Source organism: Diadema setosum, chromosome 17, assembly GCF_964275005.1.
Source record: "Diadema setosum chromosome 17, eeDiaSeto1, whole genome shotgun sequence".
Taxonomy (NCBI): Eukaryota; Metazoa; Echinodermata; class Echinoidea; order Diadematoida; family Diadematidae; genus Diadema; species Diadema setosum.
This window is the reverse complement of record NC_092701.1, coordinates 21,093,179-21,165,267: the sequence shown is the minus strand read 5'-3', so window position 1 is coordinate 21,165,267 and position 72,089 is coordinate 21,093,179. Positions and strand designations below refer to the sequence as shown.

General features: G+C 38.9%; 4 protein-coding genes across 4 annotated transcripts in view; 1 reads left to right on the top strand and 3 right to left on the bottom strand.

Moving 5' to 3' along the window:
* LOC140241003 (ATP-citrate synthase-like) overlaps positions 1-1,130 on the top strand; it is a 32,918-nt gene extending 31,788 nt beyond the window's left edge. Inside the window, exons 19-20 of the mRNA XM_072320779.1 lie at positions 513-643; positions 924-1,130. Coding sequence (XP_072176880.1) covers positions 513-643; positions 924-1,041 — 249 coding nt within the window. The 3' untranslated portion in view covers positions 1,042-1,130. The remainder of the gene's footprint in view (positions 1-512; positions 644-923) is intronic.
* Positions 1,131-13,859: 12,729 nt separating this feature from the next.
* On the bottom strand, positions 13,860-44,144 carry LOC140241058 (NF-kappa-B inhibitor-like protein 1). The gene is made up of 4 exons (XM_072320829.1): positions 43,865-44,144; positions 40,193-40,326; positions 30,933-31,053; positions 13,860-14,443 (listed from the first exon to the last, which is right to left on the bottom strand). Exons 1-4 carry the CDS (start codon positions 44,142-44,144, stop codon positions 13,860-13,862), a joined length of 1,119 nt encoding a protein of 372 aa, XP_072176930.1.
* A 1,388-nt stretch (positions 44,145-45,532) lies between these two features.
* Positions 45,533-51,119, bottom strand: LOC140240920 (uncharacterized). The gene is made up of 3 exons (XM_072320693.1): positions 50,878-51,119; positions 48,247-48,489; positions 45,533-47,610 (listed from the first exon to the last, which is right to left on the bottom strand). The coding sequence occupies exons 1-3, from the start codon at positions 50,956-50,958 to the stop codon at positions 47,293-47,295; spliced, it is 642 nt and encodes a 213-aa protein (XP_072176794.1). The 5' UTR covers positions 50,959-51,119; the 3' UTR covers positions 45,533-47,292.
* A 1,688-nt stretch (positions 51,120-52,807) lies between these two features.
* On the bottom strand, positions 52,808-62,138 carry LOC140240751 (endothelial differentiation-related factor 1 homolog). The gene is made up of 6 exons (XM_072320518.1): positions 61,910-62,138; positions 59,886-59,937; positions 59,088-59,165; positions 58,408-58,490; positions 56,172-56,265; positions 52,808-54,975 (listed from the first exon to the last, which is right to left on the bottom strand). The coding sequence occupies exons 1-6, from the start codon at positions 61,985-61,987 to the stop codon at positions 54,923-54,925; spliced, it is 438 nt and encodes a 145-aa protein (XP_072176619.1). The 5' UTR covers positions 61,988-62,138; the 3' UTR covers positions 52,808-54,922.
* Positions 62,139-72,089: the final 9,951 nt, after the last annotated feature.

Below are 72,089 nucleotides of genomic sequence, written 5' to 3'. Positions count from 1 at the left end.
GGGGATTCGTGTGCTGATTTATGCCAAGGTGAATTATATTTTCACTGGTAAATACAAGGATACGAAAATAACCACAATCCCATCTCGGAATATCGCTCTTGAACAAGATTTGATTTGTGTATGGTAACTTAATGTTCTGCCTTTTTTTTTGTTCTTTTTTTTTTTTTTACAATTCCTCTACATTGTTCAGTGATTGTGTTATTCTAATCAAGTTAATTGTTGTAAATAGTGTGATTCTGTATAATTTTTCAATAAAACATACATTTAAAATTTTTTTTAAAATAACCACAATCCTAAACAATAAGATAGATGACTGAATAAATGAATGAAATATACTTATATAGACGAGTCATAGATAACGTAATGAGTGTATAGATGAATGGGTAGATGAATATAGATGAATGGGTAAATATAGGTAAATAAATTTATAGATGTATAAACTGTACCTATAATTATTTTTAAAGGAACAAACGAAGTATTCGGACTCACATGATATTGAATCTCTTTTACAGCCGGCTTACTTCGGACACACCGGCGGCGGAACGGACAGTCTAAGAGAGAGTGCCACTGTCAAGAACGAGACCCTCGCCGCAGCTGGCGCTATTGTCCCCGACGCATTCGAAGGCATTGCGATGAAATTGGCGTAAGTGAAACGTTTAGTATCAAGCGAATAGATTTGTCAAAAAAAAGCGCACAACTATAAAACCCTTGATTTGTCTTTACCATGTACCTGACAGTGATATCTTCTTTCGACGCTGTAACAGATTTAGTATTGAATGAGTGTTATATTGAAGCCAATAAATTTGTTCGTTTAGGCAGGACAATATGTTGAGCGTACGCATTCACAACATAAACATGTTAATTTTGGCTTCTTCAATTCCTTTCATACTTGTCATAAATTGCACTTTTCTGTTTGCTTACAGGGAGCTGTATGATCGACTGGCTCAAGAGGGCGCCCTGTCATCCATCTCTGAACCACCCGTTCCAGAAATTCCTTCCAACTTGAAGCCAGCGAGGCGACCGCCTGTTCTTTCAAATTGACCAAACCAATATTTTACTAGAGTCACCAAAATCTTAGAAATAATTTGTACTGACCCGTTTTGCCTCTAACAGTGTTAATCATCCTCCACTTCAAATCGAACATTGATAAACTATTAAACGTCGGTTGGTGAGGTGTATTAAAAGTTATGGCATGAATATATAGATATCAGGAGTATTGCACCTTTTCGAAGCTTGCTGTCTTTTGTCTGTTATAGACACGAATATTGACACAACCACGTTTGTATTCGGCGTAGCTAAATTGTACTAGTTTGCCTCCATTACCCTACCCGATCAACACTGTGATTCAGTGAAACACCGTATAGGCCTATAGAACTCAAGGATGAGGTGATAGTCTTTACTTGAGAATTTTATATTCGATTCACACTAACAGTATGATTTTGTCTATAATTATCATGAACGAACAAGTCTATGGAGCTTATCGAAACTAAGCTGCCTATTTTTATTTCAAAAGAGTGTGGAAAGAAAGGTACAGCTGAAGTTCCCTTTACAAAAGATTCCCGACTTCGAAAGGAACGTGATGCCCACACCTTTCTAATGAACAAGATGTTTTCTCCTCTACGTCACTCATGGCATGCTTGTATATTATGAAAGGGTACCTACAGGACATGGAGCGGGGCAATGGCTGTGCGCCACCTTGAAAAGTATAGTGCTGCGCCCCTTGAAAAGTATAGTGCTTATTACTTATGAATCTATTCTTCGTAAATAAAACAAATATGATGGTCGGTGGTCGCTATTATTATTTTATTTTTTCGTGTACTAGCAGTCTGCGTAACATTTAATTCACGAAACACCTATATTCTACTTTTTTTTTGTTCTGCTTTAGGAGTCACGTATGTCAAAGTAATCTACTGGTTTCGCACGAAGCCATTACGACCATCTCAGAAGCATGTCAAGGCTGTAAACGCTGCCTAACTCGTCTTGATCGTTGCCGCTCCAAAATTTTGCAACAGATTGTGGCGTGTTTTTTTTTTTGAAATGCGTTCATTTCATTTCATTTCATTTTCATTTTATTTCAACACGGTAATAAAAAGGAAACTTGCTCAGCCATCGGCTGTTATTCTGCAAGTCCGTGCATGTATACATTATAATAGAACGAAACATAGATTCAGTAACAGCGTAATATATAGCGATGATTGAAATAAGAAAAAAGAGAAAAAAAATCACGAAGAAAAGGAAAAGTATATCTACATATAACAGCATATGAATAAAAAAATACAGACATTGACAAGAGATTGATATAAAACAAATGTCAATAGTACTCATCGCGTAACATAATAGGAAACGTTATGATAATTGATATGATGTAATATGATATATAACGCAGTGGATATCAAACTAGAACTGCTGCTGTTTCAAATAAGACCTGAAATTATTAAAACTCATAATCTTGATATTATCTGGGAGATCATTCCACACTTTACATCCCCTGTACTGTAAACTCCTACGTTTGAAATTAGTTGAAAATCTACATAACTCAAATTTTAACATATTACATCTGAAAAAATAATTTGTATATTTAAATGAAAACAACTCACACAGACTTTGGGGGTAAACCCCATGAGCAATTTTATACATTGCATGTAACATTCTGTATTTCTGTCTTATTTTAATAGTAGAAATACTCAACTGATCATATATCAATTGTGTTGAAAACCTCCAATTAACCTTCAGAACGGTACGCAGTGCCCGATTTTGTAATCTTTGCAATTTATGAATCATCATTTTACTGCAATTTGACCACACTACATCACAGTAGTCAAATCTTCCTTGTACAATACTCTTATAATATATCAATGCTGTCTGTTGTGTTATATCATGCGTTGAGAATAATGTTGCCGTCAGAAATTGGACGAGAACGTTTCAATAATATCAACTAACTTCTAGTGGATGATAAGAATCTCAATCAAATTTTCATTTAGTCTGTCTTTACTTCCGAACGTTCAATCTGATAGCAGCTGTACAAATTAGGGACTGTATAGGTCAAAAGTATCCTCACGATTTTTTTTTTTAAATAATCATATTTGCGCTGCAGGCAGAGACTAAAGTTGCTACCTATATGCACGAAAAGTGTTGACGATAAGCGTGTACCATGATATTTTGATTTATGCAAGTAACCCAGTGTGTTATTTGGTTACAGCTGAGCCAGCTGCTGACAATGTGAAAAAAAGTAATACTTTACGGTAATAGCAAAGTATACATCCATAAGCTCAACTACGTGATTTATTACCCGCACGGATTCTTATATCTCATATAGAATGTCTATGTATCTATATCTTTAATGTATGAAAGAGTCGAAGAATATCAACTGTGCTCATTTTTTGTTTTGTAAATAAGAGAACAACATGCACGATGTTGTATATATAGCAATGAACTATTTTGAATAGTTTTGATTTCTGTAGCTTCTTCACTGGAGCTTCATATTCATGGAAAGATATGGGATGTTTGAAAAAATTCTGTAAAAATTTAGATGAAATCATATTCTTCCATTTCAAAATTTTCAAGAGCTGTAGCGGTTTAGAATTGATTATTGTCCAATGGCAAAAGTACATGGCCATATTGTTGAAAAATATCATACTTTGTTTTAAAACCTGTTTTTAAGAGTACCCACCAATGGGAGAGCTGTGAAGGAGATGACATAATTCTTTTGTCTAACTTGTATATGGCATTGTCATCGTTGTCAATATTTCGCAGAAACATTCGAGATATCCAAGTTTTATAGCTTTTTTTTTATTATTTTAGTAAAATGTGGACTTACCTCTTTCTATGTGTGTGATTTTCGTCTACTCTTTAACTCAATTTAAGCGTAGGCTACAGTGCGCGTAACATTTCACTTCATTTCATTTAATTTCTTGTCATTTATTTCATTTACATCAACGTGTGTATTTAGCGTAGTGCAGTCCCACAGGGTATCCGGATTTTAATTTGTATATGGCTAATTGTTACCTCCAACAGATTATAGTGTGCAATGTGATTCAACAGAACTCCGTGTGTCAGTGGACTATGAATATTTCATAACAATGAAAAATGAGCAAAGAGAGTGGGATCCCATGGGAATGGAGTCTTATTTTCTTTGTTCATATACACATATAAGTATATATATATATATATATATATATATATATATATATATATATATATATATATATGTGTGTGTGTGTGTGTGTGTGTGTGTGTGTGTGTGTGTGTGTGTGTGTAAGCAGAGTCCCTTTGCTTGCATTATTATAATATTGAGAAGCATATAATGGGACAAGACAAAGAGACAATCATTCTTTGGAAGATGCCAACACATTTTGTTTGGTTTTCTAGATCATTTATTATTTACGATATAATTTACAGCAAGACAATACAACCAGTTATTTAAGATCAATATTATTGCAAACAACACTGCTACATTAAAGCTATTGTTATGTACGTCATTTCATAGTAAGAACATGATACACTCATACGAAAAATTATGTAATTACATGTTACTGGCAAAGAAGGCACAGTTGATTCTGTAACCAATATATTTACATATAAAATTATGATAAGGAACAAACAAAAATTGATCCCAGAAACCTGGGCGAAATATTGCTTAATATACACAGTTCAAGTGGAAAAAAACCCATATCCAATTTAAAAAATTCAAGCAAACACATGCCAAAAATATCTTCATCATAACGCACGTTTTTTTTTTTTGTTTTTTTTTTTTTCCAGTGCTTTCGTAGTGAAAAGGGAAGATACATTCGGGATGTCTGTACAGTCTTGTGCGTTTCGAGTAAAAGCATGGGATAGCGCAGCGAAAATTTCATAACAGACTCAATATTAGTATCATATACCGTATGGTTACATAATGAAGGGAATACACTCCTGTGCAACAATAGTCTCCATTGAATACATGATTAAAGTAATGGTAATATTAATCTGATGTAAACATAAGCAATGCCCTATACATTAAAACGAAAACAATATTCATCGTACATATTAAGTACGCGTACCTCAATGACATAATAATTCCTGTAATATACAGACTACTCCATCCATTAAAATATTTTACAAACATTTTGACTGACAACAAACAAACAAAAACAAACAAACAAACAATTAACAAACTATTTATTTTCCCCTAGCTGACAAAAAACACAAAAAATCATTAGCATCATTCTTTGCTTGGCCACAAACGTCATACTGTCCTATCGGAACGAAAGCAGGCCCTATAGGTACCTAGATGTCAAAGTTATACGTATCATCTTAAGACCGTAACATACGTATCATCGCTATATTCCAAGCAGCGCTTATGACCTACTATAAAAGCTACATAGGGTAATAAAGGGATTGTATAGTTTTGGTTGAGACTTAACTTCAGGTTTTTATCATTTTTTTTTCTTCTGAGATAGTGAGAAACCTCTTGTGAAATATGAAAGAGCATGTAATTCCAAGAGGGATTCAGTGTTTATTTGATGAAAATTGGTTTTGAAATGGCCGAGATATCCAAAATAGAGCGATTCTACTAAAGTGTGGGACCCACATCAATTTATTACGATCATTTTGTTTTACTTTGTTTTTGGATGTTTCAGTTATTTTAAACCTGATTTTTAACAAATATACTTTGAATTCCTCTTAAAATGGCATGCTCTGTACTATTCTATAAATGTTTTCTTGGTATCTCGTTAAAAAGTTAAAGCCCAATCTTCATCTCCATCAATACTGTACCATCCCTTTAATGAATCGGATTCCATAACAAGTCAAGTCACGCGTCAAAGTCATGATCCAGACATCGAAACAATTCTTTCACGACCGGTTACCCTATTCAAGACTTCCATTTCTTGACCATGGATTTTGACCACCACAGTGAAGTCGATCAAGTTCGATAGCTGTAGTATACACATTACAGCGGTCGTAAATATCTACTAGAGCAGAAAAAAACAACAACAAACTAGAAATGTCGCTATGGCGACTGATGCCTCCGCCATAATGCATGATTCTCCCAATAGTTGTATAGTACAATGTCTTCACAATGTGTGATGACAGTTTCACATAACTGGCAAAATATTGATATGACAGGCTTGTCAGAAATGTCTTAAATGTTCACTTTCCTCAAACTGGGTTTGCTATAATTGTCTAAGAGTGCAGGTACACATATTTGGGGAATTGAGGATTTTTACTTGACTTCTGACCAACCCTGTTATATAAAATGTATATTTATGCATTGAGTAATTTTCAAGGTATGAAGAAAGAGTGTAATTACAGTTCAAAATAGATTTTTTTTGGTCCTTTAAACCTGACCTTTGACCCTTAACCTTTGACCTTTGGGCTGGAAATTTCGCAGAGAATCTCCATTAGGTAAATAATACATGTATATATTAAGTTTTAAAACTAATAATGCAAGCACTGCATATACTACGGTAGTATATGAGGAAAACAGTAAAATTTTGAGATGACTTTGACGTTTGACCCCTGACTATTGACCCATGACCCCTAAATTCCCTAGATGATCCCTGCCAGTCAGTACATGCATATGTACCAAGTTCCATGACGATACATTGAACCATTTGCGTGAAAAGTGAAATTGTTTACATTTTCACCTAACCTTTGACCTTTTGACCTTTGACCTTATGACATGAAACTCTCTCTGGAGAATCTTTACGCAGAAGTACATGTCTACACTAAGTTTCAATAAAATACCTTCGGGCATTGCATAGATATGGGGGAAATAGCAACATTTTTAGCATTTGACCTTGACCTTTTGACCTTTGACCTCTTGCCAATGTCACTAAATCTCCTCAACTAATTGCCCCATCATACATCATACTTGGACCAAGTTTGGTGAAAGCTGCTTCATCCAGTTTTGAGTTATCACATAAACAGATAAATTTTAGGATTTGACCTTGATCTTTGACCTTTGACCTCTGTCCGATTTCACTAAAAAACTAATCATGTAATTGTCCCATCATACATCATCTTCGAATAAAGTTTGGTGAAATTTACTCGATCCAGTCTTGAGTTATCGCGTAAACGGATACAATTTCATGATTTGACCTTGACCTTTGACCTTTGACCTTTGGCCGATTTCACCCAAAATCTAATCTAATAATTGCCCCATCATACTTTATACTTGGACCAGGTTTGGTAAAATTCCAGTCAATATTTCTCAAGTTATCGCGTAAACGAATGCGGACGTACGTACGGACGTACGTACAGACGTACGTACGGACGTAAGTACGGGCGGACGGACAACCCGAAAACATAATGCCTCCGGCACCACTTCGTGGCGGAGGCATAAAAAACAAAAATGCGCTGATCGTAATTCTGCTTACACCATCAGCAAGATGATTCGGAAAAATCGTTACGCAGCGATGAACTGTTCCACAATCACGAGAGGCATGCAAAACATTACTTGCTCTTCCCTTTTCTACAACAAAATTGCAAAAACAAATGTAACCCGCATTCAGTGGCGGATCCGGGGGGGGGGGGGGTGCACCGGGCGCGCACCCCCTCTTTATTTGTTGTAAAACAAAAGAAATTTCAAAAAATGAGATGAAACCCGGAAGTAGCACCAGAAATATTGTTTGAGCCCCCCTCCTTTAAGGAATTCCTGGATCTGCCCCTGACATTAGTGGTGATAATGACAGCAATAAAAATATTGAAGATAACATCTACTCATAGTACTACAATCACAGCTATTAATGATAACGATAATAAGTAACAATGATAATGATTACATCATAGAATTCAGCGACGAATATTGTGTCGGATTTCTATATTAATAGAGCGCGAGGAATATTCCTTTGCGGTTGGGTATCATGACCACAGGCCCTGATCTGTGTTCAGAGCAGTGCCACAGGCTTTCATGCCGGATAATATCAAAGCCGCACATGCGCAGTGCAACGTTCACTAGCCCCAGATTGACGCCTGCTACCTCTTGCCTGTGATGGCGCTATGGCAAACGCATCAATAAGCCCGAAAAGGCTATTTTATGGTGGTTGCTCGTACGCGAGCTTCACACTTATAAAAAGAAGAAGAAAAAATAAAAGCCTTTGAAATGCACATCAAATGCATTTGCTTGGGAGTGTTTGAAGGGGCAAGATAGGCTAGGTTATTCTCAGCATCATCCCAGAAAAGTCGTTTCCCGAAATTGGGACGGGCTTAATCGCTGGTTTCCGCCATCTGCCTTGGATGGCGGCCAAGGTTAGACACTCTTGTGGTGGCTCGTGGGCAGTCGCAACATTTTCATATTTCGCGCAGAGTCACATTGCATGAATAAGTATAATTTAAACATATACAAAGGAATGATAAATTGTATCCCCATGTTCTCATTCAATTTCTTAATTTAGGAGTTCGCGCAGAAATAGAAAGGGTATTCTAGGGTAAAGCACTGAGAAAAAAAAAATCACTTGCTCCCCCCCCCCCTCTCTCTCTTGAAGGCAAAATGTTAAGTATTATGTCAATACTATTTGGCCACCACCAGCAAGATTTTCCTATGTAGCCATGGAAGCGGAAACATGTTATTCAACTTCTCCTCCCACGAAAGGATTTTCTACCACAACTGTCTGCAAAGCTCCATCATCAAAGCCAGCTCAATTCGAACCAAACCGTCTCTGAATTATACACGGCTCTCTTCCATGAGCGCTTGCACCCCCGAGGATTTTCCCGCGCTTATCTCCGCGATCACGCGGGAAGTGTTCTATTTGAGTGTCGCATCGGGTCGACTATTCTATTCTGGTATATTATCATACAGGAGAGAATGTCTTCTCCTAATGCGATTGGAAAATAAAATTAACGACGGAGAACAGCAGGCTCAGCTAAAGCAGAGGTTACGATAGCCTTCTAGCATTTAGGCATTTTAAAGTTCCGCGTATTTACAATTTCGATATTACGATTATATCCGCGCATTAAAATCTAATTTCAACTGTAACATCCACTTTTTGTCTGTCCCATTTGCCACGAGAATATAATGCATGAATTATTATGCGCACACTGTTGCTGTCGTGTGCTGTGTCCATATATTATACTTTCTGAACTACACCAGGAATATAATGGCCCCTGGCCCGCCTTTCGTTGCCCTCGTCTTTCATGTCTTTGTTCGAACTGATTCGACTAACCTGGGCAATATTTCATTCTACACACTCCCATTAAATTCAGTCAAATATGGTAACTGATGACATTCGCTAGCTCGAGTTGTACGACACGAGGAAAGGCAGTATCCCTAGAAGAAAAAAAAAATCTGTAGAACCATAATCATTTACCTGCTGTGATAAGTACATGATGATCGAATGTTCTTTATCATACCTGGCGAACTATAAATACGTCCGAAAATGACATGCAAGTTAAATCGCTCTTTTCCTGGCACCATAATTTCCAGATCTTCCATGATTCCGTTTGAATTTAAAAAAAAAATAGAAAAAAAAAAGAAGTTTTCGCTGATTAGTGTCAAACACCCGTTCTTCCTTTTTGTCACTCTTCTATCTAAACTACGCCGCAGTTACAAACTTTACTTTGGTCATTATCAGTCAAGTTGCGTTCACTCATAACAATAATTATTTCGCCCTAACAGATTACCAAGATTCTGACGAATGACTAACACTGTTTTTTTTTATTCCTTTCCTCAAGCACGCTTAATTACTAATCACAGTTTACTTTGATTAAGAGGAAAGTCAAAGAAAGACAATATTCGCACTTCAAAACACATGAAAAGAAACAAAATATTTCCAACATTTCAGAAAACGTCACTTCCAATTTAAAAATTGCTACGGTAAATCATTGCAAATATAGTTTGATTTATCTCAAATGGGTAATCCAGTGAAATTTGCAATTCAAATTTGAACGGTTAAATTCTTCTTTACGAAATGCGAATGACTATGGGGACATTTTGAATTATAACTAGACGGGCATAAAATCACTAGTCAAAATCGTTCGGAAGTTTAGCTCAACAACTTAATGTATCATCATAAAATAATTTAGTCGAAACCGGTGTGATATTGCTCTGTGACTCGGGTGCATTTTCTGTTTTCTTGAAACCTCAATAAACAGCTAGGTGGTATTAAACTTGACGTAGTGCCGGATGCAACGCCTCTCCGAAAAAATTGATATGAGAATCACCTGGGAAAAGACGGACTTATCAGCCACGTCCCAAAGCAGTATGATTATAAATAGAGACCTTCTCTTCTTTCCCTCCTCCCCTTTCGCTCTCCCTCTCCCTCCATAGCACTGATAAGGGGAAAAAAAGGTGAAGCGAATTGATTTTGTCTAACTGGACTTCCGTCACGTGACAATATTCTCGACTCGAGTATCCAACAGGTAACTCAGCTGCGTCCCTTCTTGGCAAAGGTCATTAATGATGTCATCTTACCTGCCGAATGGAGAGGCGTGCACGGACAGCACGTGTCACGTTTTGCCATTGACAGGTTAACCCATCAACGTTCCTTACGGCTTAGCAGTTCAGCTTTATCTTTAAGCGCCACAGCCTAGGAATAATGAGAAAATATTTAACAGAAGTTCCTTGCAATTGACCTCAAGAATATTCTTTAAATCCTAATATTGATGCAACTTTAAGTAGAAACAAAATAAAACGCCTCGCGCTTCTAAAACCATGATGTAAAAGATTAAAATGCAGAATGCAAACAGTGTAGTACCTGCTATAATGATGAATCTAAGTCAAACTTTAATCCAATGATTTTGCTTCGTTCTCCTGTCGTTCGATCATCTTGAACATTTTGATTATAAGCGTGTGGAAGCTAAGCCATGATTGATACAAAAGGGGACAATGCAACAGTGTGTTCCTTTGTCTGTTATAGAACCACAGGAGTGCCGTTCAGGAAAATACTGAACTCTGAGTGCTGTAGTAAATATTCAATCCAGCTAGGAAGGTCGCACTCATACTGTCGCGATGGCCCATCGCCTATCTTACTTATAAGTAAGCCAACAGAAATGCAAAATACTTATGAACCTGTTCGACGCTGCTTGCTGGAAATTGCTGAGTTGACCTGACAACCAATACGTTATAGCATCTCTAGTCTTCTATGGCAGTCAACATTTTTCCAATCATCGGTACAAAAATGCTGTGTCAAAGGAAGAAAAGTATGATATTTCGGTCTTGCAAAGACGTCACTACAATACCAGTTCCTGCTCTACTGTATTTCCTTCATCTCCTGGTTTTGCGCTCTTGGATGTTTACTTCTTGGTTGCTTGGGAGATGGGGTGCCTACTTGCGATTCTACCCATGTTTCTTACAACAGCTTGTCCATGTATATAAATGTCACCTGGTCAGCTTCAGTTACGATGTTGGGTTTGATATGGGACGCTGGTTTCGTCTCGGGGAGAAAAGGTCATCTGTACGAGGAATCACCAATGCCGTAGTCAAAGGATTCCTTGGCGGGATTCGAGTGGGCGTCGAGCCGAATCACGGGGACACGTCGTGGGCTCCCTGAGCTAGGGGCACTTCAGACGCGAGTGGGCCGCGGTCAGATAAAGTGCAGTGACAAACGTATTTTAAGGTGAGCTGGTCTTAAAAGGGTGCACTTGTGGAGTGATTGGATAAGCACTATGTAGGGCTAGGCACGCAAGTTGTGTCATTGCTACAGCAGAAAATCCTCGCCACAGCATTAATGACCAGTAAGTAGAAAGAAGACCATGGTCATGATCATGGAACTAAGTAATCACACGATTAAACCTTATTTAAGGGGGGGGGGGGGAGGCAATCAACTGTGAAACTACACCCTTCTATTTCTATCTTCTTCTTTTTTTCCTCCACGTCGCCCTTAGGACAGAAAACAATGGATTATGATGTAGGATTCAGAGATGTACTGTATTTCTATTTGACTTCAGGGTTTCCTACTGTGAAACAACGGTAACTTCTCGCAGAGGGATTGTTTTGTTACATGATCATACGCATGTGCGATAGTCAAAGGAATGACAAGACATCATTGTCTGTACCTTACAAACTGGGGGTGTAAAAGATAAATTATGACTGAATCGTTTTTCCTCTGTTTTTACTTGCTGCATCAAACAGTTTTTGACTATGGACAGATGGAATGAATGCCATGAGTGCCTGTCCATTGCTTCTCAGGTCAAAAAAAAAAAAAAAAGAAGAAGAAGAAGAAGAAAGGATGACACAACTTTTCAATATAACAACAATGTTTGAATCAAATACATTATTAAAATTTGTCATTATTCGTCCGATACTCTGTGACGTCGGCGATTTCGTCAGAGCGTCAGGACCTGGCAGAGAGATCGACAATCAAGAAATAGGTAGAACACATCAATCCCTTCCGCGCTGGAGCTGATGTATACACAGATGAAGGATGGATAAGTAAATAATAAAAAAAAACCAACTTTACATTTAAGATATTATTTCGCTCTCGTCTTTATAATTGTTTAATCCATGGGTCACAACTTTTGGCAAGAAGAGAGAGAGAGAGAGAGAGAGAGTTGGGAGCCTAAAAAGATTAGCTGAGTTCGGACAACGCTTGATGACTTGACGTCTTTTGACCAGTCCCAGTAGCTACACAGACTGTGATCAAGAGAGTGGTCCACATCTGAAAAATATAAGAAAGGGAAAAGGATGAACGTTGTGACTCAATTAATTTTTGTAATAATTCTTAAATAGTTACGGTCTAAAAGAAGCAGCAAAAGTAAAACAAGAAACAGACCTTCAGCCTTAGCTAGGAAAACTTGATCGAATTGGTACATCGCCATGATCGCATCGCCTTTGGGAACGCTTCCCTTGGTGACAAACCGTCACACCTTATTATCAGATGTTAATTGATGTGGCAATGGTTCAAAGAGGTCGGCAATTTGCAGACGACCATTATCGCCTTGGCTGTCTCACCGGAAGTGACGACACGAGAAAGTTCGCCGGAAAGCTGTCTGAATTCTGGCTTCTCTAATTACGAACAATTAACAATGGGAAGAGTTGGCAAGATGTGTTAATGGCTTGACCAATTATCATCAACCGGTGATAATGTGAATAAAAACGGACACGTGTTTTGGGCCTGGAATGTGTGGACCCTGGACGTTTGCAACTGTCGCCAGATTCGGCTACCAAGGTATAAAGCTCTTAGTTACCGTGCACAGGTGCATCAAGTTAAAACAGTACACTGGGTTCGCGCCAAAAACAGAAGAGCTCAGCTCCACCTAGACACGTTTGGTCACGTTCCCAGAGAACACGTGCCTTTCGGTCAAACGTGAGTATTGGCGTAGATGAATATCATGTAGAGTTGATAAAAGTTTATATAAGTTTTCCCTTTCTTTCTCTTTCTTTCTCACTCTCCCTCCCTATTGCAGAGGTAACAGCTTTCTTTATTTCGAGAAAAGACAACACACTAGTTAGATCATTTGCTGCAGGATGCGTAACACATTTAAAGGATTCTTTTTGATCGTTCATAATTCATAGTACTAAAAGGATTAACAATTTTGCAAGACATCTGCTGATTGCGTGAGTGATTTTAGTCCAGTTGCTACCTTAACCCCAAGGTTCATGATAAAAACGAGCCGAATAACATTAATGACATAATATTATTTTCAAAATTATGCAGAATAAAAAAGTATAGAAATTAATCATGGCCTTTTGAAAGATATTGCTCGTTGTTCATGATATTTCATGAACTTCTTGTTCATAACGTGAATACGTAATTCAAAACGTGAAATGTTTTAGTAATCTATCCTGGACAGGGTTCTGTGATCAGTTGTAACTGACAAAAGAAATTCGCCCAATGTAGAATCATGATCGACAAAAATTTAAAGATCTCTTGCCTCCAGGCACTGGTATTCTTCACCAACAATAGTGTATTATGCAATGACAGACTTGCCTTGGGGAGTTCTTAGAGGAGCCCCTTGGGCAGCGTCCCGATGTCGTAGAGTTGGTTCAGCGTCTGGGCTAGCTCTGTGACCTTGTCGATGATCTGTTGCCTGTCCCTCGGCACCAGTCGCTGCCCGCACCGCTGGAGGAACTTGTCCGGATGCCAGATGAGCTGCTGGGCCTTGATGAATCGGCGGAGCTCTTGCTTGTTGGTCACGTCAACATCGCAGAGGAGCACCTTGATCATGCTCTCCACCTTGCCGGAGCTGCAAGGCCAGGGGATGTCCCGGTAGCGCAGGAGGTCGTTGGCCATTTCGTGGAAGACCTTCTCGCATTGCTTCATGTAGGAGTGCTTCTGCTTGAGGGTCTTCTGTCTCTCCCGCTCCAGACGTCGTACCTTCTGCCGCTGCATCTGGATCTCCTGCTTCCTCCATTGCGATTCCTGCTTGTCCTCCGGGCGAACGTACTCCCGATGGAGGCGGATGTTATGCACCTTGGGGCTCTGCGGCTGGTACTTCTTCTCCTCCTCCTGGTGCTTCCTGCGGAACTCCTGGGCGATCCGACTGGCCCAGGCGTCGAATGAGTCGCAGTTTTCGTCGGCATAATCTGTGTTGAAATATAAGCATTTCCAAGATGAGGGATGCGTGGAATAGACATCTCGTGGTAAACGAAAATAAGGTTGGCTAACATTTCATTAAAAGATTGAAGGTGATGCATCGAACCTACAGGCTCGTTTTCGATATCTTTATGTGTTTGTTTAGGCAAAAATTTGTTACTGGCTTCACAATCAATACACGTGTATGGCGCAGCAGCCAAATGAAACGAATAAGAAATTAAACCAAAACAATGCAGGGACCACGAAAGGTTGTTTATTTGTTTGTTTGTTTGTTCGTTTTCAGAATGGGGTCTGCGGGCGGAAGGCGGGTCAAGGGTCAATGGTATCCCCCTCTCCCCTCCCCCCTCCCCATACACACACACACACACGGAAACCATGCAAGGACGGAACGTTCGAAAAGTAATGGGTGATGTGATTTCTTTTTCCGATTTCCAATTTCTTTTTCCAGGGTCCCTGCGATGAAGTAACATTAGATTTTAAACAAGGTATAAGCTGATACATGTACTTTTTGAACAATCAAATAATGTTGTCAGAAGCAATTAGCAACACCGCCCATCTACACAAAGGACAACGCTGAAATGGGACACACTGGTAAACTACACTGCCTTTAAAGGGATGGTACAGTATTGGTGGAGATGAGAATTGGGCTTTAAACTTTTTGCGAGATACCAAGAAAATCAAAGCTTGTTTATATGAAAATCGGGTTTGGAATGACAGAAACATCCAAAAAACAAAGTAAAACAAAGCGATTTCTTTTTAAAATCAAAATCGCTCTTTTTTGGATATCTCAGCCATTTCAAAACCAAATTTCATCAAATAAACGTTGAATTCCTCATAGAATTACATGCTCTTTCATAATATGTCATAAGAGGTTTCTCATTATCTCACCAAAAAAAAAAAAAATGTTAGAAACCTGAAATTAGGTCTCAACCAAAACTGTACGATCCCTTTAATCGTTGGGGAATAAAGTTTCTCAGGAGTGCTACAGCAGCGGAGATGATGAGGGGAAAACACTACTGATGTTAAGTGCTTTTAATTTAATAATTCACGGGTTTGCATTCAGAAGTGCTAAAATTCATTGTGCTCTGTATGATTTTGCATATTTGTGACATCTCTGACGGAAAAAATGGTGATGGTGAATTACAAACTCATACCAGCACAGTTACCTTCTCAAATGCTTCCTGCATTGTCACTGCGCATTAATATTATTATTATTATTATCATCATCATCATCACCAACAACAACAAATCTCCCAAATATTTGAAGACTCCTAGGTGGTACCCAAGCACGAGACCTATAGTAGACAAGAGACGATGTTTCTTTTCAGTCACGATTCAACAAGACGCAAGTGACGTATCCTCAAAGAAGGGGGAAATCCCTTTAACTCTGGCGGTATACAACAACTAATTACTGAACGAGGCAAACTTCGACGGGGGGTCTGTAAGTGATCACATCATAATTAAGATGTTATCGCAATTGCCCCCGAGGAAGTGTAGATGGTGTACTTAATTCACGTTGAGTCAAATTACGTGCCCGTTGGGCCAGGTCATGGAGCAAATCAAGTCAATCGCCACGGCAGAACTTCTTCTTCCTTTTTTTCTTTTTTGTTGTTGTTGTGAGTTTTGAACGGGATACTTGTGTGCTTATAAATTTTGTGAAGACAACTTCATTACTCAACATTATTCCGTCAAATCCTTTGCGTTTGTGTGAACATTACTAAGAAAATTTGTTCCCATTTTGCATCAATAGGTTTTATGGGCACACGCTCGTAATAACGTAACAATCACCTCCGTTGTGCGCAGAAAAGACGCGTTAGAAGAGTTATTTATCTATGGTGTACAGGGATTAAGCAAAGCACAAACAACACAAACAAAGAAGAGAAGGGACCTTGCAAAACATTTTTGAAATCTAATCCATTCCTAATAGTTTGGAGAAGGTCCCAGTCTATCGACTTCGACAGTAAACAGACACGTGACCAATGATACAGGGGTGCGATCACATATAGGGTGATAAATTAGCATTTTTTTTTTCAATTTATCGCGTTCATTTGACCTAGACTGACTCAGTGTGACCTACAGTATATAACATTTTGTGTAACTATTCAAAACGAATAAGCTAAAAGTAGTCATCAGCTTTGTCATACTTGAAGTGACTATCCGATCTAGTCTTTACTTTTAGACCGACACCTTTCTAACCCTATCACTCACTAGGTTTCTCGACTATGGTCAATACCTTGATGCTCTAGCTGTACAACACAAAATCTTTACAAACTTGGCCACAGAAAAGAAATACTGATTTTGATTCCTAAAAAAATAAAGAAGAGAAATTAAGCCGCCGTCCACAAGGAAGCGACACTTTATTCCATCTGATTATTGAATGGGTGTGTCTGTCTGGCTTCTGTATGCCTTGCTTGACCATTCCCATAATACGCAAACCGCACGATATATCAGTCGTGGGGACCCACGGTCGAAACACTCGAACGAGCTTGAAGGGAGGGGTCAATTGTCACCTCCATCGAAGATAGGATGAGTCGATTACTGTCCTTTCCTGCTACTCAAGGCCAAACACAGCGCGGAACATAATATACAGCAGATCCTATATCGGCGTCATCTAACATGGGGTCACTCAATCTGCTTCAGGCGAAAAAATGAATACACCCGAATATCACTTGCAAACCTAACATAAGCATCGGCTTTATCAGTCATACTACATAATTGCCGGAGAACACACTAATCTTCCACCTTGAAGCTCCTTGTTTCCAAAGGCCTGAACTTGCCTCAACAATGATACCAATTAAACAGTGCCCAGGATGATGCTTATAATTATGTTATACACTTTAATCTTTTTTTGTGTGTGTCAGGGATTTTGACCTGGGTGCACATCACTATGGAGGTTTCCGTTCCAATCAACGCTCAAAGCATACATACAGTAAAGTACAAAGAGTTAACAAAGAGCGTAACAATAGATTCCTGTTACCCTCGAAACAGGAATGTAGGCTTACTGTTATTTATCATAATGAGCTTGTATTTAAAGGAGAATGTTGGTTAAAGCGCGCCTTTCCCGACAAAATTGACATCTACACGCGATTTCAATGAAAAACATTTCACCGGATCACATTAGAACCCCCCCCCCCCATGCACCCCACACACAATACACCTGTTTTGACCAAGGGAAACGTTTCACTGGTTAACCTCCTCGATCTACCGAGACATTCACACACATACAGGACGAGGCGTGTATCCCGAAAGGGAGTCTGCGGTAATCAAAAGAACAACATCCACGACAAAACATAATTAGCAGGTGGAATCCACATCCGCTTATGTCATTCTTGGCATATCATCGTTAACCAGACTAATGATGTCCCTCTCATTATATGAGGATATTGCAACATTTTTTGCATACTTTAATTTTCTGAGCAGCATTCCATGCATGACATTATCTCGCTCAAAATCTTATTCTACATTAAAACTTGTTACGTAAGTACGTGGATGCGGCTGGGAAGTCACTGTTGACACGTGACAAGATCATTGAGAAACCACGTGACACAAATCCAAACACCCCCCCCCCCCATACACACACACAAACACACCAGCATATACGCATAATGTTATAATATTTGTGTATTGCACGTACTTTGCAAGTTCATACTGACTATGGAGCATATTATTGATACGTTTCTCCCGCTGCCACGTTCTTTTGATCATCAGATGATGTTGATATACGAACTGATTTTTTCCCCTGATATCTATTTGTTTCTATTCATTAATCGAGGGAGAGCTTAAAGAGGAAATCCACCTTGAAATAGATAGACTTCAAAAGAAAGAGGAAAATATTCCCGAAAGATCAATAGATATTTATATAATATATATATATACATATATATATATATATATATATATATATATATATATATATATATATATATATATACATATATATATATGTTTGTGTGTGTGTGTGTATATATATATGCATATATACGGCTGTAATATAAGATATTTATCATTTTTGTATACGAAATGAATGAGAAATTATGAGAGCATGACATCGTCAACTTGCGGATTTGAAAATTCGTAAGTACTGGGCAAGAAATGCTCACCGAAAAAATAGAAATTTCAAAATGTCATATCTTCCTTACTTCTTATCGGATTTTTGTCATTTTTGTATCGTTCTGTAGAGAATATTTTTCTCTTTCTTTTGAGTTTAATCTATTTTTAGGGGGATTTCCTCTTTAAGCTATTGCATTTTTCACAGCGACGATGAGATAGAATTAAGCAGATGAAGCCAGGAAATAATTTTATCCCTCTGCATTCAGATTTTGATTCGGATCCAGCTTGAACTCATAACAACTCAATCGTTTACGTTCACCTGCCACGTCCTGTATTAGTACTTTGCCCCAGTTTCGACACATTTATATAGGTCATTGATTATCGGAGCCAATCAACCGAAGGAAATATGAAAATTGACGCGTTCAGGAAAATTGCAGAGTGAATTTCGCAAAGTTGGACGTTATGAAATTTCCTTGTTTACATCCAATCAAAGAAAATTCTTCAGAAGGACACAGTTACTACCAACCCGAAAGGGAAAAGAAAATTTGTTCCTCTTTCTTTTTTTTCTTTCTCTCTCTTCTTACACACACATTACACACACACACACACACACACACACACACACACACACACACACACACACCTCTCCACAAACAGACTACCCCCCTCCCCCATTTCCCACCGTCTGTTGTCTTTTCAACTGACATGTTGAACGCGTTTTGTTTGTTCGAGTTCGTTCTGGTTTGTTCTATTTCTCAGCCTGCGTGCGTTCCTGACACTCCTTAATATCGATCTAAACAATATGTAACACAACGAATTAAGTTCGATCAAGACTATTTGTAACAAGGCTACTGATAAATCATTCAAGCACTGAATGAAACATCCAGCACATAAGAACTGCTATTGTCCTACAGGTATTACAGGTCAGGTACAATAGAGCCGATGATAATTGATTTTAAAAGGATTTTAAAGGGATGGTATAGTATTGGTAATGAATAACATTTATAATGAATAACATTTATATAGCGCTTAATACTGATGTTTCTAAGCGCATTGATTCGGAAAAAAAAAAGAAGAAGTATGACATTAAAATAAAATACAGCATTATGTAAATATACAAATTATGATATAACATGCAACAGCAAAACAGCATAATTAAAGTTGAGTAAACAGATAAGTTTTCAACGATGACTTGAACTTATCAACGTTATCAGCATTACGAATATGGAGAGGAAGTTTATTCCAGAGAGACGGGGAAATAACAGAAAAAGCCCTATCACCATAGCGGGTGCAGGTGCGGGGACCATGTGATAGTTGGAGAGTGGAGGAAGAACGAAGAGAACGGGTTGAAGTGGAGGAGCGGAAAGAAATTAAGTCTTTGAGGTAAGATGGAGCAAGATTATTACATATCTTGTAAACGATAAGGAGGATTTTGAAGGTGATACGTTGATGTATGGGGAGCCAGTGGAGGGATTGGAGAACAGGAGTAATGTGGTCAGATCTTTTTGTAAGGGTTACAAGCCTAGCAGCTGTGTTTTGAATTCTTTGAAGTGGTGCAATACTAGAAGCAGGGAGACCAACAAGAAGGGAATTGCAGTAGTCAAGGTGGGAAGAAACAAATGCGTGGATGAGACGTTCAGTGGAAGACTGATCCAATAACTTACGGATTTTACCAATTTTACAGATACCCCAAGCAGCAGAACGACATGAGTTCTTAATGTGTTGTTGAAAATTCAGGTGCTTATCTACAATAACTCCGAGATCTCTGACGGACTGAGAGGTGGGTATAGTACTGTCTTCGAGGGAAAATTCTGTGAGAGAACCACCTCGCCTAAACTGAGAATGAACATATAAAAATTCTGATTTAACACAATTCAATTTCAAATAATTATCACATGACCATTGCTTAATATCCTCAACACATCTACTGAGTTTGCAGAGTGCTTCGACTTGAGTATTTGGTTGTATGATTATATAAATTTGAGTATCGTCGGCATACATAACATGTAGAATATCTTCATGAGAGTTGATTACAGAAGACAGAGGGGCTGTGTATAGAATAAATAGTAAAGGACCAACCACAGACCCCTGGGGGACACCATGTCTGTGAGGGAATGACTGAGAAAGTGCACCGTTAACGTTTACCATCTGGTGGCGGTCATGTAAGTAAGATGAAATCCATCTCAAGACTGTTCCCGTAAGACCAAAGTTGGACTCTAATCTGTTCAGAAGAATCACATGATTGATAGTGTCAAACGCAGCAGAATAATCTAAAAGCAGGAGAGCAGCTTCGTGGCCTTTGTCTACTGCTAAGAGGAGGTCATTGAGTACCTTCAATAAGGCGGTTTCTGTGGAATGAAAGTGCCTATAGGCAGACTGACTAGTAGGAAACAACTGGTGTTCATCGAGGTGATCTCTGAGTTGGCGAGCCACCACTTTCTCGAGAACTTTACCAACAAAAGACAAATTAGCAATGGGGCGGAAATTGTTCAAATCATTATGGTCTAAACTTGGTTTCTTCAAAAGGGGCAATATGTGAGACCTTTTGAAGTGCTCAGGAACTACGCCAGATGACAATGAGAGGTTCAGAATATGAGTTATTGCAGGAAGAAATTCATCTAGACACTCTTTTAGTAGCCATGTGGGAAGAGGATCTAGAGAACATGACTTGGACGGAAGAGAATTAATGAGACGTTTCACTTGTGACTCAGTGATTAAAGCAAACTCTGAAAATACACACTCGGTGTTTACATCTATGTGAGAGGAATTTGAGAAAGAGATTTCAGGAGACACTGGGAATGAAGAAGCAATGGTGCTAATCTTGTTGTCGAAAAACTCAGCGAACCGATTGGCCAGTACAAGATTTGAAGTATGGTCAGGAAGAACAGAATCCGGATGTGCAATTGTGAGTTTTTTGATGATGTTGAAAAGTTGTTTGGTGTCTGCGGCAGCAATCTCCTGTCTTAGGTGCCTTGACTTAGCGTCGGCAAGGCGGTTGTAGTAGGACTCACACTCTTGCCGATACAGCTCTCTGTCAATGCAAAGACCAGACTTGATCATACGGCGCTCTGCGCGGCGTCTGCGCCTCTTAGCCTCCTTCACTTCTGCCGTGTACCAAGGATTATTCGGCCGCACTGTTACTGATCTAGTCTTGAGTGGAGCGTACTTGTCAAGCAGTCTTGTTACATGAGAGTTGAGCTGCAGGACAGCCTCGGAGGGACACGCTGGCTCTCTGACCTGGGAAAGTGATGCTGCAATGTCGTATTTAAAGGAGCAGAGGTCCATAGACCGTAGATTTCTGGAGGTGATCTGCTTCCTAGGGTTCGCCGGGCCTTTGAGGTTGAGGGTGGTGATGACGGCGGAGTGGTCAGAGGGCAGAGATGTAACAAGATTCACATTCGATACAATATTGTCGACTTTTCTGCTAAGAACTAGGTCAAGCGTATGTCCGGCTTTATGAGTTGCCCCTGTAACATGCTGTTGAAATCCTAAAGAGTCGATGGTGCTTAAAAAAGACACAGCCAAATTATCCGAGCAATCATCAACATGTATGTTGAAATCCCCGAGCAGGATGGAACGATGGTCATCGATTGCCACTGGTTCCAGAAGTGGGGATGAGCATTGAGTTTTTACTTTTTGCAAGTTACTGAGAAACCACTTAATGTTACAGAGGATACCATTCTAAGAGGAATTCAACGTTTATTTGATGAAAATCGGTTTTGGAATGGCTGGAACATCCAAAAACAAAGTAAAACAAAGTTATCGTAATAAAAGGTGGATCCCACCTTTTATTACATATCTCTTTATTTTGGATATCTCAGCCATTTCATAACAATTTTTCATCAAAGAAATATTGAATTCCTCTTGAAATTACACATTCTTTCATATTTCATAAGAGGCTTCCCATTATCTCATCCATAAATATTAGAAACCTGAAGTTAGATCTCAGTCAGAACTATACGATCCCTTTAATAATCGCCGGCAATGTCGCACACTCTTTGACTTCTCCCTCTCAAGATTAATTGTTTCAGAATTACCGTTGCTGAAGAATGAAACGAATATTGTTATACCTTCGGGTCTGTAATGGTTATTACGGCACTAGAGGGAGCGGCATTAACGTATAGGGTGCATTTTGTTGAGCGACAAACTTGGCATTCAGTTAAGTCTGTTAGTCCCATCCAGGGGGAAGATTGGCATTTGTGGCTAAAGTGGCACGCCACGTTGCATTACGCTAACAGGTCAAGAGTTGGAACCGCGGGAGTGAATATGCGTCAAGCGCTTGATGTGGTGACAACATCCAGACGTTCACCTGAATGTGTAGTCATCTCGAAGTAATTATAAGACAACTGTATCAACGCCTAGACTTCTGTTTCGCAAAGAACTTAAAACGTTATAGGGATGGTATAGTTTTGGCTGAGATGGGGATTCAGGTTTTAACTTTTTGCAAGATACTTTAGAAACCACTTTATTAAATGATACAGGGCATACAATTCCGCAAGGAATTCAAAGTTTACTTTATCAAAATCAGTTTTGAAATGGTTGAGTTATCCAAAAACAAAGTAAAACAAGGTGATCCCAGTAAAAGGTGGGCCTCACCTTTTATTAGGATTGATTTATATTTGGATATCTCAGCCATTTCAAAACCAATTTTTATCAAATAAACTTTGAATCCCTCTTATATATGCTCTTTCATATTTCATAACAGGTTTCTAATTTTCTCTAAAAATTATTAACAAAAATCATATTTGGCAACCTGTAGCCCTCTCTCAACCGAAACTGTACCATCCCTTTAAAGGGATGGTATAGTTTTTGGATGAGAGGGGGATTCAGGTTTTAACTTTTTGTGAGATAATACTTGGAAACAACTTATATGAAATTTGAAAGACCATACAATTCTAAGAGCAATCCATAGTTTATTTGATTAAAATTCATGTTGATATGGCTGAAGTATCGAAACACAAAGAGGTCCTAATGAAAAGGTGGGACCCATCTTTTATTAGAACCACTTTGCTTTACTTTGTTTTTAGATATCTTAGCCATTTCAAAACTGATTTTCATCAAATAAACTTTGAATTCCTTTTAGAATGGTATGCTCTTGAATATTAAGTGGTTCCTAATTATCTTGCAAAAAAAAAGTTAAAATCTGAATCCCCTTCTCAACCAAAACTATACCATCCCTTTAAGCCTTTGAAAAGAGCGTCATGAACTTGAATGTGTATATGTGACCATGCTAACCGAGACCATTATCAGTGAGTTGCGCTGACGTTATGGACCACCAATTGACATTATATTCTAGAGAATCTGTGAAATATGGATGACACAACTGAGACTTTCGAAGGATGGGAGTCGCCCAAACGTGGCATATAATATGTGCGTCACGCATATTTCTTGTGGTACTAATGCAAAGTTCGGTTTTCGGAGTCAATTTATGGCAACTGTTTGAATCGAGATATCCCTTACATTTTACAACTTAAATATTATGTTCGACAACATGCCATGTGTCAGTGAGAATAATGATCTACTATATGTTGTAGGTTCTTTCACGTCCCATCATTTCATTGCACTTGGCTCTTATATTATGATAATGATTACGAGACGACAAACACTTGAAACAAATATAATACAAATGTTGGGAAATCAACGAAAGGCACTTACATACAAACTGTAATACCAAATATTGCTGCTGAATATGGGCTATCCAGCCATCTTCTCAGATGGAAATGAAACAAACAAACAAACAAACAAAACAATCAAATTGACACACTTGTTACACCTGCAGAACCTTCACGTCAATTTTGTTTTTACAGAATTGTACCTGAACAGAACTAGGGCATATAATGATTTTAGATTCCCCATGTATTCCCCATGTAATACATGTAATATTTGTAATCAGAGTGTTACCACTTTTGTCGCTTACTTTTTCGACATCAGTTCGTTTTTGTTTTGTTTGTTATAGATGTAATAACTTCTGCTGCAACAAAAACGCAAACACGTAGGCCTACACGGGGATAGTACATCAAGAAGCATCATTTAAAAGACACCACTTTTTAAACTAGCATTGTTTGACCCTCCTCCTCTCGTCGCATGTGAAATACTATTCGTGCTCTTTATGGTAACAATGATACTAGCCCGCATGTAATATCAAGGGTCACTTTTGACAATGTGGCTATATTACGATTCGTTTATTCAAAGGTTTGTTTTTCAGGTTCGTAAATCCGAAAACGAAATAAAGTTCGTACTTTCGATGGTTCGTTAGTAAGTATCCCTCCCCCTTCATTCTCGGATTAACGAACCTTATTTCATCCTTTGAGTAACGAACCTTTGGGATAACAAACCTTCGGAATAGCGACCATCATCCGAAAGTACAGCCCTTTGTCTAGGTTAGCCTCTTTGATATTGTCACTGCTCTAACAGAGGGCCGTAGCTTTATCATCACCTCAATTATCATTGGTTATATAGCGTTTCTAGGTACCCATACAAACAATTGAATAGAGCGGGACATGATGGGTAAAAACAGATTGTCCAAGGACATTTGCGCGGACACTAGGGCGGGATTCGAACTCGGAACCTCCGATCGGCAGTCAAGAGTCTATCCACCAGTCCCTGCAGTGCCCCAACCTGACTGCTACGACAGCTACTCTTGAAAGAAAGAAAAAAAAAAAAGAAGCGTTTTGTTTGAATTAAGGTCATGTATGAAGTGCCAGTATATCGTGTTGCTGCGAGAGAAGGAGAACTATAGGCATTGTCGTATGACTAATCGCACCAGCCATAACAATCATCACCATGTCCTCAGCTCTCCCGTGGTTTCCCCAACCCTGGAAATTAAGTAGGTACCTGTCAAAGTCAGGGCGTGACGTCAGAAAGCCAAACCCACAGGGAGTGCTCCTTAAACCTGCACGTACATGGTGGCAACACGATTATTTTGCACTTGTACGAAGCACACCTTGTCTTTAGTCCTTTCTGGATAAAGATTGTATTTTTATGATCAACACATGTTGCTCTCATGCGGCACAGTTTGAACGACTGGTGAAAAGACGTTACCCATTGAGCATAATCTTATGACGTATGACTCAGCGTATAAAGAATTTGACTTCCTGAACCCTCATTAACATGAAAATCAGCTAATCAGATTGGACTATTTAGACTAGTTATTTGCTAATGCAACAGTCTTAATTTCTTCACTTAATTTCTTCACTTAAACTTTTCATAAAGTTATTATGTACATATAAACATGTGTATGTTTGTGTAAGGATTTTTGTATTTCATAACTCACTTCTTCTACTGCGCCTTGAGCACGTTAGCTATGTGGAATTGGCGCATTAAAAGTATCCTGTATTATTATTAGTATATTATTATTATTATCTACAGAGACGTCGCCAAAGGCTTATGATACTGTTGTGCAAGGACGGTTGCAGCATTAAAACTATCTTAAGGGCTTAACGCAAAGTTAGCTTGCTATGACACTGACCTTGAGAAAAAAGACTGAACACTGTGTGCGAGCAGGGGAAGGAAAGAAATATTCTTTTCACACCTCCCTGTGGTCAAGTGGTGTGGTACAATCCTAATACACGTATAAACTTTGATATATCATTATCATACGCTCTCACTGTTCACGTGAAGACTACCCCGGTAAACCATGAATCATCGAATCATATTGATTGTCAAGAGCTGTCTGTCCAAAATCCCTTTAATCTGATGCTTTTTTTTTTCTTTCTGAGGAGAAATGCTAAGATGTTTCACGTCAACCGGAAGTGATCTCCCCGCGCCCCTCTTTGACTCGCACGTCAACAGGTGGGTTGACGACGCAAGGCAAGTCTCGTGTGATGAAGTCTTGGGAATACCCAATCTCACCAGGTATGTACCACGGACTGACAGGACTGATAGACAAGCAGTTTGCCTTTAAAGGGATGATGCAGTTTTGGTTGAGATGGGGGATCCAGATTTTACGGGATTTCTTTGCGAGATAATTAGCAACCATTTGTGAAATATCAAAAAGCATACAACTCTAAGAGGAATTCAAAGCTGATTTCATGAAAATCGGTTTTGTAATGGCTGAGATATCAAAAAATAAAGTAAAACAAGGTGCTCCTAATAAAATGCGAGTCCCATGCACTTTTTATTAGGACCCCCTTTTTGTAATTTTTCGATATCTCAGCCATTTCGAAACCAATTTTCGTCATATAAACTTTGATTTCCTTTTAGAATTGGATGTTCTTAAAACAAAGTGGTCCTAATAAAATGTGGGTCCCACCTTTTATCAGGACTTTTTTGTTTTTCAACATCTCAGGCCATTTCAAAACCAATTTTCGTCAAATAAACTTTGAATTCCTCTTAGAATTGTATGTTCTTTCATATTTCAAAAGAGGTTTCTCAGTATCTCATAAAAAGGTGGAAACCTGAAGCCACATCTCAACCACAAGTTCACCCCCATAAACACGTGGATTGAGTGAATGCAGCAATGTTAGTAGAACACATCAGTGAGAGTTTGAGGAAAATTGGACAACCCGTTCACTAAAAGTTATGAATTTTTGAAGTTTCTGGTCAGTCACTGCTGGCTGAGAAGACTACTATAGCTTGTGATGTCACATTGTGTACAACGATATAAAGAAAACATAAAGAAAATTCAACATATTTTCACTTTTCTCGCATAATAAAAGAACGCATGACTTGCCTCTTTCAGAAGGCAGGGGGAATAATATTATCCTTAACATACGTCAGTGACGAGTCGACGAAATGTGCAATTTTTTCAAAAACTAAGAATACGTGAAATTCTCTTTATATTTTCCTTATATCGTTCTACGCATGTGACATTATACACTATAGTAGTCTTCTCATCCACCAGTGACTGTGCAGACACTTTAAAAATTCATAACTTGTGAACGGATTGTCTGATTTTGCCCAAGCTTTCACTGATGTGTTCTAATAATATTGCTGCATTCACTCATTTGACATGTATATGAAGGTGAACTTGTCCTTTTTAACCCTGAATGAGTATGTGTATAGAACAGTGATTTCCAAGTTCAGAGTGGATGTATCAACGTTATAGGCTCCAGTACGAGAATAACCGTATATTTGTCTATCCTCATGTGTGTGGCAGATGCTGCTTGTTCTTGCCTTCTGCCTTCATTCAGAGTTAGATTAGATACGGCAGTGGTTATAAGCCCATCAAATCCGGCACTAATTAACGAGTACATTGACAAGTGTGTAAGAAAAAGTCGATTCTTGTGCCATCGGGTATCTGCATTTTCACACTTCACACTCTGGATCCCGCCAGCCTAACAGGATGAGGCCTTAACACTGTCAAATTACACCCCACGAAAAGCAGGATAGATAAAAGCACGTACAAAGTCTCACCGGACAGATTCAGTATGAGATGAGGGTAACTGAGAACATTGAAGAGTTGGTACACATACTTGACAGAGGCACAAGTATATAAGTAAAAGATACAGGTGCAGAATAGAGGACCAAGGTTTAAAAAAGTGGCGGTAGAATGGTGAGCGCACGAGATCGTACCAAGTGGATAAGGTGAAGGGTTAAGATCCGTGATTGAGGCTCTTGAAAAGATATACAATATGTATATAGATTAGGATCAGGGTGTAGCTCTATACCTGAAAGTGGAACATTGGAACAAAGACGATTTAGGATAATGAGAAGGGTAAAACAAAGTATAGTTAAAGAGAGAGAAAAAAATACACAAATTCTTCTCGTTACTGATTGAGCCCCGTCCATAACCAGCGTTGCCATGACAACAGAGTAAGACAGCAAGAGCTCTCTAACTAATCATCAAGATATCACTTTCTATTTTCTCAGTGGTTTGCAATAAATTCATAACAGAAATACCGCTCGAGGCATACTGTGTATGCAGATGAGAGTAAGTGATTCGACTTTCGAAATTACATCATATAATTCGAGTTTTTGCACGCTCCTTCATCCACTACGAACCGGGTCAACTACAGCAGCAATGGCAATGCCGAAAGGCCTCTTGTTTCTTCCTCTGATAGTAGTGATCGATTCCAGGTAAAATGATAAACTTTAATCGAACATGTATACATCCGTAATCGAAGGGACTCGCTTTGGCACACACTTCCTCATACGTCGGTGTTTACTAACAGATTTTCTGAGTGTTGCATATGAATTATTAGTTCACTTACCACACGATAGGCTGAAGATTTATCAAACGGTCAATTTGCAAAGGGTGTTCTTATCGCATGTCAGCACACGCTATCAAGGAGTGGCATTGGGGTAGTGAAATTCAGACACACCTGCACAAATGCGAAGCTATGTGCTTACGTTTCCATGGTAACATCGGACGCAAAGGACTTGGTACCTTCACCCTGTAAATTTGTCTTCTTATTTATACAGATCGTGAATTATACCTGCGTCATTATCTTTTATGTTTTTTCGATACATTAAAGTAAAAGTAGATGACCACGTTTCGTTCCACTTTCCCTCCACTAGAGCTGACACTGCTGGATCTAGTTAAAAGCCGTATATAAATATAAATAGGCTTTCTTTTACGTTTGTTTGTTTTAGTGTTTTCCCTTTACAGACAGAGGGTATGAGTCGACTCCAGAGATGTTTGGCTTCTGAACCACATGACGCACATTCGAACCTGTTTCACTTGCTTGCCAGCGTAGTTCAGGGCAGAAGGGGAGAAAGAGAGACCGGGGGGGGGGGGGGGGGGTCAGGAGGAGGATTGGCGGAAATGTGACAAGCGGAAGCAGTTGATTAGAGGGAATAGGGCGCAACTGTGGCAGGTCTCTTCTTGTATTCAGAGAGCCCGATGAAGATGGGAAGATAGACGAAGGGGAATTCGAAAGGGGCCCATCCATCCTATAGGTACAATGCATCATGGCTTTCTATTGCCACAGGCATGACAGGCAAGCGGATTGTAAAGGTGCTATTAAAGGCATGTAGCGACTGGCACAACAAAGTTCATCTTCATCTCTTCTCTTTATCATATTTAAAGAATATGATAGAAGCCCACACATTGAATGTATGACAACATGCCTGGTGCCAAATGACGGTGTCCAAACGTACCATATATAGCATCATATCTTCTCAGAGAATAATAAAGTTTGATTTAGTTGTGATGACTTCAGAGCATTAAAAGAGACTTCCTAAACTTGGTAATACACTGTACTTTGTTCCCATCAATCACACTTCCCTGCATGATGTTCGAAGATGATTTTTGATGCACGTTCTCTGGAGCATACGAGCATTATTAGACGTTATTCGACCAGCCTACGAGGATAATTTCAAAGCCAGAAAAGAGACCCTGGATACATTCAGGAAAACATACACTGAATTGTATCGATTATGCACAGAAATGTTTAGCCATCTCACTCAAAGAAACAAACAAGAATGCTTTAGGAATGTAAACCTCTGCTACATGCATGTATTGTATTCGGAGCCTTGTTCAAGAAAAGAATATGACAGCATATACAATGTATAATCATATGTTAAAAAAAGCGAGAAAGAGTCCACTCGATGACTGACAAGTCAACATGATTTTTTTTTCCCCAAAATAAGGATTTACGGTTTTAGATTATTTCCAGAGAGTCGGAAAGCCTTCCAAACTTTCAATTTAATACTCGTAAGTCGTGCCAAAGTGCCACATTAAAAAAGACAAGGGCTATAATTACGAGAAACCCGCGGGTGTCATTTTCGTTCAGATAAACAAGTAAACATTTATAGAGGTTGTCGCCTAGGGATGATCAGATCAGCTGTTGTGATTTTTTTTTCTTTCTCTTGAAAGGACAGAACTTGAATTGTCCGTTATTTACTTTTGGACCTTCCGGCGTTCTTTCACAGCAAACAGTGCCAAACTTTTCGCGTGTATACCGTCCACATTACAGGAACAAGCAGTGTTAGCTTATCCCCATTCATAACAAAATAGGAGCCCCTTTCTTATTGCTCTGGGTCCGGGCTCTGGCTCCAGCCATGTGTATCGCCATGATCACTGATAGCGTAGGTTAAAGCATTCGTCAGCAGTTTGATCAGGGGCTAGACCAGGTTTGGTCCGGACCAAGGCTAAGCAATATACAGACGGGTATCTAGCGTTCAGACCAGGACCGAGTCCTTGGTTTCGGCACTGTGACTCCTACAAGCGTGGGTTAGACCCCATTAGATTTGGTCTAGTGCTAGCGCTACAGTATCTTGTTCGTCAAAGTCCTGCGTTTGAGAATACAGTGTATTTCATTTCACTATAGCGTACCAAACATTTTACACTAATTGTAGCAGGAAATATCAGTATTGTTTTAGAATGATTATCGGTAGGCGTAACGAAATAGATCCAGGCAACAGCATAATATGATGCGATAGTGAAATATAATCGTGGAAGACATCAGTCTCTTTTTGACCAAAAAAAAAAAAAAAAAGAAGAAGAAAGAATCTAGATTTAAGAAAAAGAGGACAAAAAATGTTCACCTTCCCAGCAGTCATGCTCCCACATCACTTTATCTTCCGGGTCATCGTCCACCATTTTCCACTGCGGCTCCTTCTCACTCTTCCTCTCCTCATGCCGACGTGTCAGGTGACTTTCTAAGTCCTAAAAAGAAAACAAAAAGACAAAAGACGTGGATTGTCATCATCGGGCAGCAACATTACTTATACATCCCGAACTTCCTGCATAATATACAGCGAGTTAGAACAACTGCAAAACTTCATGAATATTGCGTGTGATAATTATGTTTTCAATTTTGATTTGATTTGATTTGATTCGATTTTGATTTTATTTCTGAATTTCTTTTTTTTTTACATAAATGAAATACAAAGTCAATTGTACGAACTAATTGAGCAGAGTATAATTTGAATCTGACAGTTAAAACAAATAAAGGATTAATTCAAATATCCATTATTTCTTTTTTCTGACACAATGCAAAATGAAAATAAACAAGTTCTTTCGTGCATACATTTATGCAAACATAAGATACATCATATCTATTCATACTAGTACTGTGTATACGTAAATTCATACTAGTATACGTTAAAACGTACAAGCAAGAATACTTAAGTCATACACACATATGTATATCATGTATGTACACGATCATATTATCATGTATCTTTCTCTCTCTCTCTTTCTCTCTCCCCTCTCTCTACGCACACGCACAAAACAATGCTGTTTATAATTTCTTATAGGCACCTTTAAGTTTGACGGATAGCCGGATTAAAAAAAAAATTGAAAGAGAACGGAATTGATTCTTTTCCGCTGTTTTGCAGAGATCATGGAATAATATGATTTTCATATTTCCTAAAAAAAAGATGATACTTGACAATCCCTAATTAATCTTACATCGATCACGTGCCCCTCGTATTACTATCCGACACGCACTATCTCGCGCGTACACGCAATGTCATTGATAAACATCACGTACGAAGTATCAAGGATCCGCTAATCCTCATCCCTCATCGACGCACATTAATGTTGCGGGATTGCCGAATTAATGAGACTGCGATCTGCGCATGCGCGCAAGAGGTAATATCAGATCAGCCACAAATCCGCATTGATTGCGTCTGTTGAGTGACGCGCTGCTTTTTGCGAAATATTTGCTGTTCTGCACTCAGAAATATTGTGCCGACTTCACAGACTATTATACATGAAAAAGATGGACTAGATGTTTTGTCAGCCGACATTAATGAAGAGCACAAATCATTTACAAGGCGACTAAGATAGTATATTTATATAGGCCTACTTCATGGAGGCAAAAACGGACATTTAACTGTCGATATCTCAGAAAATAGTATAAAATAACAACATGCTCCGAAGACTGGCTAATATAACTATTCAAGAAAATTATTTTGATGAAATGACTAAAATGATAAGTTGTTGTTTGTTGTATGAAATACGGTTTAAAAATCACCATCATTCTCAGTGGTATATTGCAGTTAGTCGGTGTGTCGATTTACTGCATGGAACAAACATAACACATTAGAAATGTAACAATAAAAGAAGATCATGAATTGGCAATGTAAAGAGACATTACAACTAAACTTAAAACAAAAGAAGGGCGTATTTACAACCCTTACTAAAAAGATCGAACAAAAAAGATGAGGAACATGGCGAGACGTGATGAATGAATGGCAAGCCATTTTTCAGAACGCTTGTTACTTACTGAATGACTGCCGAGTCTCAATTGGAAATAGACTATGCCTGTTAATATGTTTAGGTGCTAAATTATTCGTCGAGATTTGAAAAAAAAAATATATATATATATGGGCAGTCATATCAGACATTAGAAAGTTTTCGTTGAAAAGAAGGATGGGGGGGGGGGGAGGGAGGTTGGAGGTGATTCTACATGGCGCACGCCGTTGCCTGCGGTCCGAACTACCGACCTATTTATTTCTATACCTTGAGAAACGAAAGTGATGTACTTTCAAATAATTTTATCTTTTTCTCTAGCTATATCCCATGTGCGCGTGTGTGTACAAACATACAGGTTTGTGTAACTTCGTGTGTACCATTCACACAGTCACAAAACAAGACAATAAATAAGAAAATTAAAACAAAAGAAAGTAAAAGACTGGATTGCAGTAACGAGAAATAGAGAAAGAAAGTGATGATATATGACGGGAACATGATGAAACAAAAACTCTAGAATACAGATAAGAATGAAATGCATCCGTATGCCTAAATCTCAGGCGATTAAGATTGAGCAGCACAAAGGCAGGTAAAGCCTTTTTAAAGGAAATGCAGAATTAGAGTGTAATTCCCCGAATCATCAGTATAGCGACGGATAATGGTGTAGACGTCTTAAGCACCGTTGTCATGGTAACTACGCTCTGGCGCTACTCAGCGAGGCACGGCCCTAAGCGAGGCTGTTCCCCTTCCCGTAACTTGACGGCATCAGTGCCGACTGATGGTTCGAATACCGTACATAGAAACGCGCAACAACCTCACTAACCATTGCAATGAGACTTTCATATTACATTTGGGGGAACAGTGGGATTACACATGGAAGTAGATAGTAACTATCCATCTCGGCTTAAACATAGATCTATACAGACGTGAGAAGAATTATTCCCGTCTGCATACCTGTACGTGTTGTGAGCTGGCGCGTTTAGGGGGTCTGGTATCGATCTATCTGGAACTAGTAATTAGGTTATTCATCCTGTTCTATTGTGAATAATTATAAAGCTTAGCGATTCTTTAAAAAATTTTGGAAATACGGGGGAGAGTTTTGACCATAAATAACCCAGCCTTGGTGTTGGATAATGGAAGTCTTACTCATTTTTTTAGCACGATACCTAATAGCTATTGCCTGCGTCACCACATGCCAGTTGGCAAGCATACTCCAAAGGGTCTCTGTGCACTTCATGGCAAGGTCAAACAATTAACAAAAATAAAACCCAGAACAAAGGGACATAAAAGATAACAATTCTAAGAGTAGGCCTAGCCATAGCCACGACCTGCGAGAAAACATAGAAGCAAACAACGAAACAAAGAAACAAGCAAGAAAACAAACAAACAAACAAACAAACAAACAAACAAACAAACAATCAAGCAGGATAAGACATCTTGTGATCAACTGCATTTTTATGTATTTCAAATATTTTTCATACCTTATACGTGACCTGAAATGAGTACGGAGGATTAGCGTTGGATGTTGTGTTACAACAATAGCAGCAGGGTGCTTGCATTGAGGGAACAGGATTTAGGCCTGATTAACCCATAAACCAGCAAGGATGTACGCCACTCCTATACAGTCTTTAGCACATGCCGATGCGTGAAACGAAGTTTCAGGGCAGTGCATAGCCGTCACTTGTCAAGCAAATTAAAGCGCATATTCTGAAAAAGGACAAGGGTGCAAACAGTTACCTCTGTATTGGAGATTATGCACTCTAATTTGTTGTCGTTGTTGTTATTATTATTATGCATTAATAACATCTCTGGTAAAAAAAAAAAAATATATATATATATATAGGTAGCCTAATACATAACATTATGTCTCCTTTGACTTCGCCAGCTTAGCGTATAACACTGGCATTCCGGAAAGCATCATTTACTTGCAAAAGATGGCCCATCAAAATGTTCTTCACTGTTATTAAGATGGAAAATGACTAATTGCATGAAGTTCTAAAAGATGATGATGAAGAAAAAAAGAAGAAAAAGAAGAAGGAGGAGAAGGAGGAGAAGGAGGAGAAGGAGGAGGAGGAAGAGGAGGAGAAGAAGAAGTAGAAGAAGAAGAGGAAATATTGGGCATAATGTTCGGCAAAGAGAGCCTATAACCGTGCACCTGTGAATAATGCCTGAACAATCCTCGTATGTCTGTGCATGTTCTTGAACTACATTGTACGTGCATGCGTACTTGCAAAGTGCTGCAAACAGACACTGTTATTGGTTTGCAAGATGGTGAGATGATGCAAAGAGTCTGTAAAGGAAGTACAGTGCTGATCCGATCTCGGCGGACCGGCGACATATCGAGCGTTACTATGGAGGGATATCAAAGTCAATATTCATGCCACGATCAAGTTCACTTCAGCACATAGAGTGGATAAAATAAACAACAGTACATGTAAAGTGAAAGTTTAATGAAAATCGGTCAAGTTTAATACAGAAAAGTTCAGGAATCTTGAACTTTCATATATTTCCTCCTAGAGCAGCGATATTAATTGTTTACAGTGACTGTCCATAAATCGCATGTCACGGCCGTAGAATTATGCCACTGACTTGTTCACCAATTTCACTGGGCGTTTTTTTTTTTCCTGACATAAAATTCAGGAGAAAGCTATTATACATTATTAAATCAAATAATTGTCTAGAATAGTGACAACAAAGCAATAATACTGTAGGTAAAAAGGACACTTTGTAATAAATTCATGGACAAACTATAGGAAGAATTGTGAGGAGATGGCATCATCATTTTGTATAGATAATAATTTTTTCAGGACGTCATCACCGATGTCACTGATTTGGACAAACATATGAAACGCTCGAAGTCCATCAATTTTTCTATTTGGGGATGATTTGTCCATTAATGTGCAAGTAAAGATGTATAAATATAGGGCTTTTTACACTTGTGTTTCTTAACCCCGGACTTTCTCTGACCCAGGACTATCGTTAGTCCCGTACCAATTTTTTCAGCTTTTTACACTCGCCAATTAGTCCCGTACTATCTCTTGTCCGGGGCTAAGGAGAAAACTGACCTTTTTACACTCGTCTTTCTTAGCCCCGGACTTTCCAAACCACATGAATATTCATAATTACGCTGTGTACTGTACACGTACACGCACGCACCGGCAGCACTTGATTACCTCGTTTCTGATTGGTCAGTGAGGGTCGCACTTCGTCTCCGTCGCTTAGCCCAGGATTATTTTTTCGTTCTGTTTACACTCACTTGCTTGGCACCGCAATTGCGGTGCTAGCACCGCAATTGCGGTGCTAACCCCTGCTATTTTGCAGGGCCAGATAGTACCGTACTATCGGTGGGGCTAGCCCACTTTGGCAAAAACGAGTGTAAACAGAAAGTGGGCTAAGGATAGTCCCGTACTATCGGTGGGGCTAAGGCCCCCCCTTAGCCCCACCGATAGTCCGGGGCTAAGCAAAAATTTACAAGTGTAAAAAGCCCTTACATCTGCACTGACAGATCTGGAACAGTAACATTTCTCGTGTTGACATTCTGTCGACTTTGTCTTCAGAAAAACTCGACAGACCCCAGGGGAGAATTGTGTCTAGACTTGAATGACGAACATTCCATGACGTCATCGGGCGCCTGCGTGCGCATCATTGCATAACAGTGAAAAGACAACTTACAAACAAGACTCGCCTCTTTTCCAGTCAAGCGACAGACATAATCATGACAAATCCCAACTCTAGGTTAGAATGCATGAGATGAAGATTGTGACATGAAAATAGAAATCGGGAAAAACTAGTGGCAATATCCTGGACAGACGGCAGGATTTTACACTGTTTGAAACAAAGGAAATCATTCGAATTTTGTCTGACTTTGAAAGCATGCTAGTTTCGTAGACATAATTTGCTATCTGCATATTGAGGTATACATGGTATACAGTACGAATAGACTGACGATAATTTGTTTTCCTTTCAAAGTTTAATACGCTTTAAATACACAGCGAATGGCACAATATTAAATGTTGGAAATGTCATCATGTTTACACGGAGGAATGTTTTCCTGAAAGTCTGAACGAAGCAGAACGAATTATTCTCACCCCACCATTATTTTCCCAACCTAGCTGAGAAATTTTTGTGTGTTTCTCACACAATACAACGGCAGTATATAAGTAAGACTCGCTAGCCTGTGATAGTTATGTGTAAGTGTAGTAACTGCACACTGTTTGACATTCAATGTGATCAAATAATTAACTTACAAAGATTTTCTTTTCTTTTCGGAAAGAATAGTAAGACTGTGCATTTTTTTTTCGATATACAATAAACAAGTAGCTTTGTGTGTCACAGTGTCTAGGTCTGCATACTATAGTAGCCGTAACTCTAAAATCGATGTCACATTGAACTTTTTAAAGATCGGGGAAAAGATCTTAGCAGTCTGTAGATGTATATAGGAATATGCTAAAAAGTTATATTGATTGGACTGCTGCCTATATCACCCCAAAAAATGGTTTATCCAACCAACTATCCGTTCAAAGTATACATAATAATTTTGTTCTGAATAAACACCGTTGTCAGCTGTGTGTCCCGTTCTTTTTATCTAAACTGTCATGACTGTTCTAAGACTTATCCAAATATACATTCTTGCAAGACTTTTAGTTCGTTTTGTTTAAAATCAGTAGACAGATTCGGCAAATCTGCAGACACGTGTATCCACGGTGGAAATGCGCGCCAAAAATAAAATGCCTGAGTTGGCGGGGGTGAATGGGTGCTGGCTATTTGGCGTCGTCAAGGAATTGCGATACGGATCATGGACACGGGATATGTTTTTAAATATTACCAGCTGGGCATACACAGCAAAGGGAAAACTCGTGATTTGGCTTGGCGAGGGCGTTGTGGACATCAAAAGTTAAAAGCCAAAAATTAGAACGGTCAAAAAACTCTGTATGATATTCCAAGAGCGACCATCCGGAAAATATCGGAAAACGGGCAAAATGCCAGTGGGCCATGAACAAATGCCCATTTCGGAGAGTGATTTGCAGCAACTGCAACTTACAACAAACATTTTCACGATATCGACAGCAAGGGCGCAACTGTTAAAAACACCTGCAAACATTTCAGGCGTTATACCTTCATCGGAAACTGATGTAGCTCCACAGCTATAATTAAACCTGTGATTTGTGCGAAAGGCCCGAAAACGTGAGACGAAGACAGGACAGTTTATCTACAGTCATTTTGACAAATTGGAAGAGTCAAAAGCTGTAGTTTACACCTTTTTCTTAATATACTGGAATAAAATAAGATCTTGGATGATATAGAAGTTAAAATGCTACCCATGCACGTTCATGTTGACTGTAACAAACACACAAAGTTTGAATGTAAGTATCCTAAAAATCCTGTCAAGAATGAAAAAAACTTGGGAAATTGAAAAGTTTATGTGTTTTTCCAAAACACTAGTGTTGGTCGCAGACACGTAATTTCTGTAAATGAGTTCGAAAGATTAAATCTATGTTTGTTCGCATGAACGGTGTTTTCCAGACGTCATTTTCAACTAATCATACCGTCGTATGGAACCGTTTTATATCCATGATGATTTCGGGAGTGGAGTTTCTAAATAGCATCATGTTAAGCTTCAAGAATAAAGTTTTTTTTTTTCAGTCCAGTGATAATCAAAGCTGTTCAATTCTGTTTAATTGAATATTTTTTCTTCACGTCATATTGGACAAAAAGCTCCAGGGTTTATTCATATTGCCTATTTGAATCGAGGGGCGTTAATAAAGATCATGTTTAGCAAATAGATGTTTCCATATGCATGACATATAGGATTGAAATCACAATGCGCAAAGTAATGCTTTTGTGGCTCCACACGCTTATCTGCCAAACTCGTTTTACTAATATATTCTAAGCGCATTTGAATTTGAACGGGAGTTGTTTTTTTTTTCTTCTTTTTCGATTTCAGGAATGGATCTTTTCTCAGTTTTTTGTTATGGCGATATTTCGCCTCATCAACATCACATTATGCTACGATTGCAGATTATGATAATTGCAGCAAATGCGACAACAATTAGGAATTTTAACGTCTGGTGTTATTTTTAATTACTTTGCAGATCTTGCCATTAGTAGCGGCAACCGCTGAAGTACAGAAAAGTGCTCCAAGGCACAAACAATGTTACTGCAATTGTTAATGAGTAAAATGCAATGTGAGCTTTGAAGGGGGAGACTATACCACGGCATCAGTAAGCACGATGATATGGCCCTATATGTTTCAGGATATGAGCAGGGGTAACTAGTATACTGCTTGCACCGCAAAGCAAGTGCGGGATATTTCCGCTCATTCCATGTTTGTTCCGATTTCTGACCTCTCAGACGATACTATGCAAACGAGGCAGAACTCTCCAAAGTGATTAGTTTCCATGGAAACGATAAGATCTGCTTTACGTGACACGCCTGCCCCATCTTCAGCTGTGCTGTCACCTAATCTACTAATTCACGGCCAAACCTCAAGGAGAGATGGATGTCTCTTGAGTAAATGGAATGATCACTACAATGCCGATGTGAGACCTCCGAGGGATAATTTCTGCTTTCTAACTGCCTTTTCTTCTCTTTCTGTTTGGGGGAAAAGGGATGAATTACGTTTGCGTCCTGCTCGGTAGAAAATTTGTGCGAAGGATAGTATTTGAAATCTAAGATACTCGTTTAACTTTTGCATGAACTGAGTGACAGAAATGTCGTTCGCACCCTCCGACATCTGTAGTTGGCTGCGAACTCGTGTTTGTCCGAAATTTGAACAATCTAACCTCGTCTTCTCGGAAGAATTGATTGACATACGCGACGATTTTTCATGGCTTCTAAGACTGTCCAGCAGAATGTAGTTGGAACGAAAGCGCAATGACCATGCAAACAAAGTCTCAATAAAATGCAGGGCAAGGCTTTAAATGTCTTTCGAGAATCACCAACAATTACCATGGCGCCACTATTTACTTTCACTCACATCCAGTTTCAAATGGTACAAAAGTTACATACATACATACATACATGTAATCGACTAACGAAACTGGTAAAGAAGGAAGTCTCCCACGCCGCTTACAGAAGTTAATATCTTGTCAATTTCCATGGCATCTCTGTTAGTATAGCTTAACCATGACAATTATTCGTTAAGAGAAAGATTGTGTTTTACGTGGTTTTAAACAGATAAGACAGTGCGATACTGCAGCCACAGATCAGAGCATTGTTAAATTTAGATGAGAATAGAATGTTATTGTGACTGTTAAAATGTGTGAGTTGTATCTACCCCCTTTATAATTTTACAGAGGTACTACGCAATGCAGTCTTAATGTTTTATTGAAGGATGAAGGATGACGGTATATACGACAGAAAGAGAGGAATGCTAAAGAGAGGAGGTTCGTGAATACGAGAGAAGACATGGTGGGGACTAGAGCGTGAAAAGAAAATGAGCAAGAGAGATTGAGATGGAGAACAGCAAGTTACAGTGTGCCAGGGAGCAGCCGAGAGGGATAGGTAGAACAAGTATGAGAATAGGGGAGACATCTTTATGTCGCGAAGGGAACACGCCCACTTTCCTAGTCGCATGACTGTTTTCCGTGGTGCCAAATTTACTTACCGTGAGTGTTACGAACTGCCATTTGCTGTTGGTTTCGTTCATCATCTGTCGTGGCGTGAAGCCGGTGTTGTTGCTGACGTCGATTACCGTGCGGGGACTTCGCTCCAGGATCGGAATGACAATTTCGGCGAAGGCTGAAAATGAAGTCGAGTCAGACAAAGATAAAGGTTTGTTTGTTTGTTCTTTTTTTGTAATTGATTGTACATTTAAAATAGCATTTTCTATCTAAGATCTCAACACACAAATTCACACATACACACACACACACACACACACACACACACACACTAAGGTATACATAACCCTAAAATAGCATGTGAGATATATCTCATCTTTTTTTTCCCGGACAAGCCCCCATCACTGATGGATGAGTGAGTCGCGAAACCCCGGCGGCATCCATAAATCCGCAGTCACCATTGTGACTATGTTTAACCACTCTGGTGTTTTCTTTTGATCTCTCTCTCTCTCTCTCTCTCTGCTGTGCACAATTACAGATACAATCTATACAGCTTTAAATACTTCGTGCTCTCATTGAAAATCTTTCACGTGAGAGTTTTAAATCACGGGGAAAGCACGTGATTGTCACAACAACACTGATATGCATATTATACTGCAATATATCGCAGAGACAGATAAAAAGGAATATCACGTGCATGGCTATAAGGTTTCTCCCCCGCACAATGAAAACCCAAAATTCTGACGCCAGGAGGGAATATCTTACAGGCCGAATGTGCATAACGCCGGAACTAATAAAGAAAATCATTTGACTACAAAAAAAAAAAAAAAAAATTAACATGCTGACTGCCATTACACCATTATCCATAACTTTTGTGACAACATTGTGATTTCAATTGACACAATAATGTTAAATGTAATTCAAAGAAGAAAAGTTAATGAGGCCATCAGCAGCAGCAAAAAGAGAGAGAGAGAATATATAATAAAGAGAAAACTTGCTGTAAACAATCTAACACTTAAATGAATAAAGTATTAGAGATTTTATGATTTATGGGTTTGAACAGTTTGATATACCTTCCCCTTCCAACCCCCCAAAACAAACAAACAAACAAACAAACAAACGCAGAAATCAAGAAAAATGGAAGTTCATTGCCAGTTCGTTGTATATAATAATGATTGTTGTTGCTGCTTATATCACTTCGTGTAATGACGAGGAAATAAATGACTAAAACACGTCAAAAAATAAATGATGCACTTAAAGGAGAAAAATGTAAATAGAATACTTAAACCAACAATGCTAGTTGTAACAGAGTATGTAGTATAATAGTCACTTAATTACGAGTGAAAGTTCATGATATTGTGACGTATCTCTCTCTCTCTCTCTCTCTCTTTCTCACTTGCAAACTTTCTCGTTCTTTATAATGTCTACCTATTAATCTAACGAGTTATTTCTAGATTTAACGACAAAGGGATATCAGCTCCACGGCCCCATCGGTAGCAGGATTAACAAGGATTAACGAAGACCTTGGATAAGACCTATACGTACTGAACAGTGGTTGCCATCACGTTATCCCTAACTCTGCGGTCGGCATGCAATAATATAAGAGATTGCGTGGGCTATTCTTAAAAATTTTTGCAGATTGTTTCACCTGCTTTTTGTCATATTTCTCTTGCCACCGTCCTTTATAGCTTGCCCAAGCTTCATCCCTTTTTATCAGGTACTGCAATGTCATTATGTAGGCCTAGCGAATAGTCATTTCTTTTATAATGAAATCGTATTAAGAGAGTGCATCGCTCGCAATCGACGATTTGGTCGATTTCATGCTACTTTGACGTGTTAGCGCTTGATCCATTGGCAGAAAAGATGAATAAAATAGTAAAACGACAACAAACAAAGAAATAATTATTGATGAAATGCTATTCTCTTCGTATATAGCTTTCGTAGAAATGCGAACATTGTTCAACAAAGCTGTTTGAGGGAAGTCCTCTAATTTGGAACAGTGAAATGCCTCCCTGGCAGTGAGGTTTTGTTGAGGATATCCCGACACTATACATGTCGGATTTGCCCAATTAAAGACAGGGACTTAACTGACTTTATTACAGCAGATATTGGTATATTGGTTCTCTTTTTGTTTTTGTTGTTGTTGTTCCTGCGATACAAAATGCGAAGCATACAGTCCAGTAACTTTGAACTCCACATTGCATAATCCTGGTTGGAAATAGTATGTAGTATACAAATGCTTACACTGTACAGTATGTAAAACGGCGGTTTCATAACATCATATAAAAATTCATGGGTTATCAAAAAGGGATTACATATTTATACGTTTTTTTTTTTCACCCTCTCTTTCTCTCACACTCTTTTCTCTTCACTTAATAATCTCATTAGACACTTTTACCTGCTCGGAGGGACGGGAAGGGGATCAGAATATGCCTCTGTGCCTGTTTTATGCCATTGTTTTGTGCCCAAGATGTGAGTAACATGTTGCTCTACATGCGTCAGATAATAACTAGGGTAATTCGTGGCAAATTGCATCTTGCCGCGGAGTTTTCCCCGTGACTGCAAGTGCACAAGGGCATTATACCAACGGAAAGCCCTGGGAATAACCCTGAATTTACCCCGTAAAAAGAGGGTGGAGGGTTCAACGTAATATGAATAAACCCTTCTTCATATCGGATGTATAGCTTGTGTTATCGCTGTGTTGGGGGAGTTGTGTGTATATCGTCATACCATTTTCGATTGTGTAATTATGTAAAGGCTGTTGCGTTTCCAATGTTCTTCATGCACCCCCTCAACCTTGACCAGCCATTCTTAATTATCTCGTTCAAACACAGTCTTAAGAAAAGTTAATTCATAATTCAACATAGAAATGATAGTATTCGTCCACATAACAATCGACTGTACTCTGCTTATTGTGTTATGATGCAGTGTCCTTTACTTCATAGATTAATTAATATAGTTGGCTATCTATTGATCCTTGACATTGGACTCGACGGCCCCTAAACAATATCAGTCGGCCTGTATTCCAGCCACTTGCAGCTGTTTTGCTGTGAATTGAAAAAGGGGCCCATGTGTTTCGTTACAGCAAACTAAAAACTGCAGCCAATAACTTTGCATTATAACGATATGGGGTGTGATGAAGTTATACTGCATAATGTCTGCATTGCGATTAATCAAATCGTTTGATCGCCGAGCTTGTTGCGGGAATCATTGTGTCATAGTAGAACTTATAATTTTGTTTTTAGTGGGGTGTAAGACCAAGAATGATGGATTTGTAGTTAATGAATGAAACAGTTTGACCCTGTCTGGTGACAATGAGCCACAATTCATGTTGGGTAATCTATAATGAAGCAAGATGCTAAAAGATGAACGGAAGTAAACAGTAGCAAATCATAAAGTCTTCACCAATACGTGTTTTCTCTCCTCCCCTTCTTCCAATAGATGGAATCCCTCGTTAACATGCTACTACAAGAATGTGATTCTACAGCAAAACAAAACAATCTAAAAGGGACAATATAGTTTTCCTAATAAACGCTAACTTTTTTCGTGATTATGCCTCAAGTTTCATAACATAACAACTAACCTTACCCGTGATAGCTAGGCTCTACTATATAATGTTATTTTGATTCAAGGAAAGAAACGAAGAAGGGACTAATTGAGAATAGATACGTTTGTATCACACTCCTATTGATGTTTATGATAGACGCAAGGCTTACCATATTCATCGCCATGTAGCACTCTCCGTAGCGCCAGATGCAGCGGGGTGTCGCCCATGGTGTCTTGGACGGCCGAGTTGGCGCCGAGTCTGATCAGCAGGCGCACGATCTTCTCGTGCCCGGCGGCGCAGGCGATGTGCAGCGGGGTGCGCTGCATCTGATCCCGATGTCGAATCGTGTTGAGGTCGAGCAGGGCGTGCTTTCTGAGGTAGGATTTCACTTTCAGCACCTCCCCTTCTCTGATATACTCCAAGAGTTTCTCTTCGGTCGATTTCCCCATCGTGGAGGATGTCAAAATTCAGTGAGAAAATTCTGGCAAATAGGTCTTTAAAAAAATCAAGGACTGTCGCTCAAAATAATCTGTAGAGCTGACTCTCCGAGCGGACGACGAGTAAGAAGCGATCTTCAATAATGATGGCAGCACCGAGTTTTGTGACGACTTTGCGAGAGCCAGGCAGGCAGTGAGATGAGCTTGCGTGCAAACATTGAGCGACTACATGACATAGAGGGCGTCATTCGAACTCCTCAGACAGTGTCCCAGAGTTCCCATACAAGCGTCTGGTAAAAACCTAGGCCAGCATAAATTTTTCTTGTAGAAGTAACGAGTAGCAAACAAGCTTTCGCAGCTGGTTACGCGTTCGGAGTCACGTTAAAGGTCAATATTAAAAAAAACAACAACAGCACAACAAAAAGCCAGAACAAACGTCATGAGTAATGACCATCACCCCCCCCCCCCCAGCAAAAATTATCTTGCCTTGTTTAGTGGGAATGCATGGGCTCTCATTCCAGTAAGTTGAGTATCTCCCACTCCAACAAGTCATGCTAAATTTCATGCATCTGTATGGACTGAACGTGCAACCCTGGGATTATAGCACATGCATATCTAGAACGGCGGGCGGGGGAGGGGAATGTGGGCTGCATTTTGCCCTAAAAACGTTCCGGGGACCCTGCGTTAGACCTTATGCACTGTATTCATGTATTCATGATCAGGCTCCGTACACTTATCGTTTTCTCCTCGGTCTTCGGCCTTGCATGCAGAAATATGCAGTTGGGCTAAACGCACGCACTTATAGAATAAAACTAATGAATCAATTCAAGGACAAGTCCACCTTCATATACATAAGGATTGAGAGAATGCAGCAATATTAGTAGAACACATCAGTGAAAGTTTCAGGAAAATCAGACAATCCGTTCAAAAGTTATGAATTTTTGAAGTATCTGCGCAGTCACTGCTGGATGAGAAGACTACTACAGTGTATGATGTCACATGCGTACAACGATAATAAGGAAAATAAAAAGAGAAGTTAACAAAACTTTACTTTTTGAATAAAGTGTACATTTCTTCGACTTGTTACTGACGTATATTAAGGGGAATATTATTACCTTTATTCTTTCTTTATATCGCTGTACTCATGTGACATCACAAGCCATAGTAGTCTTCTCATCCAGTCGTGACTGAGCAAAAATTCATAACTTTTGAACAGATTGTCCGATTTTCCTCAAACTCTCACTGATGTGTTCTGCTAATATTGCTGCATTCACTAAGCCCACATGTCTATGAGGGTGCGAACTTGTCCTTTAAAAGTCATGAACGATAGTCGCATCCATACACATTTTGATTGTTATTTCTCTGACATGTATGGCAAATAAGGCAATGAGAATCCAATGTCGCTTATTGTGATCACTTTATTAACAGACAAAGATTCAGAGCATGATTCAGATAAACAAACTTTATGAAGTCGATTGTCCGTGGTCGTATAACAGAGGCAAGTTGTTCTTGGGGTGCAGTGCTTTCGATACAATGCAGCTGAGGACGACTCAGCGTAGAGGGCACCTGTAATTTATGAGATTGATTAATTGTGAAATCGTAACATACACTCGATACAGCAGACCACCACCAACTAGCATGAGAGCAGCTAGACTCTGGAAGTGAAAACTGCGTAGTGACATTATTGACGGGTTCGCTAGGACCTCCGTACCAAACCTGATATCTCTTTAAATAGAGTTATCATAGCCATTGATAGAGGATATTAAAAAACCTTTGCGGCTCTGAAATGGAAAACGTCACTATTAAAGCATATTTGACAGACGCGCCTTGGGAAGTTCTTGCCGCTTACAACAGTCAACTTTGACCCTTTACAAGTACATACTTGTACTTGATCCTTTGGTAATACACTATACGTGTTAGGCTATTACGCTTCAGCATGCACGTCGATTGAGAAGTCGGCTGTTCTATGACAGTAAAGGTATGCATTGATATGGAAAATACAATAGAAAAAATATAAATATATTCATATTTGTATGATATCTATCATGATTACATTATGTTTGCAAGTGTACGACGGCACAGGTTTTGGCGACATAAAAAAAAATTGTTTGAACCAATATTATTGTTTGCTTTGAGTGCCGATTGATGAAGAAAACACAATAGCGTTGAACACACTGTCTTAAGTCCCTGACACAGAAAGAGTTCAAGTGATAGTGTGTGTGATAGACACAACAAAATTATGACAGCATCCATGTCAAATGATAGTTTCGTAGTGTCAACAGTTTTCTGGTTTTACCTTCCTGCTAACGTAATGTCTATGAGATAAAATTAAATAGATATTTTTGATGTCTAAAAAAAAAAAAAATCATTTGAATGAGATTCTGACGGGTCCCGAGTTATCTTTTAACGTCCGTTTGAACAAAACCTAGCGACAGCTGGGGGGGGGGGGGGGGGGGGGCTAGAACACGTCAGTTATACAAAACCTTGTAATCATGTTGCCGTTTCTCGGTACACTTTTACTCAGGTGATATACATGTACTTCTATTGTATGCTTTCAAATGTTAATGCCGGGTTTTCAGAGAGATGTCCATCACACTGCAAGTTATTCGTCCATAACTTTCGCCGCATGTGTACAACGTAGCAAACTATCAAAGACATCAAGAACATCACAGCCCGCGGCCTATACGAATATCATTTTTCTTCTCCTCTAATAAAAAAAATAAATCAACAAACAAACACTGTTCATAATATCTAGGGGCATTTCATCTTGACGAGTAACGAGCCATATACTCAATCAAGATGCTAGGATATTTATATATAAATATTTCGCGGATTTATATCCTGCAGACTTCAGCAAAATAGTCGTCGCTGGACCATAACATGTTTTGGGATTGCAGCAGTTGGAACTTGCACAACATTAGGTCAAATAATATTACGCTGAGAACGTATGCATAAAACCATTAGTTTTACATTGTGTCAATATTGTGCCGAACACTGTATGGAGTGAGCTCATGATATCGATGACTTCTCAAGAAGCAAACGTATAAAACAAAACGACCTGCGTGACGAAGAGGTGAATATGAAGCACTATTATGGTGTATTATATGCTTTCAATTCAATCCCCTCCGATGACGGTTGGACAGAGTTATTCTCCTGCAGGCTATGGCAAAAGTTTTGGTTTAATTTCTTCATCAATAGTGTCGCTATAGAGGGCGCCAGAGCCGTGACGACCACTAGTGTATTGCACCCCGTAACTCGTGGGTCCAGTCGGTATCACCCCAAGTCGCCTGAGGCAGCGACGTAGCTGAGTGAATTCGCTCGCCACTTTCTCGAACCGGAGGTTGGCTCGGTCGGCATCGACCACGGCTCGTACAGTCTCCTGTCGCAAGTCTTTGATCGTCGCGACGAGGCCCAGCTTGCTGACATTCGAGCAGCAAAGGTCGACACTCTCCAGCGATTGGTGTACGAGGTTTCGTATCTTTACCGAAAGATAGAGGAGGCAAAAAGAGGAAATACCGGAAGGCTGTTGTAATGGAGGGTGTAAACTTTCACGATATGATGAAAAACATATCAGATAGGCCTAGAATCTACATCTCTTTATTAAACACCGCGGATACGTTCATTCGATAAACAAAAACTGCACATATTCCGTGATCCTGCGGAGGTTGACGAGTCTACTGACAGAGAGAGAGAGAGAAAAAAAAAAACCCATGCTGTTATTCATACTGATAAAGGAAATCTAAATAAGATTTGATAAATTAATTAAAAAAGATAGACCTACTTTTCATTCATTCTATAAACAAAAACTACTGAGTGCCTCAGAGCATTCTAACTCCATTTGTTTTATCGCCGTCACTTCAAATGGCTTTATATACTAGCCACTTTGCTAATCATTATGGTAGTAGGCCTACACCATTATCACAAATAGTTAGGGTTCTGTAATTTTCTTGCTCTCTTTTGAACAGCTTACAGTCTGCAAGACCTTACTTTCAGCTACCTGAAGGAGGCAGACTTGAGCAGAAGAAGAAGAAGGAGCAAACCAAACCATGTCCATTCCAAACATCACTTTTACACCCCATTCCCTTCGACTGAATGAGATGAGTCGAATTCTCACCTTCTGGGCGGCCTCCACGATACTCTTGGCCGAATCCATCATGGCGTTCACGTCGCCGAGAAGTTCGTCCAGCATTTCCTCGGCCTGGTTGATTGACCGCGAGCTCAACGTTGTCAGTCGGTTGGAGCAGTAGATGTTCGTCAGCTTGCTGCGATCTCGCACCATGCGATTCGTCGATCTGCCCTCTAAAGTATCGTCGTCACTCCACGACCTGTAGCCCGCTGAAGTGCTGGGGCACCTGTCCTACAACTCAAAAGGAGCAATTAGCTAGCTGAGATATGTATCTTAAAGAGATCGTACAGTCTTGGTTGAGACCTAATTTCGGGTTTCTAACATTTTTTGGTGAAATAATGAGAAATAACCTCTGAAATACACATGTATGAAAGAGCATGTAATTCTATGAGGAACTCAACGTTTATTTGATGAAAATTGGTTTTGAAATGGCTGAGACGTCCAAAAAAGAGCGATTCTAATAAAGTGTGGGACCCACAATTTATTACGATCGCTTTGTTTTACCTTGTTTTTGGATGTTTCAGTCATTCCAAAACCGATTTTCATCAAATAAACTTTGAATTCCTCTTAAAATTGTATGCTCTGTAAGTGTTTTCTTGGTATCTCGCAAAAAGTTAAAAACCTAATTCTCACCTACACCAATACTGTACCATTCACACTCGTAGTGAATACCACATTAGTATTTGAACACTAGAGAAGAAAACTGCTTGAGTTTTATTGATATTTACCTCCACCATGGAGGGTACATGTTTTGCTGGCGTTGGTTTGCTTGTTTGTTTGTCTGTCTGTCTATCTGTTTGCAAGATTAACTAGGAAAATAAATTGATTCGGATGAAATTTTCAGGGAAAATTGATGACTAGTGTTTATACTAATCCAGATCACCGTCTGGATCGAGGTCGTTGAGTTGGCATTTGTTGTTGTTGTTTGTTTGTTTGTTTTATTATTTTTTTTCTTTGCATTCTTTTTTATTTTTTATTTTTTTAAAGAATTCGTTATCATTGGCAGGGTCTTTATCATGAACGCTAGATGGCGCGCTTGCGGAGAAAGCGACGACTGGTCGTCCGCCAGGTTGTCCACAGTGAGGGCATATCAGAGAGTGTAAAGTTTCTCACCACTCATGAAAAGCCCTTTCGGGTATATATAGTAGCCCTACTACATATCGACCACCCTTATTGAAACCGACCGCGTATAATTCGCGCACTGAACACTTAGTACGCACTTTTCTGCGCGCAAAGCACATAAAAATGGATTGGCTTTGAATGTAGATTAGGATGGTGTGGGAAAACGCGATAATTCACTGTTCATTAATGGTTTTAATCAAGGACAAAAATTCGAATGAATATTTTCACCGAATCGTAATGACAGCACAATGTAATGTCTATGGAAGTTTCTAAAAGGCTTCTAAAAAGCTTCGTACAACACGGTGTTCAATACAACTCGGTTTACGTGCATTGTCAATGCAAAATCAGCGGTCGATCCTAAAAACGCGATTTACCGCGGGGAGCTGAAACGAGGCCACGCAAGTTCGTCGGCGATATTTTTGCACTGAAACTTCGAATCGAAAAGGGAACAACGGCATTTGATAGAGCTGGATTTTCTCAATCACGTAGGTCAAGTTTTTTTACGTGAATTTCAGTGTTAAATATGCTTATCAAGCAAATAAACATTAGGCGGTCGATTAGTAGTAGGTCCAACCCTACATGTTTACTTTGGATGGTCAGATTATTATGAATGTAGGACTACGATATAGAGTGGAAATCACAATATGGGTGGAAATGCGCTGCTTGGCAGCGGTCTGCGCTCTAGTACGAGTTTTCCCATGCGTTTGCTTGCACGCTTACGAAGAAAGAGCACAAAAACCAAAAGGCAATAAGGGTCAATTCAATTTTTACCATTTTTTTTTTTCAGTGTGAATGCGGTATCGTATAATTTTTCGACTTAGATACCCAATATGAAGTCTAAGAGGTGGCTTCTCGCGTTGAGCGTGAAGGTAACAAACACGATGTAACATGTTATTGTTAGGCATACTAGTTTCGACATTGTCCGATAGGTATTCTCCATACCAGTTGTAAGAACAAAACCAACAGATGATTACTAAACACATTTTCTTCAGCTGAAGAAACCCGAAAAATGGCACACAAGTTGTGCTGAAGGCCTTTTTTTTTCCCCTTGTTGTGATGAAACCCGGAAGTGCCCCCCCCCCCCCACACACACACACACACACACCTACTTCTGAAAATGTGGCGCCGGCCATGAAAAGAGCCCTTTAGGTTAAAGAACAAATCCCATTCAGCTCCAGTTGAACACGCTCTCAATACAGGACACAACAATGATACACACAGTAATTGGATGGTATGATGCCACAATACTCGCCCCCCAAAAGATTTCTTTTGACAAAGAAAAGTGACGGTAGAGTCCATCTAGATTGAAAGAATCAAGCCAACACTTATACAAGTAATGAGGATTCGGGTACATTTTGTCACCGATCTTCGGTTCAATGATCAGAAAACGGTGCGACCACTTGGCCTTGACGAAGGCCAGGAGTGGACGAAGGCTCGCCAACAAAATTAGAAGTCTGAAGCCCCCAGGTTTCAGGTATGCATACGATTACACTTTACCTCTTTACTCAGCTCTTCCAAGGTCTCTTCATCTGTACTCGGGGAGTTTGGTCGACTCATGTTCCCAGGAGTACTGGCCATCCACACAACCGCAAGAAGCGCCTTGTTTTGCTCTTTCCTCCTTGTTTGTGATGCTAGATAATGCTAGAGGAATTTACTGGGAATAATACTGCATTAGGAACCTACTCGAAGATCATGCTACAAACTGAACATCAAAAGCTTTCATCTTACACATGTTTAGAATGCCACATTGCGCGTTATTTAAACGCTCCTACACAATGCGCCATAGCGACGCGCATTTCGCCATATCAAGCATTTGGGGACTATTGTGATGTCAAGGTCACACTACAGCGTAATTGTAAGGTGTGGCTACGTCACACTACCAACGCATATGTTGCTTCGAGGGACAAAGATTATATAGAAAGTGCGTGCATTTCAACAATCTTTGGTTTGACTATTTTCCCAGGAGGTGATTTCTCAACGGTGCTATGTTGAGAAATCACCGATGGCAAAGTTTCAACCATTTAGGATACATGTCGTTACCAATTCCACGGAGACTTTTATTATACTTTCCACTGAAGTTTATCATCCTTAGAATTTGAAGTACGCTCACAATGGTCTGGAAGATGCATTTGGTATTTGTGTGACCATACATACTGTACAATGTATAGCTAAAAGACCTTGTACGCTTGTTTTAATCTTAACTAGAAATGCCGCAGTGGCGACCGGTATGCCGCTTTAATCGCACTATTCTCCCGGCAAGTCTGCAGTAGGATGGTCTACATGTACAGTGTACATCTCACAATAAAAGATGACAGTCTCACATGATTGGTAAGATTTTGAAATGACATGTTTGAAAGTTTGATGCCGCAAACCCAAAAATGTGTCAAGTGGTACTGTAATACCCCGTTTAGAGTCCCACCAAACACGGCACAACCTCTAGAGGTTGTGCCGTTTTTGCAGACGATGGGGACTCTAAACGGTCTCGGCACAAACACGGCGTGAACATAGTCTGGTTTTCAGACCCTTTGCCAACTGTATTCGTTTTATACAAAATGCGCCCTCCGCAGATTTCGTCGCCGCTCTTAACGAAGTCTCCGCTTTTGCCAATGGCTAAGGCCCATCAGCTAAACCTGCTACTTCTTTTGTTGTAAGGTGTTAATATTCTGAAAAGGAAATTAGTGGGAAAAGACAGTCTGAAAGCCAGACTAGTGTGAACACGTTCAGTGACCAGCACTGTTTGTGGTGGAAAAATGCCCTTCCACTGGTTTCCACAGAAATGTATACGGACCTCACTCTAGACAACAGGGGGACTGTAAACGGGGGTCCCTCTTACTACCCACTGAGTTTGTATAAAAAATGACTAATTTTCATCTAGCATGTCCTCCAGAGGTCCTCCTAGACAGGGGGAAAAACGGGGTATAATACACGTTCTACCAAATGAGTCTCAGGGTCAGGAATATTAGCAAACCTAGTTAACAGGGATATTATAGTTTTGGTTGAGAGGGGGGGGGGGGGGGATACATACATGTACACTGTAATTAGAAACCACTTATGAACCCATTCAAAATTGGTTTTGAAACGGCCGAGATATCCAGAAACAAAGAGGTCCTAATAAAAGGTGGGACCCACCTTTTAGTAAGACCACTTTGTTTTACATGTACTTTGTTTTTTTTAATATCTAAGTTATTTCAAAACCTGTTCATCAATTAAACTTTAAATTCCTCTTAGAACTGATTGTCTTTAAAGATATTTCATAATGTGGTTTCTAATCACCTTGCAAAAAGTTCAAAATCTGAATCCCCATCTCAGCCAAAACTATACCATCCCTTTGAAATGTTAATTTTCTGTGACAAACTGTCCCAAAGAGTTAAAGCAAGAAAATCAGAGAACCACAAGCCAAATAAGGAAATAAAATGACACTTTACCATTGAAAGTTGATGAAAAAAAAAGAAAAAAAAAAAAGGTTTTAATTCATGATATCACATGGTACAATATAAACATGCAGCTTGCTCAGATATTCGAGTCTCCATTTAAGCACAAACTGCCAGAGTGAAAACTGACAAGGGCTACAAAATGATAGCTGTGCATGACCAGAACATTTAAAATTGCCTGAAGAAGAGAAAGAAAGAAGAATTTCAGCAGGCTTTTTCCTTTGTAAAATTGTCAGAAACCTTTTATTTTCAATGATCATATTCTTGTTCCATTGGGTAACTGTGAACCAAATGTGAAAATAATTACCAACAATACAGAGTCAGAATCTTCAATAGCTTCATAAACTTGACATGTAAACAATGTGTGATGTCCTGTTAGCATAATGACATGCAAGTCATCTCACCCTATGTGGTTCTTTCTGTATTTCAATAACTTTAAGAGGATTTTCATACGAATGCATTTCTTACCAGGGTGCAATCATGAATGCTTACATTCACAAAATTAAAGGCAAAATCTTCTTAAAATGATAATACAGATGTACTGAATTTTGAATAGATGTTCCTACTGGCCAGTCCAAAGATTTGTTGATGAGCGGGAAGTTAATGAAGAACCATGAAATACAATGCAGATTACATCCTTAAAAATACTTGATCAACTCTGCTGAGCCTTCATCCAAAGGTGAATAATACTCCTTACACCATGTGGCTGCAATTATACTTTCCAATATGCAAAATTTATACACACAATGACATTACATTATGCCTATGTGAATTTGACAATACAAAGTATTCTGGAGACCAAGCAACAGAAGTAATAGCAGTGTACCATTACCACACATGACTCATATACATGTACATGTACAATGTATCTTTCACCATAGTAAAATGTACCTGAATTTGACATGTACAGCACTTTACATATCACATTCTTTGTTTGTCTTTGATTCTTGATTTTCTTTTTTTTTTTCTTCCCTTCATTAATGTGTGTGTGTGTGTGTGTGAGTGTGTGTGTGACTTCATAAAAAAATGGCACCACCCATAACTATTGCCCTACTGCTGGAAAAAAGAAAAGAAAGAAAGAAAGAAAGAAAAAAAAAACCACAACAGGAGCTAACGATATACATGTATGTAGCTAGCAGAGATTTACTGAAAAAATACTCCCCCCCCCCCCAGTCAAACATGCCTTACACACCTTTTCTTAATGTTGCTTCTGACATACATATTTGGCAAATTTTAAGCTGGCTCATACAGATGCAGTGATAAATTTGGAGGGGGGAAAAAAAGATAAAGTGAAGAAAATTAAGGTTCTGCTACATTCGTGGAGATTTACCGATATCAAGGATTGCTTCAGAGACTCGAAATGATAAACACGTCCCATCTATCCTTGTTCCACAAGCACTCTAAGCTCTCTCCTCACTCAATCGATATTACACATGCCCATCCAATAATAATATGGAGGGTTTTGAAAGTAAATGGTACATTGTATCTTTTTCCTAATTTGATCATTTTTTTTTCCTGTCTCTTTCTCTCCCTCTTATTTTCTCTTCGCAACACGCAGCCTTTGATTTCAGTACATGGTTTTTAGTGGCACCGACATGTATGTAAGTGTCATTAATGATGCTGACACACTGTATACAGTGAAACTCTTTTTGATGATATGATGTATTTTCAATACACTGTCCTCAACTTGTATAGGCACTAGAATCACTCATGTGTTGTACTGTCAAAAACTTCCGAGACATGTTGTCTTCTGCATAATTATGGATTCATAAATGACAAATCAGATTCCACTGGGGTTGCTGGTTTGGGGCTGTATCAGCAATGTTCTTCTAAACACACACGCATTGAATTTGTTTGCATGATGAAGTTGCCGAAACACAACTGGGCCACACCGACAGAAAGAGACTGCCCACAGGCAAGCTCTTCACCGAGATGAAAAATGAGTTTAAAATGGAAAAAAGGACACAAACTAATGTCTCTGACCGCGATATACGTCTGCCGAGGGACAGACTCTTCACACGTATAACCATGCCGAGTGCTTGTGGAAGAGGATGGAGAGGGCGAGCGCCAGGCCATGTCACAAAGTGCGGGGAGCAGAAGCATAGCCTCTCTCATTTCTTGCCCCCCATCGGCTTGCCCTTGTCCTTGCCCCTTAGCTTCACCCCTACGGGTAGAGAGAGAGATGGGGGAGAGAAGGCATACCATGGTTCAATCTGATGTACATGTATCATTTCTTGTTCAACTGCTTGGAAGATATGCTTCCTCACATGTCTCGCATGGTACAACATATTTTCTTTCATACAAAAGAGTTAACATACATTTCATCAAATAAAAAGCACTGCAGATCATTTTTTTTTTTAACAACAACACAGCACTATGGAAAATGGCCTTGTTGTAACAGCTAAACAAATGCCAAAGTAATACAAAACTGACGAGATAGAAAAAGAAAATGTTGCAATTTTAAATCACAATATGCAATGTACATTGAACATGTATATTACCTCACTAAAAAAAAAAAATAAAGGAAAATTCTTTGCCTACGCTGTATGAATAGGGCTAGAAATTACACTTGTACACAACACTCACGCCACACAAAACTGTGAATTTCTCAACTTTTGAATAGCAGGACTGGCATTTATTGACACTATTACCAGGGCTGCACTCTAACCCATTTTTTTTCTACTGGTCCGACAGACAGGTTGGACCAGCAGGTACCCAGTTTTACCATTTTTTACTGGTCCATTCCTGAAAAAAGTTACTGGTCCGACAGTGATTTTTATGGGTACTGGCACTAGACCGTCGGACCAGTGCCTGTGTGCAGCATTGCTATTATATTCACAAGACCCTTGCCCCCGTGCCCTACACCACAGCCCCACAGTGACCTCATTATACATAACAGGGTTTCCATCTTTGTGTTGTTGAGCACTTTTCCCACCTACCATGGACATGAAATACAAATGCATTTACACAACACTTCCTTCACAACTACAAAAATCCTATTTAAAAGGGCACATATTAATTCTGAATGAAACCAAAGTTGTTCTTATGTTCTTGTGTTTATTCTGGCCCCTCAGTTTAGATTTGTAGTCTGTGAGATCAGTGTCCTTGCAAAATCTAGCTGCAATTTCAAGTGATATTCATCTTATTTCACAAGTAACAGCATCAAGACAGAATGACTGTTTGCATTCTAATTTACACAGCCGCTAAATTATGTCTATTCATCAGCTTTCAATGTCCAAAAGCATGACCTGTACATACGCACACATGTCTGAGAAAAAAGTCTATAAAACAACCCCCAACATACAAAGGAGATTGTTCATTACATTAACCTAGAGAGTCAACATGAAACTACACACTCACCGAGAACTCTCTCAAGCTTGTTGAAAATCTGGTTGTTCGGTATGGCTCTCCCAGCTTCGTAATCATTGATCACCTGTGGCTTTTCATTGATTTTCTGTGAAAAAACAAAACAAAACAAGGATGTTCACATATACCCATACCACAGTTGCACACTAACCCATTTTTTCTACTGCTCTGACCCGTCTGTCGGACCAGTAGGTACGCAGTTTTTCCAGACGTTACTGGTCCATTCCTGAAAAGTTACTGATCCGACAGTGATTTTTACTGGTCGGGAACCGACCGTCAGACCAGTGCCAGTGTGCAGCATTGCCCATACCCATGCCAGTTTGCCCTTTACAGTCTTGTGACTGCTTTCCTGTTTCTTTCTATAAATTCTATTACCATTTCTGAAGCCTTCAATACAGGGGAAACTCGATATAACGAGATGGTCAGGACCGAGTCGTTTTTCTCGTTATAACCGATATCTCGTTATATCAGTAGGCATAAAAGAAAGCATAACATAAAGACATTAATTTGCACATGTGGGACTACCCATCATCTTTCAATCAATACTGATAACTTGGTAATGAGTGTGAGGGAATTAGTCACCTTTATGGGTAAGAAGATGTTTTTCGCCAATGAAATCCAATATCAAGAATGTGTTTCTTATTAATTGTAGATGTTTGAATTTGTAAATTTGCTTGAGATTGTGTCACGATTGCAGGGCTGCCAACTCTCACGCATTGAGCGTGAGACTCACGCAATTCAACCAATTTTGACTGTCTCACTCTGATAAACAAAATCTCACACTAAACCCCCAAAATGGAATGTACACGACTACAAAAAAATATACCTCTAAATTCTCAGATATTCCGAACATCGATATGCCCAAGCCCAAAATTTCGAGATTTTCCCGCGCGGGTGTAAAGCCTAACCAATAATAATCGTATTCGGTTCGCACGCAAAGACGAGATATTGGATTACGATTGGTTTCTACCTATACCACGTGAGCGTAGCTTGTACTTTGGGCAAATTACAGTACGTGTATGGCGGACGTGTGCTTTACATCGCTTTACATGTACACTGACTGTGTACGAAGTACGTACGTATGTACGGCCTCGGCCGCACAGCAGGCCGCCAGGCACTAGCCAGGAGGTCGCTCCGCTCCCTCGCAGTGTCTCACGCCAAACTCTCACTCAAGGTTGGCAGCCCTGCGATTGTGTCACGATCGTCTGTAGATTGGTATGTGGTTATGGCAAGCGTATATGTTGTGTGTGGAAAGCTTGAATGTGGTCTGCACAATGCTGTGAGTGTATGTGACACATTCTGTATTTATGTACATTATGACTGCGTGTGTGAAGATGGGAAATTCCCTACGTAGAAAGCCAATCACAGCATCAGATTGTCTTACACCTGCTAAACGTCATGATGATGTCATGTATGCATACGGCCGTCCCACCACATTTTCTGCATGTATCAGTGCGCACACACACACATATACACGTACAACATGCGGTGCTCGCTGGAGTGCACTGAAGAAAATACATGTATGTGTGTAGAAGACACCGTTTTTGGCGCATCAAGCTTTGCAATCTCGGAACATGATAGCACAGGCGAAGTAAAGCTTTACCCGAAGACATTTTGCTTTACCTCGCTATAACAGGTTTGACTGGCTATATTTTTCTCTGTTTGGAAATCACAAAATTTATCTCGTTATAACAGTTATTTCGTTATAGCCGATGTCACTATAAGAGTAGCATTTTACATAGACTTGTGTGGAAGGAAATCTGGGACCGGGAAAGTTTCCTCGTACATAACCGATATCTCGTTATAACAGTGTTCGTTATACTGAGTTTCCCCTGTACAAGTAATTTGAGTTAGCCTGTATATCATTTCACTGTCTCTTTCAAACAGAAAGAATGTGATTTCCTATTTTATTTCTCTTTACTTGTACTTCCAAGGTAAGTTTAAAGTTAACAACAAAAATAGACAATATCATTCAAAATGGTAAATTGCTAATATCTGATGGTAAGTTCCATTTTGTCTTGGGTCGATTTGACAGTTGCAGTTACCCCAAAATGGTTAGGAATATGTCTTGCCACATTTTTCAATTTTAAAAAATAAAATCACTTTGTATTGCTGTGGGTTTTCACTTTTTCTGACGACACGGCACAGGGTTTTGAAGTTGTATAAAATGGAAGAAAGGAGAGTGACAATAGTCAACCTACCATACATGTAAATGTGTGAAAGCACTTACTGTAGCAAGATCCTTTTGGGTGAAGTTCTTCTCTTGTCTGGCTCTCTGGATAATCTTCCCAACGTCCATTGACACTCTGTCATCTGTATTATAGAGACATATAGTGACACAGGTCAGGTGGCTTCACCTTGTGGTCACCTTGCTTTTAAGAAGTGTATGGACATCTAACTGTATTAAATTGTCAAGTATAAATTAAGGCACACATACATGCATTATACATGGTGTATGTGTACATGCACACAAATGTGTGCATAATGTGTGTAATGTATCATCGGGAACATTTAGACCTGAACATGAAAGTATACCACACCTTAATGTAAACTGTATCCATCAAAATAAACAGGAAACGATTTAAAATGCATAATCACAAAGATTCCAAAGAGGGTTTGTTTGTTTGTTTGTTTGTTTTTTCCTCTTTTTTTCAGACATGAAGTGTGTAACATGCTTACAATTCTTACGAAATTCTATCTCCCAAATGAGGAAGGTTTTTATTATTTATCAGGAGCTGAAGAAAATATCGATATTCAGGGACCCTCCCGCAGAATCTGGGGGGGGGGGGGGGGGGGGGAAGGACTCTGTATTCTGTCATGTCCCTGTACAACTCCTTACTTCATGCCCGCCCATTTCATGTATTAGACTGTACTCTGGCAATGAGGAATCCTATGGTTAATTGTACTTACGATGAAGCTCCTCTGTCTCGCGATCCAACTTGGCAGTGTCTTTGTTGTTCATGTGCTGTCTATTTCCCCCAGCATTGTCTAGAAGATAGCATGACAAGAGGTATAACAAATCAGCCATCTGGATGGTTACAGTTAGAAGCTCAATGGTTACAGTTAGAAGTACATAAAGCTCATGGAAATCTTCAGTGACTGACACATTTTTTTCAAGCATCCCAATGTTCGAACAGTTGAATAATGCAAAAGCACAAAGCACAAGAATACTTTCACAGTCTAACCATATGGCCATGTCCGTCTTGTAAAAGAGGTACTTGCAGTGTTGTACCAGCAGTAGAGAATATGTCTTTGTCATTTGGTCTAAGATATTAATGTCCAATTATGTCATTATTCTGCTCCTCTTGTTTGTTGTTGACTAAAACATCTGTCAGTGCTTTCACTCTACAGTGCACAGTAAAATCTGGACAGTTTACGGGCAATTCAAGATGGGGGAAGTCATCATGAGAGTACAGTATATTTGGTTGCTGACCATACAAAGTCAGATTTGCAATTTAACCCCTTGAGGCAGGCTCACTCTGCTACAACACACATTTCCCATGAGGGTTAAGTGAGACAGCATGAAGAAAAGTCATCAATGTACAAATCTGTATTATACATGTACTGTGTACTGTGGTTCCTGTTTTTGTATTTTGATTGAATGTACTTGTAATCTTCTTCTTTTTTTTTTTCTTCTTCTTCTTCATCTTCTTCTCTTTTCAATGGGGGTGTGGGAAGGAAGTTGGTGCATTGTGTACGGGTACTCACATTTCTTGGTTGTATCAACCTGTGCTCCTTTCCTCTGTGCTGCATTGACTGCCTATGGGTGAACAAAAAGGGCAAAAGACAATATGATATGATACATGTATCTAACTTTACCTTACTTTGAATGAAAAGTCTTCATGCCAAACAATCAGCGGTATACCAGAAATTTCAGCATAGGCTTAAGATGTATACATGTGAAAATATTAAAGAAAATTAAAACATGTGAAAACAAAATGACAACCATACTAGGGGGGAATAATCATTTTAATACTGAGAAGTTAAGCAGAAATCAACACTTCATGCAATGTAATAGACTTTAAATTCACTTGATCAAAAGATTTGATACATGCTGTTATACAATGTGCAATTCTGACACAATTTCACTCACAAGGTCCTACGATGTACATGTACATGTACATGTACATGTACTTGAGTGTAGTACATGGAGTGTAGTACATAAAATTGTGGATATATTTGCTTGGATCTGGAACTGAAATTGTAATGTACATGCATTATATGTACATGCTTTGTCTTTCATTTAGATTTACAGTGTGCTTACAATACAAGCAATACCAAGTTACTAAACATTTTTTTTTTAAATTCATTATCATAATATCGCTATTATACTTTTGCAGATTTTGTAATATATTCCAAAGTGAGATTAAGAAATACTGTGGTAGACCCTACTAGTACTACAGTACTACATGTAGACAGTAGGGCATGGTCTACACTAGACTACAGTTGTACCTAGGTATTGTAGCGAGGGGAAAAAAGTTGATGTGACGTTGATGTAACATTATGGAGTGATGAAGTACACATGTATTTCAGATGGTTGCTGAAATGGTACTTAAACAAATCTCACTAGATAAAGCATGATTAGAAAATAAATTCAGCGTCAAACAATAAAAAGGCACAACTGTACACTGCACACTCTTACACGCAAATGAACCAGGGTAATATAATGGCATGTCATGTGTTGCGCTGTAGACCAGTCATCATTGACATTATATACTAGATCCAGTTAATGAGCTCCTTCTTCTTCTGAATCCTTCATACAGTATGTAGTTGAAGATTCTTGCAGACTGTGTGTGTTTAATTTATACAGCCATTCAAGTGATACAGTAAGTAACAGATTTACAGACATTTACAAGCACATAGACAGCAAATACAATTACAAATAACATAGACTATCCACCATCAACGTTCAGTTGATTATGGAAGGCTCCCACAGACAACGCTGAAACAATTTCTGAGGACAGGGAATATATTCTAGCTCTTTATTCTGTTCTCAAAAAGAATGAATGATGATGCTAGATGTCTACTCATTATGACTCCATGAGTAAATGAGTTCGCAAGTATGGTATCTGATTCTGATACTGTGGTTCGGTGGCTCTCGTCGACAGGGTAGGCTAAACTTGTTTGCTTCTCTGGACTCTACAATTGTAGGCATGGTCCTGCACGTCAAAAGATGAGCAATATTATTACCGGTATTTAAATTGTGTAGAAAACTGTTACATTTTGTACGGTAGGCCCTACAGTGTACATCATGATTCATGGTAGGCACCCTATAGCCTGTCACTTTCTATTGGTGACATGTCGACACTTTGAGGCATGCCATTGTGATTCAGAGTGAATCTTGCAGACATTCTTCTCTCTCCCATTCCACTTTGTGGATGATGTTCTATATCTATAGGAAATTGCATCATCATAAAATTCAGCTAAAACTTTTGTCAGTTTTGTCTTGAGAAGCGATCTGTAGAATCTATGAGAATCTGGAGCTCTTACAACAGTACAGTCTCCAACGTGTGGCGTGTACAGCTGTAGTAACCGTGTGCGTGTAGGCTGTAGCCTGGATTATTATTCCGAGTCAGAAATTTCTCGATTGTCACACCGCACCGTCACTCTGGTCTCTGTCTTTCTGTAACAACAAGTTAGTGGGTGAGTGTCTCTCAGAGTCATCCATGCTCATGCCCAGGCAGAATGTTACGTTTTCTTTTAGGTTTTGACTTTTTAATGGCGCAGCTTACCTGCTGAGACCTCAACTGTGCGGCTCTAGGCGTTTTCTTCCTCAAATAAGTGACTTCGTCCCAGTCTGCTTCTGCCATGATGAGTTCACTGTTAAACAACTGAAACTAAAGCAAACTCAGTCTCTCACACCATCAGTATTTCAACAGTTTCCTGAGCTGTAAGAGCACAAGTGTGATTACCGTGTGTACGACCCGTACGCTATTATGCTGTTCTTACTGTACGTGGTCCATACATATGATGTACGTGTAACATATAGCATAGCGTACAGTAATGTATACAGATATGTGGGCGCGAGCCTCAGTACAGAACGAAGACACTAGTATTGGCAATAAACTCGGCTAATGCATAACTCGGCCTTGTTACGCCTCGTGAGTCGCATGGGTTTGAGAAATATTTTTTCTGGAAACATCTATCATGGATAACACGTACTATTTGGTGAAAATCACCAAAAAAATTGTACAGAAATTGTTCACCATTTTGATAGATTATTAATCAGATATATCAAAAAAATATCATAAATAGAGTCTCATGACTTTTATTTTGGTATAATATCAGTGTTTTAAAAAAAGTTTTTGGTATGGTAGCCCTTGCAGTAGGAACTTGATGAGTGCTCGAACAAACAGGCGACGAATGTAACCGGGATACATGTCTCTTTACCTATGTTCATAATGTCATAAGCGTACTTGTAATTTAAGTTTACTGTTACCAAAATTTGTGTTGTGAAATGATCGAGCTTAGATTTTGTCACACTTGCCGTTCTGTATAGGCCCCCAGTGTATGTTTATTTCATGTACGTACATGTATGTATCTATAATCATATTTTGAACTCGAATACTCAAATACGAAATCAAATAGGTTGTTTGAGTTAATAAACTTTCAAATCAAGGATTTGGTTAATAGCTCAATGGTTTGTCGTCATGGTTTGACTCGCTAAGAGGGCTAACTTGTTGAGTGCAAGACTGCTCTGGGTTGCCCCCCCCCCCCCCCCCACACACACACACTGCACACACCGGCTTTGCAGATGAAAGATTTATTTTATTTTTTTATTTTTATTTTTTTTTGCCCTCCCTTACGGGCTTTGGGAAGTGAAGCATGCACCTCTTGAGTTGCATCACAGGTTTTTGGAAGGGAAGCTAGCAAACCGGCTGGTATTGACGCAGTGCACTAGGGTGGAGAAATGTCCTGCAAAAAAGCCTTCCCGGAAAGTTTGAAGCAAAACATGCACAGTGAGCACATAATCGGGGCAAAAACCAAGAAGCTCATTATCATAGGCCCATATAAACCCTAACATTTCGGTAATTTCTCGGGAGTTTGAAACTAACCCCATGATCGGAACCGGTATGCTTTAGGTTTGTTCAGGAAATATTTGAAAACTGTATGACCATAATCAAAATTAAGTTCGGGATAAATACTGAAAGACCCCCCTATTTCAGCAATTTTATCCCCCCCCCCCCGCGAATTTAGCCCTTTTGTACATCCCTTTCTCAGGAAAATCGGAAATGCGCCTGCGGAACAGGCTGATGACCACCTGATTTTTTTTTTTTTTTTTTTTTTTGGGGGGGGGGTGGGGGGTGGGGAGTGATGTTGTCGGAGATAATTATTACAGGGCCTATGCTATAAGAATGAATATTCCCAACTGTACACATCCGTTACAGAGCTACCAAGTCTCACGCATTCTGCGTGAGACTCAAGCATTTAGGGTCTGTCTCACGATCTCACGCATGGCACCCATTTTTCTCACGCATCTGGTGAAGTCTGCAATTTGGGCCAAAAATAAGGAGCATAGCTCAAAGGATTAAAGTGATAGTTGCAATTGAAGGTATATCTCCCTTTTGCCTTTCAAAATTAGTAAAAAATAGTCACTTAAGTATGCACCAGATCGAATCATTAAGAGCTAATAATTAAAAAAAAAGCTCCCTACGATGGGAGGGGGACACCCTCCTCGCTCGCGTGCTCATGCGCGCGAGCGCCGAGACGCCGAGTCATAAAAATCTCACTCATAAAAGTTTTTTGAACTTGGCATCTCTGCCGTTATACAATACATATTTATACACATAATTATTATTTTTATGATGTATACACTTGTCATTGTATGTACACTGACGAACGTCCGAGGCGGGCTGAACATTTTGTAAATAAAAACCTTGCTGGAACTACAAATGGCGTACTCGAGACCAATATATATGCATATATGTCTATGTGTGTGTGTGTGTGTGTGTGTGTGTGTGTGTGTGTGTGCGTGTGTGTGTGTGTGTGTGTGTGTGTATTCATAACATGCATTTGATTCTACAAAGGTGGCCCCTGATTGATACTATCTAGACAATTTTAAAGTACAAGATTCAAGATTCAAGATTCAATCATTTATTGTCTGATTTAAAAAAATACAGAAAATCTTCCTCCACTGGCAAGATAACAGAGCATAACACGACAAGAATAACAAACAGATCACATATAAATGCACATGCACATATAGATACATGATAATCAATTAACAATTCGACACATCACCAAACAGTACATTGTAACTAATTAGACTGAAATACTAGTGAAATGAAAAGGTATGTTTGAGACTATAACAATAAGATATTAAAATATACTATTGATGCATTGAATCTTTCCAACATGCTGACGTCTGACTATGGCAAATATATATCAAAAATGCAAAGTCATAAATACATAAATACAAAATTGCATAGGCCCTAATATGTTGTTGGGAGTGAAACATGTGTGATGTACACAGTGTACATTATACAGAACCCAGGGATCACGTGTCACATGTGTGCCCAAGAAGAGTAGGAATAAGAAGAAAAGAGTAGAAGTGGAAAGGATGGAAAGAGTTCCAGAGAACAGCTGCCTCTATGGGCACACACATTCAAATTACTTGAAGCTACAGTTATAGGGTGATGAGGAAGCAATAATGTGACCTATAATTTGATAGAATGAACGATCTGTCGTTTGAATGAGATCGATGGTCGTTTCAAATCAAATCAAATCAAAACTATACTGTCTCTGTGTACGACTCAGTTTTCAAACCGAGCCCGAGACCGAATTGTTTGTGGCCGACTTGGTACAAGCACCACCCGACGCCGTACAGACCTGCCCATTATTTTTTGAAAGGGCGCCAACACAGTGGCAGTTACGAATGAACTTGACATCTTGGTGGGCGACATGCATGTCGCAGAGATTCATATATTTTTATTTAAAAACAAACAAACAAACAAACAAACAAACAAAACAAAACTCTTTTTGAGTGCTGCCCACTGTAATTTATGATCTCTATGTCGTAGAGATCATTCAGTCTGGATGATGCCAGCATGCATAATTCTGCCAGTCAGTGTTTGAGTTGACTCAAATGAAGTGACGCTATAGACAAAATCAAAAACACAACAACACAACACGACACGACACGACACGACACGACATGATACGACACGACATAACAACATAACATAACATAACATAACATAACATAACATAACATAACATAACATAACATAACATAACATAACATAACATAACATAACATAACATAATATAACATAACATAGCATATGATAGAAGTTTCGTTAAAATATTGCAGGTCTAGAATGCAATTTAAAGTCGTTTCACCTGATATAAATTGCACTGAATATAAATGGCAACGCCCAGTCGACTGAAACACCCTCGTTTCTCACGCATTCACTGTAACATAAGGCCTATTGATTCTAGAATGAAAGAGCACTTGACTATAAACTGCATTCAGAAAGCAGGGGGAATAATTGCTATCCTTAACACATAATGTCAGTATTTAGTTGATGGAATTTGTAATTTTCATGAAAAATGAATTTTTGTGGAATTTTCTTTATATTTTCTTTATGTTGTTGTCCACTCATACGTCATAACTCTAGTAGTCTTTTCATCGAGCAGTTCCAACACCAAGACTGTAAAAATTCATGACTTTTGCATCAATTGTTCGATTTTCCTCAAACTTTCACTGATGTGTTCCAGTAAGGCTGCTGCTTTTACTCAATCCAAATTTCTCTTTGGGTTTTAGTTTCCTTTAACTTGACCTTTGACCTGTCATCCCTTTTATTTCATGCAATTATCTGTTTATTTTATTGAGTTATCCTTCCTGTCAGACATTATACCACTGGATACTCTTTGCTGTATAGGTGTGCCAACTTATTGCACATTTTAATCTATCGCCATTATGAATAATCATGCAAAATACTTATACATCATTCAAAACTATATGCATCACCACTGGACATTCTAGCTGTAGAAAATAGCTCATAAAAGTGACATTTTGGGAAAACGTAGTTATTGTCTATCTTCCAGCACCCTATTAGTATTGACAGATTTGAAAAACGAGTTCGGGAACAGAATGATTAAGGTGTTCGGGAACATTATGACTGACTGGAACATTCTGATCAACGAGTTTGGGAACATAATGTTCTTTGGTATAGGACCAATACCAACGGAACATCATGTTCGCGATCGAACTCGTCAATCGGCTCTTCCCTTTAGCATCCAGGACAAGCTAGCCCTAGATGAAATTAACGCGCCAGGCCTATTATTCCACATTCCATGGGCCAGTACTTCGTTTCTATAAAAGCCATACAAATAATACATATTATGGTAGAACAACCACTGATAACGATCGAAAGAGTGTATAATATCATGAATAGATCATCGACATTCTCTGTTTACTGACAGCATAATTCTTTGGTCCGTGAACATTGAAAGAGTTTCATAATACATCTCAGATTCCTAACATTCTTTCTTTGTCAGAGGTTACAAACAGTCTTTTGTTGGCCAGTGACGTCACACATACATGAGACGAAGAACAGAAATGCACGTTAAATTTGTCTTCAGTTATAGTATACGTGCTTGCTTTCCGTATAAAGTAAATTGTACAGGTGTGCTCATCCAATTCCCAGTTTCCTACTCTTCCAAAGTTTCTCGTTTTCTGGTGTAGTCTTCTTCTGTTATTTTGTGTCGGCAACTATTTACCAGACCATGACATTTATGAATAAATGGTACTGCATGGTAGCTACTGCCTATACTCATGTCCATGCGGAATTGACTAATGGTTGAATAATATATTATAATGATAATGATAATTACATACAAATAATGACAATGATAATGATGACGATAGTGATTGATAAAGATATAGTCTAGATGTTATTACGTATACACGTAAAAAAGTGAAGATGTCACATAATTCCTTTTCTTCTTCTTTTTTTTTCTCCTAACTTCTATACAACTATACTTCTACTATATACCCCCTATATTATACTTACTATTTTGTCGATACTTTTGTTGTTTTAATTTCCGATTCAAGAGTCTAGAGCAGGATTTATGCCCCCATGCTACAGCAAACTAACATAAACTCAAATTTAGAAGAAAAACATTCCGTACAAACAATTTCATAATGGTGTAGCCCTATTATAGTCTGGTGGGATTTCTGAAAAAGGGCTCTCTAAAATGGTGTTAGAGGCATTTTTGAGTAAAAGTTGGGAACCGGTCTCTTTTACCTAATTTGAGTATGCTGAATCCGAAAAATCCGGTTCCCAAGCAAAATTCGCCGATCTTGACCATCTAATTTGCATAAACAAAATGGCTGCCAAGCCACAGAAATTATCAGTTTCAGATACGCATTTTCTAGAAATTCTTTGCAAACGAGTTGGAAAAAAGTGATTTGAAATGTTTGTACAGAGAATAGAATTACAAATTTAAGGGATAAACGTTTCTCAGGTGGTAAATAATATATCTTATTCATAATTATGCAAATTAGGACTGAAATATGCATATATATATATATATATATATATTTAATGTATATATATATATATATATATACATTAACACTGGAAGAGTGATTTTGACTTTTTTTTTTTCTTGAGAGGCAAATTAAATACTAAATATGTAGACTTTAAGGTTTTGAGGGTTAGGAAAACTTCGGTTCCCAAGCGAAATTCACCGATCTTGACCATCTAATTTGCATAAACAAAATAGCTGCCCAGACACAGAAATTGTGAGTTACAGACACGCATTTTCTAGATTTTTTTTTAACCACCTAGAAAAAAGTGATTTGAAATCTATGCACATTGAATGGACTGAAGGGATAAACGTTTCTTAGGTGATAAATAGTATATTTCTTGGTACTGAAATATGCAGATGAATATATATTAACACTGGAAGGTTTTTTATGGGTTTTTTGTTTTTCTTGAGAGAGAAGTTAAAAAAACTAGACATATAGACTTTAGGGTTTTGAGGGTTAGATAAAAACCAGAATCCCTTCTCAGTGGTATCAAAATAAATGCAAATATTGTAATTGGTATGCAAATTATATGTAGGCTTCATGAGTTTTATGTGCATGCAGTTCATTCAATAGCCAAAATACCCTAGTAAATTTTTATTTTTTCAAATCCTCTATAAAGGTCCTTTGGGATTTTTTTTTCTTAAAGAATTCAAGTTAGGAAGCCAATTCTTTAAAAAAAAAAATATGATTGCGCTAGGGCAAAAAACAAAACAAAAACAAAACAAAACAAAAAACGAAAAAAAAAATTAAACCAAAAAACGGGTCTTTTTCAAGCGAATGAACTTTAAGATCTAATTTGCATAATACATACAAAATAGCTGCAATATTGCCACATAATTCCATGAAAAATATTTTTAGTACATCGATAATCGCAAAACGAATTGATGAAAACTCTCTCTACGCGGATCATGACTCAACTTTTAATGGGTGGGGGAGGGGGAATGTCATCGATCAATGCCATTTTGTTCATATGCAACATCCATTATTGTAGAAATTGTTCCAATATGCCAATCTGTAGCATTAGCACGGAAATTCTATTTCCCAGTAAACCAGAACATGGTAATCATACATATATAATAATATATAAACGATTACATATGATTATATATAGCAAATATTCGTCTATAGGTTGAAATGGGATAGGTGGTTTTGTTCTATTTTCTCTTGAAGCGTTTTTTTTTTCTTACAAGTCGACGAAAAATACCTTTAATGTCACAACAAACAGTACTGATGCCTCACTGAATAAACAAAATTATGTTGTAAGTCCGTTAGATGAAATTATATATCTATATAATATATACGACTGGAGGAGGATCCATTGGAAAGTTAAGCTTGTAGAATAGCCGCAATCACACACTGGCAAAAGATCAAGAAGGTTAAGATCGCGATCTCCAAGATCTCAAACGGCGCAGCCAAATTGGCAAATTATCGAAAAGTTTAAGTATTTCAAGTGCATTTGACTGCAAACTTTCTGCAAAACTTCCCACTACAGCTAGGGATATTTCATTTTATAATGCTGTCCTCGCCAAACTTCTCTATCTCTTGCCAGTGTGACCGGACAACAAAAGATCGTGAAGACTTCGCGATCTTAAACTTTGCCATCTTTTGCCACTTTTGCCTTATCATGATAAACTTAAATAACGATGTTAGAATAGCAGTGAGGGAGAACAAATGGAAAAAAAAAGACGTGTGGCACACATCTACCTATATTTGATCCTTCTACATCTGTTATAAGAATGTAACTTACTCAACTTCCAAGACAATTCGAACTCTGAAATTGCCTCGGCCAGTGCAATCTGCGAAATAAGGGGTTTACACCTTCCTGTTCCTTTTTGTTTCTGTTTTCAATATACGTGGATAACATGCCGCCAGTAAACCACCAAGTATGATGCATTTCAATTTATTCTTAACTGGACGACGCCACGCTCCTTGTCTGTCTGACTTATGATATATCTCACCAGGTGTGATTCAGATCATAGAAATGACATTCTTAGCAAACATGCCTCTAGCTTTAAGGGCCAGTGGATTGTAAGAACTAAGGAATAATGAATACTCATTAGAAACCATGTTACATACAGAATATTCCACTTCGTATCAGACGTAAGAGTCTCCATTTTGCCTCTCATAATATGCTTTATCAAATATAGTTTTTGAATATCCACGTTGTCACTTGAATTTCTGCCCAAGAATTAGGATATGGATCTTTTCATGGAGGACCTGGGTTTTCCACCACCTTGCTAACATGAAGTTACTTTTGTTCCCTTGAGAGATAACATCGACCCGATAGCTACCTTAAAGAAGCCTTCTTCCGTAGATACTGGAGTTGTGCTTTTTTTCTGCCAGAGTGATATTGACAGTAGCACTCTTATTAAAGCAAGTGATCAATGGCTCACAATCATCAAGGATGCTGCTTGTACGAGAAGAGAACTAAAGGGTTCCAAGAACATGGTTGTTATCAGTCGTCTTTATAAGAATTAACTTATATTCGATTCAAAAGATGTATCACACAAGCTCGTTTGGCACAAAATATGTTCCGCCATTTTACCGACAAAAGTATCCTGAACGCTCGCGGAAGCAGTTCAACAAAGAATCCTGCTCACTGTGCAAGACCTGATCTTTCTTCACCAGTAGACAATGGATGGGAACGTTTTGATGTGGTCTACAGCCTGTACAACTGATATATCTAGCTCCAATCCTGCAAAGTTGCCTTGAGATGATTTCATCTGCATGCGAAAGCAATGCAGAACATTTCGATGCAAATATCACAAATCAGGCCTACGATGTACAGAAGTGTGTGCATGCAAAGCTAGTATCTCACCAACAGAGACGTCTGAGCGACGTCTCCAACTTATAGTCGCAGCAGTCGCGGAGACGTCTCCAACATAAAATGTCTTGCGGTCTCACCAAGGAGACGTCTCTGAGACGAGTTATGGCAGGTGTCAAAAATTTTCAAATGTGAGGGAGACGTTGCAGGATCGCCTGACTTGATCTAGGCAGGATGTCAGTACGCAGATGGGTCACGTGGTTTCTAAAGTAGGTCAAACAGCGTCAAATAGAGTCGCGGAGACGTCTCCGCGACCTCTCACCAGTTTTTCTGGTCTCCAGCAGGTCCCGGCGACGTCTCGGAGACGTCTCGGAGACATCGCGGAGACGTCTCAGCAGTCGCGGATATGATTAGTCTCTGCGACGTCTCCGCAACTGATGGAGACGTCTCGGGGACGTCGCGAAGACTTCACGAAAAATCGAACATGTTTAAATTTCTTGCGACTAATCGCAGACTCTGTAATTTTCAGGAGACGTTATTACTATTTTCGGAGACGTCGCGGAGACGTCTCTGCAACTAGCATAATCTGGAGTCGCGAACTAGTCGCGAACTAGTCGCGAACTAGTTTCAAGCCCGGTGAGATACCCCTTTAGCAACAATATGATGATGCAAACCTTGCATGAATGTAGATCAATTTAGCTCAATTGAGAAATAGGCTTTTCGACTCAGATTATGTTTCTTTTCAGCCAAAATATGAAGGTGTTGATGACTAGAATTACAAAGTTCATCCTTCGTTTCTGTTTCCGACACTGTCCGAGATACCAGGATTTTTCTTACAATTTTTTTTTTGCTTGAGCCTGGAGAGTGGTAGAAGAGATAGATAAAAAAAAAAATAAATTATGACGAGATTTATGAAAGTTGCCACTTGATTTTAAATTCAACAGATTGAAAATAACTATAAACCAATTTATCCATTAATGAAAACGACAAAGTACAGGGAAGGATTAAGTGACCTTGCACTAATCCGAAGAGTAATGTATAGTGATGTGATTGCCCGATAACTTCGATGGCAAGACCTTGTTTTTGGTGGTAAATATGTATAGAAAATGTTGGAATATTTGCATAAACTATTACGCAAATGAGATAATAGATGTATGTTGTTTAGTAGTTGCAGTCAATTTTTGCATCTGTTTTTCACACCAGGAATCATTAACAGGTCTTGATGTTATGACTGTTTAAAATATGAAACATATTCATATATTGCGGCAGTGCGTTGTAGAATCTCGAAACCTGCCTGGTCTACGGCCTCTTGAATATCAATTTACAAACATATTTCCTTTTAGTGTCATTCAGTTCTCCTTTATTGATTGATTCCAGTACCTGATTTACTTTGGACTCTGACGACATCATAATGTGCAACTTGTTTGCCCGATAACTAAGCTGTATTTTAGTACGCCAAGGTACATTTTGATAGCAAGACTTTGTTTTAGGGAATATATCCATACAAATGTCCAACTATTTATATAATTCATTATGCAAATTAGATTATTAGGGTAACTCTAATAGCGGTTTTTTTTTTGCATCTCTTTATCACAAGAGAATCATCAAC

Excerpts from the sequence above, each read along its gene's own strand:
- LOC140241058 (XM_072320829.1), bottom strand. The coding sequence starts at position 44,144 with ATGGGGAAATCGACCGAAGAGAAACTCTTGGAGTATATCAGAGAAGGG. Across the intron at positions 31,054-40,192 it reads GGCAGTTCGTAACACTCACG|GACTTAGAAAGTCACCTGAC; the intron begins GTAAGTAAATTT and ends TTTTCTTTTTAG. Across the intron at positions 14,444-30,932 it reads GGAGCATGACTGCTGGGAAG|ATTATGCCGACGAAAACTGC; the intron begins GTGAACATTTTT and ends ATTTCAACACAG.
- LOC140240920 (XM_072320693.1), bottom strand. The coding sequence starts at position 50,958 with ATGGCCAGTACTCCTGGGAACATGAGTCGACCAAACTCCCCGAGTACA. Across the intron at positions 48,490-50,877 it reads TGGAAGAGCTGAGTAAAGAG|GACAGGTGCCCCAGCACTTC; the intron begins GTAAAGTGTAAT and ends TTTGAGTTGTAG. Across the intron at positions 47,611-48,246 it reads TCGTGGAGGCCGCCCAGAAG|ATACGAAACCTCGTACACCA; the intron begins GTGAGAATTCGA and ends CTTTCGGTAAAG.
- LOC140240751 (XM_072320518.1), bottom strand. The coding sequence starts at position 61,987 with ATGGCAGAAGCAGACTGGGACGAAGTCACTTATTTGAGGAAGAAAACG. Across the intron at positions 59,938-61,909 it reads CACAGTTGAGGTCTCAGCAG|GCAGTCAATGCAGCACAGAG; the intron begins GTAAGCTGCGCC and ends GTTCACCCATAG. Across the intron at positions 58,491-59,087 it reads CGAGACAGAGGAGCTTCATC|ATGACAGAGTGTCAATGGAC; the intron begins GTAAGTACAATT and ends TCTATAATACAG.